Here is a 54402-nt window from a genome sequence, read left to right on the forward strand (position 1 = left end):
TCTACGTGAAAGTGAAGGAGTCTGAGTGCTTCCTAAAGCTACAGGGTCTTCAGTAATATCAGACGGGATATGATGGGTCATGCATGGCTTTATCTTACTGGAAGAATCTTTTTTATACTGTATATTTTATTTTATTTTCGTAAACCAGGAGATTGCAATCAAGCATATAATCAGGTAAAAGATACAGGCATATACTTCAAAATAAGAAACCAAGGGGATAAAAGCAAAGTAAAAACGAGATTCAGCGCCATGATGCGAAGCATTAGTAACTCATAATGTTATGTCTGACATTTTCATGGGGTTTAAAAGCCTCATTTTGCTTGTGAAGGTCGGCGCAAAGCGTTGTTAGATCTTGGTAGTGATCCGTTAATTCTCTTCTGAAACATCCGCGGGGCCTCGTCCTGTTTTTCTTTTTCTTTTAAATGTGGTGAACATTACTCTTTTAGCATTGAAATGCATAAGTGCTGTTCTTATAAATCGTGAAGAGGATTTACATATCTAGAAGCAAAACACAGGGGTAAAAAACGAGCAGGAGGAAAAGAAGTAGAGAATCTGTAGTGTCGATTCAAATAACTTAATTATGAGAGGGTTAGAATGAAACTCGAGAATCAGAAGCAAAGGAGCCTCTCACACACCCGGAACGAATCTATGAAGTGTTTTATTAGCAGAGGAGATAACGTACCCGGAAGAAAAAACAAGTAATCGAATCCGTTAGTAAAATCAAAGTTGCAATAGAAGCCAACATATGAAGAGAAGAAGAAACCAACAGCCGTGAGTCCAGAGTTCATCGTCCAGCCGGCGGTGAGACCTTCAATACGCGTGTCTCGCATCGAAATCGCTGAATTCTGAAGGCGCAGAAACAACTGAAATCATCTAAAAAATGAGCAACTCGGCGATAAATGTAAATTCGATTTGAAAAGTGGGGCAACCACCCCAGGCCCCGCGCCTAAGAGGGCCCAGCTTTTGAGGTACGCGTGTCCCATTCAAGCGGATTTGTATAGTTATATTTTCCGGTTATATTTTAATAAAGTCCAAGTCTTATCTTGCAAAACTTGACCTGAATAATGTAATGTGAAAATCTGGTGTATATTAACATTATTTTTATTAAATTCGTGCGCACGTTTATACAATCCACACATACCGGTAACAGCGTGTGACGTAACCGGCCTCGCCGTGGGGTTGGTCAGCCCTAGGCCCCGCCCACCCCTAAGGCCGCCTCTGATGCCGAGGGCGCGTTTACCTGATGGGATTTAGACGCGCAAACAGCAGTTTAGAAACTTACAGTAAATACCTGGTTTAAATTCTATCATGTGCAATTTACTTATATTTTTATGTGCAGAAATGTACATTTTAGATTTTACTTTTTTTTAACTTATGTAGATTTTTTTAATTGAATCTATTATGGTTCTATTTTCTATACAGATATTTAATTTATTGTGTGGTTTTGTTTATTTGATTTGTTTTTTACAGAATTAAAACAGATGTATAATGAGACACAAAACATGACCAGCTCACCTGTGTCCAGCACATAATATCTGAAAATAACGAAAGGTGAAGGTCTCAGTAAGGTTGATCTCTCAGGTCATTTTGAGGATGTTCTTAGAAAAAACAGAAAATCAACAGTTTTAGAAATGTCTGCCGTGGCAGAATGAGAACAGCAACAAGGCATAGAATTAAATAACAAGTTTAATTAACAGCAAGAATCAGCTTTTCATTAAGAGACTGGATGGAGTGAAAATTGGTTGGAGTTTGATATTCCAAATTAGGCGGTCATCTGTTGGCTCGTTTCACATCTCATTTCTGTTTGGCTCTCATTTAATGAAGAAATGAATCAATTCAGAGGACTGAATCCTTATAAACAGGGCTATTAAAATGAAGGGAAAAGAAGTTAATTAGCAGTGAAAACTGACTAGGAGAGGGGTTAGAATGAAAACATCCAGCCACTGCTGCCCACCAGGCCTGGAGTTCGACACCCCAGTGTTAAAAGAATGTAATGGCTTTGTTTCATCTTCGATGCAATTTGTTAATGTGACATCCGGATGATTTTGGCAATGTAACTAGAAAAAAGCTATGCAATACCAGCAAACGAGATTATTTTAAGTTAAATAGCCTTCAATTGGGTGCGTAAACATTGTTACACTGTAAAAAATAATGCATTAAAAGCACTTTTAATTACAAGCAATATTTTTGAGTAGATTTAATATACTGCACTATTCAGTAAACTTAATTTACTTAAATTTACCCAAAATAAATCAGTTTGATTAAATATAAGTAGTGGCAAAAATATTTTTATTTTACTCCGATTTTCATTTGAATTACTCAAAATAAAAAGAGTAATAATGCAACGCTGGACAGTAATGACTGTATAAAAAATAAATGCTAAAATTCCATATATCTTTATAGTCACAACAACGGAGTTATATTTTCAAAGGTAAACATTTGAAAATTAAATCAAATGAATTACTGACATTCAAATGTCAATGCAAATTTTCTCTTTTTTTTTTTGACTTACACAAAAAGTATATCTCAATCAAATAATGTCCCAGGAATGAGAGGTAAACGGGAAGGAAACGTAGAGAGTGAAATCGTGAAATCCTGAGGCAGATGGCGCTCTTCAAACACTTCCTGCATTTACGCCAACATATCCCGTTAAATGAATTGCCGCCTTTTCCACTACTTTTCAGTATGCGATAGCGAAAATAATTATTTGCATTTATATAGCGCTTTACTCACTACTCAAAGTGCTCTGCAATTGCAGGCTAACGGTCTTGCTCAAGGGCCCAACAGAGCAGAGTCCCTATTGGCATTTACGGGATTCGAACCGGCAACTTTCCAGTGCAGATCCCTAGCCTCAGAGACACCACGTCCAATAAAATAAGACGTATGAAATCACAAGTTTTTTTTTTTTTTGCATCTCTAAAAAAATTACCAGAATTAACCAAAAGGGTCTGGCTGCAGACCGGACACTCTCAGCCACGTGCACGCTCAACCACTGACGTCAGATGCACGCTCAGCCACAATAGGAAGTGCAACCGGGGAGTCGTTTCCTGATTGCTAAGTTGGTACGTTTGCTAGTTATAGTCTTACCATTTATGAACGATATGGAATATTCTTAATCATGTTAACTTGTGCATATTCACGTTGTTTGGCTGGCCTGTGTTGGCTTATTAACATGTTTACCATTTTAACAGATCAAGTTAACCAAGGTAAATGCTTGCCTGTTATTGTGATTACACTAATTAAATAAGAGGTCAAATAATACTGTGACGGTTAGGCAAACGTCTTTTTATGTTGTTTACATGCCGTAGTTCAGGACGAACGCCATATCGTTCTCAAACTTATCTCAAAGTATCATTTTCTTTTTCTGTGTAAAATCCATCCATCCATCCATTTTCCAACCCGCTGAATCCGAACACAGGGTCACGGGGGTCTGCTGGAGCCAATCCCAGCCAACACAGGGCACAAGGCAGGAACCAATCCCGGGCAGGGAGCCAACCCACTGCAGTTCTGTGTAAAATAATAGTTTTAAATGATAAAAAAAAAATATGAACATACGTAACTATCCAAGAAATGTGCCTGCTCTTTAAAGCAAACCAACGGGGTAGGTTGTTAAAAAGACGCACGCTACTTTGCTCGCAATGTTTACCACATGAAGGGAAAGGTTTCGTGAAAACAGCAACTGCTTACGTCTGTAACTATACGAAATGAAATACTAGTTATTCATTATGGAATTAATATGCTTTATACTTGCACATTCGTAGTAAAATAGCTCTTATTATGGATAAGCGTTACAGCTGAATGCGTTGTTGTAAAGACCAAGAAATTGATGTGAGAAGAAATGCAGTGTCATTAAATTTAACTTAAATGTGTTCAGTTCACAGTATAGTTTTTTTTTACTTAGAATAAGTTATAAAAATGTTTACATTTTAAGAAAAATAAGTTAACATTCTTAATTTTTTTATTGAATTAGAATTAAATAATCAATAAAAAAGGTAAAGCCCGTTTTTATTACTTAAAGTAATGATTATTTTGCGTATAGTTAGCTATTTTTTATTATTTTTCACACATTCAAGATTTATTTTTTACAGTGTACGGAGTTATGCTGCCACCTTGTGGCGGACACTATATGACAGACGGTAAATCTTTTTGGCGGTCACTTGTTATTCGCAGTCTGACTAAAGCAGTTCTAATTTGGTTTGTGGAAACCGACCCCGTGTGGTCCATCTGTACAAACATGGTGTCCGACGTTTGAACCGCAATTATGCTGATTTTCCGCTAACTCAGCTACACGTCCCACTAAAAAAACACTGGAGAAATAAGTCTTTGGACTGCAAAACCTGAAGTTGTGGGTTCAAATCCCGCTACTGACACTGCGTGATCCTGAGCAAGTCACTTGATCTGCCTGTTCTGCAATTGGATAACCACAAGAAATGGAAATAATAGTATCATAAGTATTGTAAGTCGCCATGGATAAAGGTGTCAGCCTAATAAGTAAATTCAAATTAAATGCAAAAACAAATTTTTGTTCAAGCAACCTCGATTAAGCGTGATGGACAACAAAGTTAGAAGAGGGGGGACGTTAAGGGGTATTCTGCCACGTAGTGGCAGACATTATATAAATAGGCGGTAATTGTTGGCAGTCACTTGCTATTTGCGGCAGAATAAAAACAGTTTTAAGTTGGCGTGTGCAAACAGATGGTCCATATGCACAATCAAACGTGCCGAAAGATTTTTTTGCAGTGCACTGCGCCACTGTGCCGCCCAATCAAGCATCGGTTTCGCTCGCCTTAAGCCGCGTGTGTAAATATGAGACACTGTCAACTCTGGAGAAAAAAGATAAGAGATGATAAGCGGCATGAAATATGTCAGCCCACCACATCGCTCGCGGAGGCCCCCGAACTGCATTCTTCTGTTCACGACGAGGCGGGTGACAAGTGACAGTCTATGCCGAAGCCTTTTTTTTTCTACTGAGGCCACCCATTTCCTTTTTAATGGCAGTATTTTCAGACAGAAAATTAAGTTATTATTACAATCACTCTACAGCAAATATTGACACGACAGAGTGCGCTTAAAACTGCCATGCGATTTTTAATAGTTTTTATGTCAGCCGAACAATCATAAAACTTGTCATAACGATGGCCATAACATAAAATTACCTAACATTGAAAATTAAAGAACGAGCATCTAAGAACGGTGAAGCGGAATGTCATCTCCGGAAACGGGACAAAGATACGAGGGGGTGTCTGCAAGTGTTCACGCGCTCATGGCAGCTCGCTTCTGTGCACGCGCTTGTTAAGATGGCTTGGTGTCATCTTGTTCTCCTCTCCGGAGCCACCATTGTCCTGTCCTGGCTTGGGCTGTGAGGTAGAACCGCTACCGGTGATGCAGATCTGGGTGAAGGGGGCTAGAGGAGTTTTGAAATAACGGTTAGCAGGAATATACCAATATATTAGTGTCCCTTCGTAAATAAATCAGTACTTTGAAAAGCTGGAGAAGCGAAGGATGGAAAGGAGGTGACAGTCTAGCGCAAGGCTCTCAGAAAACGCAGCCCCGCAATTGCAGTTTGATCATTGATCGATCAGAATGAAGTTGTATGAGGTACTTAACACACATGGAAGGGGGACGAGTTTTTCATTTAACCCTGAATTAAATTGTAGTCGTGCAAAAAAGAGCAGACCTGTTATAAACAAGAAGATAAAAGTTACAGAAGGCGTTACAGTGCCTGCGGTCAACGATCGATTGAAAGGATCGAAATGTAAAACCAATCATCTCTACATTTACTCAAATGGAAAAGATTTAAATACGTTCACAATCGCAGATAAAAATCAAATCTTTCAATTGCAGGATTTCAATGTCAATTTCAAACGTCTTTAATTATTTTTTTTTAACAAACGGGCGGCTGCTTGTCACTAAAATTGTTTTGCGAAACCGTGTCGCGGTGAGGTGGACGTTCATTCTGACGAGGATTCGACCTTAATGGATTTTGACTAAAACAATTTTGTGAAGAACAAAAAAAGGGAACAACATGTTTCATTATTATAGGTAGTTTTGAGGAATTTTTTTAGACAGCCCATAATGTAAGGATGAGAACCGAATCAGAACCCGGATAACTCGACAGGAGTAATGCGCACAGTCCGGATTAAAAGAAGCGCAGCAATAGCGGCGATTACGGAAAACTTTATTAACAATTAGCTCATATGGCGACTCTCTTGTCAGAAAATACGTCCTAATTCATTTACAGTAGGCGTCTATTAATGAAGTGGTCATTTAGGGTAATTTATTCAAGTCCAAATAAGCCGTTTGTTTTTAATAGGCAAATTTAAGATTGCAGATGGATTGATTGCATACTTAATTACACGGCTAAATTGTATACAGAATTTTAAACTTTTAGGGTCGGCTATTGTAGGTTGAATTCAGTAACATTTAAGAATTTGCGAAATGAGCAGAAAGGATAAGAATATCAAGAATAACAATAATAAAAAGAAGAACAATAATTATTTATATATTATTCAGTAGGGCATTACAGACAGCTTCTACTCTTAAAAATCAGGCTCTGTAGTGACGCTTTACTGGGCTTGCTTGACAAAGAACCATTTCAGTTTGACAGGATTTTCTTTGCATATAAAATTGGTTATTTAGGTTTTGAAAAAGTTTCCAATATGTGGACGAAACAGAAATCTTTAATGTCTAGTCAGCTGAAGCAGAACCCTGGCTCAGATATGACACCTTCTTCTTCTTCTTCTTCTGGCTGCTCCCGTTAGTGGTCGCCACAGCGGATCATCTTCTTCCATACCTTTCTGTCCTCTGCATCTTATTCTGTTGCACCCATCACCTGCATGTCCTTTCTCACCACATCAGATATGACACCCAGATTCAAATATTTATTAACAACGATACCTTCATACAGACTTTTTCTCAAATCCAGCCCAAATAGTTCTCTTTCTTGTCTTTCTCCTCCACCATTCCTTCAGGAGATCATTGTGCTTCTCTCCCAACTCACCTGGGTGAGGAATTGCGACTTTTTTATGATAGACTGGGGAGTCCTTCTGATGTCACAACATCACACCCAGGAAGGATTTCCCAGTCAGGCCAAACTATATAAAACAGGGGAGTCCTCACCTGGCAGTGCCCTCTGGTGGCAATCCAGTGCTACCTTCCAGAATTACAACATACAGCCCTTCAATACAGCCCTCTGAATGTTCAAACTGGAGTCATACCAGAGGGGTTCTGCCATCTAGTGTACTGGGGGAATACTTAGTCTGAGGAGTCAGTCTCCCTTTGTCCATCTGATGTTCATGCTTCCCAACTAAGGCGGAGAACAGCATCCATCCTAACAAGGATGCTCATCCATCCTTGCTGTTGTCCATCCCGTATATCCCCTCTCCACTTATTAAGGGAACACAATGCAAGTCAGACAGGATGTTTGTTCTTTCAGGCCATCTGTTGTAGTGACGCTCCACAATATTCTCCTGATTGGGGAAGGGAACACTAAGCAACTTCATCAAGATACTTTTCAATCCCTTTGAATTGTCATTTTTATACGCTAGCCTCTCATGATAATGTATGTGTATATTTTTTTATACGTTTAATGAAGAAAGGCTAGGGTAAGGGGCAAGAAGAATTGATGAGCCCCCATGATAACAGGAGAGTGCATTGCTAATGGGGATAACTGCCTGAAGAAGGGGCCTGAGTTGCCTCGAAAGCTTGCATATTGTAATCTTTCTAGTTAGCCAATAAAAGGTGTCATTTTGCTTGGCTTTTCTCTACATTCATAATGGCTAACACGGTACAACACCCTAGTACTAATGGGGATAAGAAAGTTAGCTGTATAAAGTGAAATAATGAGCTGACTAGTGATGATGATTAGTGAGCAGCAGGATGGTTTCATGCCAAGACAGAGCACCACAGATGCTATGTTTGCTGTGAGGATGTTGATGGAGAAGTTTAGAGAAGGCCAGCAGGAGTTGAATTGCATCTTTGTGGACCTGGAGAAGCATATGACAGGGTGCCTTGAGAGGAGCTGTGGTATTGTATGAGGAAGTCGGGAGTGGCAGAGAAGTACGTAAGAGTTGTACAGGATATGCACGAGGGAAGTGTGACCGTGGTGAGGTCTGCAGTTGGAGTGACGGAGGTGGGATTACATCAGGGATCGGCTCTGAGCCCTTTCTTATTTGCAATGGTGATGGACAGGTTGACAGACAAGATTAGACAGAAGTCCTCGTGGACTGTGATGTTTGCTGATGACATTGTGATCTGTAGCGAGAGTAGGGAGCAGGTTGAGGAGACCCTGGAGAGATGGAGATATGCTCTAGAGAGGAGAGGAATGAAGGTCACTAGGAACAAGACAGAATACATGTGTGTGAATGTGAGGGAGGTCAATGGAATGGTGAGGATGCAAGGAGTAGAGTTGGCGAAGGTGGATGAGTTTAAATACTTGGGATCAACAGTACAGAGTAATAGGGATTGTGGAAGAGAAGTGAAAAAGAAAGTGCAGGCAGGGTTGAGAGGCTGGAGAAGAGTGTCAGGAGTGATTTGTGACACACGGATATCAGCAAGAGTGAAAGGGAAGGTCTACATGACGGTAGTGAGACCAGCTATGTTACTGTATATGGGTTGGAGACGGTGGCACAGGAGACAGAGCTGGAGGTGGCAGAGTTAAAGATGCTAAGATTTGCATTGGGTGTGACGAGGATGGACAGGATTAGAAATGAGGACATTAGAGGGTCAGCTCAAGTTGGATGGTTTGGAGACAAAGTCAGAGAGTAGAGATTGCGTTGGTTTGGACATGTGCAGAGGAGAGATGCTGGGTATATTGGGAGAAGGATGCTAAGGATAGAGCTGCCAGGGAAGAGGAAAAGAGGAAGGCCTAAGAGAAGGTTTATGGATTTAGTGAGAGAAGACATACAGGTGATGGGTGTAACAGAACATGATGCAGAGGACAGAAAGATATGGAAGAAGATGATCCGCTGTGGTGACCCCTAACGGGAGCAGCCGAAAGAAGAAGAAGAAGATGAGCTGACTAGCTAGAGAGCTGACCAGTAGGGGCTGATGAGATGATCAGAGAGAGAAACCTCCAAGTAGAGAAAAGTCATCTTCTGAATGCTTTGAGTTACTTCTGAGTCTTTGTGTAACTACTAAGAGACGCGCCACCTGGATACACAGATTGAATGCGTTTCTGATCTTCGTCTGCTTTCAGAACCCCAGGTCAATCCAAGACTTGTATGATATTTTTGCTTTTTTATGATTTATTAGGCCTGTTTTCCTCCTTGCAATGATCTATTAAGTCACAAGTGGCTGGGAAAACAAGTGTTTGTTTTGTTTTTTCTTTTTTCTCAGCTAAGTAAAGAGGACACTCCTAAGAAATAAGCTACAGTGGCAGTCACACTTGAGTGAAATCTTAAGATACTGTACTATAATCTTGGGTGTACGCGCATTGCAAATGTGAGCTGCATGTAACTAAAGTTGGCAAATATAAGAATAGACAAACGGTAGTAGCAACAGATTCAGCTATGATTCTACCGAAAATGAATCTGTGCATTTGATGAAAGGGGATTTATGTTGGTCACCTGTTCTGGAGAAAGAAATTGTCATTTTTGTAGGCAGCTACAGACACTACATTTAAAAAAAAATAAATAAAAAGCTTCAGTCTGCATATTTACAAGTATAAGTTTTTACTTTTTCCTCAAATAAACTGCAATCAACTGTAGAGGACAATTCACAATTTACAAAGGCAATTTACGGGACCCTTGAAGGCAATTTACTTAACCACATCCACATTCCTTCTCTCTTTTTCACCAATAATTTATGAACTAAATACATTTGTACATTCTTTCTTTCTTGCTTACCCGACTACATCTGTACATTCCTTGTAATTTATGGTAAAATGACAATTTACAACTTAATTGTAAAAGAACTGGAGACAGCAAGAGAATACACACATAAGTATAAGGATCCAAGCTTTTAGGCAGAGCCATCCATCACCAAGATAGAGTTGCCAATCACATGTGTGTAATATCAAGAGGTCCAGAATTCCACATGGATTTTTGGCATAAATAACGGCCCATCTGAGGGACCTGTAATCAAGGTCAGAGACAGAAGTACTCACACTTCAGCAAAGGAGGCCATGGAGAATGGAGAATGTAAGTAATGTGTCAGTACGACAAAGGAATCTAAAAGCCACTGAAGAGAACACCCTTTTTGACATTGCTGTAAATTCACTGTAAGACTATATATCCATCCATCCATCCATTTTCCAACCCGCTGAATCCGAACACAGGGTCACGGGGGTCTGCTGGAGCCAATCCCAGCCAACACAAGGCAGGAACCAATCCCGGGCAAGGTGCCAACCCACCGCAGGACACACACAAACACACCAAGCACACACTAGGGCCAATTTAGAATCGCCAATCCACCTAACCTGCATGTCTTTGGACTGTGGGAGGAAACCGGAGCGCCCGGAGGAAACCCACACAGACACGGGGAGAACATGCAAACTCCATGCAGGGAGGACCCGAGAAGCGAACCTGGGTCCCCAGGTCTCCCAACTGCGAGGCAGCAGCGCTACCCACTGCGCCACCGTGCCGCCCATGACTATATATACATATATATACAATACAATACAATATATTTATTTGTTTCTCTATTATATTTTATTCATCCATCCATCCATTATCCAACCCGCTATATCCTAACTACAGGGTTATGAGGATCTGCTGGAGCCAATCCCAGCCAACACAGGGTGCAAGGCAGGAAACAAACCCCGGGTAGGGTGCCAGCCCACCGCAGGGCACACACAAAAACCACACACTAGGGACAATTTAGAATCGCCACTGCACCTAACCTGCATGTCTTTGGACTGTGGGAGGAAACCCACACAGACATGGGGAGAACATGCAAAATCCATGCAGGGAGGACCTGGGAAGCAAACCCGGGTCTCCTAACTGCAAGGCAGAAGCGCTACCTTCTGCACCACCGTGCCGCCCTATAGTTTCTTCTATATGTATTATTCAATTTTAATTAAAACCAAGTTGCTTTTAAGTTTCCATACCTTGTCTTTTTTAACTGGAATGACTGAAGTAATAAAGTAAACAACATGGCACCTAATGTGGGGAAACTGCCACTGTCTTTCTCACCGGGTTTAGCAAGTTGAGGGAGACACCTCAAAAGAACGAAACACATCTGTGATTGGTCAGTGGTTTTAACCAAGGTGTACTAAACTCCAAGTGTCTCAGGGACACACGTGTGTTGTTTGTACTAAAACTGGCAAATCCCTCTGCGGAGTGCTAAGCAGTGACTGTCGGTGTAGACATCACTCATACATACTTGTGTGGATATCATTTGTGTCTGTATTTGTGTGTGTGTGAAGTTTAGGCTGTGAGAGTAGACCAATTCAACAAACTTGGTGAGTTCCAAAAGCCTTTCCCATTATAAAATCGGGTTTTGATGAATAGATATGGTAATATTTTAAGGCTTGACTTATTAACAAATTTTCCACTAAGATTTGATTTAGCATTTGGGCTATACTGTATGCCACACAAGAATAAAACTGTCAGCATATTGTTGTGAGAATGGTTGACAGGCCATGCTGTTAAATCCATCGAATCACCTTAATATAAGTTTAAAATCCCACTACTCAAACTTTCTCACCTAACTCAAAGCTGGCAGATCCCCCCTTGGCTGGCAGATTCTCACCATACAGTCATAGACATAAAGCCAGAAGCCTGGATAAAGTGGCTCGGTAAACTTGGCCTGGAAACGGTGCAGGAGTGTCATTGTGTTTGACACACCATAAAATGAGATGCTACCTTCTGGAAAATCCAGGTACACCCCAATCCGGGGAAAGAGGGGAGAGGTGACAGGGATGTGCTGCTGACCGTGGTGGGCAAAGCAGTTGCTCCCTGACCACTCCAGGCACCAGGAGGCACCGTTGTATCCGAGGCCACAAGGGTCCTTGCCTCCTTTGCGGCCAATTCCTTTGTAAGCAACACCAATGCCAACCCGCCCGTTGTTCCACTCCACCTCCCAGTAGTAACGGTCCAAGAACAGACCCTCTTGGCACAGAACCTGTTGGTAGCGATCAAATCTCTGTGGTTGGCTGGGATACGGGTGGGCCTGTCTTGATACTCTCACAGACCTCAAGTCCTCTGACAAAATTAAGTTCCTGTGGGCTGTGATGGGATCCAACGTTAGACAGCAGATATCTGCGGAAACAAATAAGCATTCCACCACTGTTAAAGTGATAATTCAGTGCCTAAAGGCCCTGTCACATCATACGATTTTTTCAGCAATTTTCAGTTGAAGACTCCATTTACATAATCTTAGCGAGTTGGGAGCAACCTAAAATCCCAAGCGACTTAGTTCAACCAGTCTGTAACTCGCCCCAACAAAATTAAATAAGTTTTCCTTTGTCTTAAGTCTTTGGGACGAGCATGTGCGTATGCAAGAACTGACAACCAGTGATGAGCAAACCCATTGGAATTTCTGCGAAATCAGAGAAATATCTGTGAACTTTACCAAACTTGGCAAAATGCATTGAAATCAATGCATCAATGCAATCAATAACTAGGATGTTATAAAGTTTGCTCCATGTTTTAATCAAATTTAATCAAAACTGCTCCTTCAAGTGCACAGACAAAATTCTTTTTGCGAAGTTCTCTTCTGCCTGACATTTTTGTGCATTTCAGAAACCCAAATGTGGCAGAAGTTACTAGGAGCAGCTACTAGGAAAAAGGAACCTCGCAAACAGGAGAGAGACTCATCTGTCTAATGTCTTGTGTTTTACATACCAGGTCAGAGCAAAAAATAAAAATAAGAAAAGGGTAAAGGTTGAGGCAGAGTTCGATGTAGCTGCAAAGTAGTCATACAGCACTGGCTCTGTCAGACAGCACCTTATTGGCCATCAGGAAATTGGAAGAGCTTGCAATATTTTGTAAAACTGTTCTGGAAAGTCATCATGGGGTCGTCTAATTTGTCAACCTCTGTAATTACTAGTCATGTATTCTGATGTCTTCAGGCAACACAATCAACAAGTGCAGTCGTCAAGTCAGACATCCCTTTCAACTAGAAGTCATGTAAAGTGACGCTGGCCTAAGGTGTTATCCATATTACTAACCGAGAATGGTAAACCGGAAGGCACAGACGCAGGTACACGGCAATGGACGCAGGAGACATAGTGCGCAGGCGCCTACAGCGCGCGTCTCATAAACCACAAGCGAAGTCTGATCCACTGCGAACGAAGGAGTCAAGGCTCAAAAACGAAAGAGCTCAACTAACGTAAATAAGACATGAAGCAACAACGCGTCCATAGCTAACGACTAACGACACAGCCACACAGAAAAGAGGATTCTGCGCTGCACCCCAGAGTCAAACGGAAGACACTACGGAGTCCGCAAAGGTCCACAAAGATAGTACGGAATGCGCGAGAAAGTACGAAAGGCGCAGGCGCCTACAACGCGCTTCTGAACTAAACGTCCACACTACACAGCATGGTCCGGGTAATAAGAATAAACGAACTCTCCGTATTAAACGTACGGCATCCTCACATGTCCAAACCATATAGCATATGTGAATCACATTACAGTGATGCATTCTTAACAGTACAACCACAGAAAACGCTCCGTATTAACAGTAAGTGCAATTATCCATATTACTAACGGTAGACAACGGATAACTAATGGAGTCACAATCACGGCTCCAAAACGATCCAGCTCAACTAACGGAGCTACAAAAACGAGCCCGCATGGATAAAAACAATAAACGTAGGCGCCTACAACGCGCGTCTGAAACCGCGGAAGCAAAACTGTCTCGGCTCCAAAACCAAACAGCTCGACTAACTGAGCTACAAAAACAAGCCCGCCTGGATAAAATCAATGAACGCAGGCGCCTACAACACGCGTCTGAAATGCCGCAAGCAAAGCAGGCACAGCTCCAAAAAGAAAGAGCTCGACAGACGGGGATACAAAAACGAGCCCGCCTGGATAAAAACAATGAACGCAGGCGCCTACAACGCGCTTCTCAAACAACACAACCAAAGGAGTCACGGCTCCAAAACGAAACATCTCAACTAATGGACATACAGAAACAAGAGCCCGCCTGAATACAATTAATGAACGCAGGTGCCTACAACGCGCCTCTCAAACAGCAGAGGCAATAGATAAAATGGAAAAGAAAGGAACGACAAACGGCCGCTAAACAATTACGCCAATTAGCTGACAACGCATTCTGTAATGAGTCCACTATTAATGAACATTCATTAGGATTAATGAATATCATTTGCTGTCATTGTCATTCACTTAACTTCCCTGAAGAAACAACTAGCAATATAACTAATGAGTTTACACGTTGTTGTCAAAAGGGTCAGGTTAGACTGCCTCCTTTAAATGAATATCCTGAATATCTACGGAGGCTTCTAACTAACAATGTGCCCAAAAGTAAAAACTTTATGGACTGCATTAGATCCTACAATAGTTCATTTGTTTTTGCATCTACCGGGGTAAATATCAGGCCACCAGCTGGCAATGGCCCATACTGCTTTTGCGCATGTGGACAAATATTACATTGGATTGGAACAGTGCACCCTGAGCCAAATCACGAACGCAAATATGCACAAATCTACGTATTAGATCCAGATGACGCAATCTATCAACGAATGAACCTTCCTGAAAACAAGCAATGCACAGAGCAATATTCCCATCGTTAATGAAGTTGCAATTGTCTTTCAAAGTAAAGATGGTGAGCCTCCATTTGACCGCAATATTGTCCTGCATTTATGTCCTGATGGAACCAACAAAGCTATCTTCCAACGCATAGACATTTGCAACGGTACACGTTTAGTCATCAACACCATGACAGACAATGTTATTGAAGCAAAAGTACTTACAGGATCACATTCTAACAATACTGTTTTGATTCCTAGAGTTGACCTTACAAGTTCTGACCTGGAATTACCTTTTACACTTAAACGATGCCAATTTCCCATTAAACCTGCATTTGCCATGACAATCAACAAATCCCAAGGACAAACCATGGACAGAGTTGGCATATACCTCTCTGAGCCTGTATTTGGACATGGACAACTTCATGTAGCCTTCTCAAGAGTTCGGCGTTCATCTGACAGTAAAGTTAAAGTTATAGATACTCCATACCAAGGAAAACTCATTCAAGGACAACACACCATCTTTACTACAAATATTGTGTATAAAGAAATATTCCAATAAATCTTTCTAATGTGCCATGCTATGGGTTCTTTGCTTCCTTTCTTCGTCATCTACACCTTTACACTCCAATATATCTCATACATACATCAATGTATTTCGGGTTACCCAACACCAGGGGTTGGCGAGCGAAGCGAGCAGGGGGCGGAGCCCACTAGTAACATAAGAACCTGGAGCTGAGCCGAGCACAGCAAAGCAGTGAGATCAGAAGTGCTTCTGCCGACTCATTCCGCAATGATCGCATCCCTTTACAGCAAGAGAATCAGTAGGAGGCTTGAAGGTGGTGTGTCTCACTTGTGCTGAAACCAAATCCCAGTAGAGCTGTGCAGCCACAACACCTGATTTATTTCAGAAAACCCTGCCAATCACTTATGTTGTCTTTCTGTGGGAGCCTTACTGGTGTCATGGCCGTCCTGTTTGCGTAACCTGAACTATTACACTCAAGAGCGGCATTTGGGGTGGCAAGTGGGGCGACCACCACAGGTCTCACGCCTAATGGGGCCCCGCTTTTGAGGTCCGTGTGTCCTGTTCGAGTGGATTTGTAAAGTTATACTCTTCAGTTATATTTTGATAAAGTCTACGTGTTATCTTGCAAAAAATTAGCTGAATACTGTAATGAGAAAATCTGATGTATGTTAACATTATTTTTATTAAATTCACATGCAAGTTTATACAGTCCACACATACCGGTAACTGCATTTGACGTAACCGGCCCCACGTGGTGTTGGTCACGCACACCCCCTCTGATTACACTATTTATTTGTATCCACCACCTTGGACAGACCTCTGCAGAGATAACACACACTTTGTATTGCTACATTCACACAGAAAATTCAAGTTACTTGCTACCCAGAAAAAGCACTTACATTTTAAAAATTTGTTATCTACCCTTGGGTCTTCTTCCAACAAGGCAATAGATTCAACTTCCCATCCTGGAGAAACAGAAGTTAAAAAAAATCAATAACATGATTGCATTCTGCAGTGTTAAAGAGCATAAGGTCCAAAGGAAAGTGAAAAAACTATAATGCAACAAGGACAGTATCCACTGGACCACCTTTAGTTAAGATCATAGGACTGGACATTATCCACTGGACCACCTTTAGTTAAGATCATAGGACTGTTTCCATAGTTAACTCAAGTACGTGATCTAAAGTTTTATATAACACAAGCAGAAGAACATTTTTAAAGGTTGACCTTCTATCACTGCTGGCTGAAATGTTTTTATTCCATCTGTCATCTACCCTACCTCTCTATCCATTTCACTACCCTCATGAGTTTTTGTGTTTAATTGGAATCCACAGTTCCTTGATGGATTGGAACCATTTCTTTGTGTTTCCTGGTTTACTGGGGTTTCACGAATAAATGCTTAATCTGACATTAATAAACTGGATGGTTTTTTGAATAATTAAATTAATGGATCACAATGAAGTCACCAATGGGACGTTACTGTAGGCCTCCATATTATTGCAGGAGACATTACCAACGGTGATATTCCATAATGATTCAAAATTCATTTATTCAGCGTTGATTTCAAATATTTAAAATGTTATCACTATGCCCCATTGACATTAAAGCCAAAATTGAATAGCATCTCATCATAAAATGGACTTGGATAAATGTGACTGTCAAGAAACAGTAAAAGTTACAAACGCCAACTTTACTAGTCCTCTTTTTATGAAATTCTTAACAGCAACTTGGTATGTGCTACAAAATCACATTTCATTTTGTTTCTTCATGGTTTATGTTTCACCAACCATGCACCACAGCATCACCATCCTTCTCTGGTGGTCCGAACTTCACCCCATAAGTTGTGTATAACATCACAATACAATAACTAATGGTGAGTGAAACAGCTGAGTCTCCTTTTGCATGTGTCATGCATGCATGCCAGAGAGTTGCCTTCCAGGCTCACCTAAGGTATGTGGTACCACCCCAGGATGACAGGGAGCGCTGTTGCTAACAGTCTTGAATCTTTTTTTGCCCTCACAGCCTGGAGAAACCACCCCTTAAAGGCAACAAAGCCAAGGAAGCCCCACACCTTGCAGTCCACTCAGTATAAAAGGGAGACACTCATTTCGAACCTGACCACCATAAAGAGAGAGAGTGCGTCCCAGCCAGAGAGCATGTGTTTTTATCAAAAAGTTTTCTTTTGTTGTTGAAATTACACTGGTGTTTGCCAATTTGGCACCCCAAGCATTTGGCATTTGCCATGCCTCATCATTCACCCCACTACACATGCTATTTCACGATATTCATGTTAAACTTCACATCACATGCAGTTTTGCAATGTGAAACTCACTGAAAATGGTGCTTTGGAATTTAAAAACTTCTTGGGGAAGAAAGAAAAGAACGTTACTCCTTAAATATTTGGCAACAATGTATACACCACTTTTGGATCTGTATATTTTTAAAAAAAGCATCCATCCATCCATCATCCAACCCGCTATATTCTGACTACAGGGTCAGGTGGAGCCAAACCCAGCCAACACAGGGCGCAAGGCAGGAATCAAACCCTGGGCAGGGTGCCAGCCTACCGCAGGGTGCACACACACACACACCAAGCACACACTAAGGACAATTTAGAATCACCAATGCACCTAACCTGCATGTCTTTGGACTGTGGGAGGAAACCCATACAGACACTGGGAGAACATGCAAACTCCACGCAAGGAGGACCCCAGAAGCGAACTCAGGTCTCCTAACTGCGAGGCAGCAGCGCTACCCACTGCGCCACCCTTAAAAAAGCATCAAGATGAAAATAAATGGAGAAAAATACTTTTTTAGAAGTTTGACATGGTTACACACAATCCACAATGAGACAAACCACCAAAAACTATGGGAGGCCCTTCATATTTATAGGGAAGGGGGCAGTTCCTGGTGGTGATTGGCAGATGGTCCTGTCTCTTGGGGAACCACCCACAAAACAAAAGGAACATAAACAAAGGCTTTGGTAACAAAGTAGATAATAAACAAAAGTAACATTAACAGACACATAGCACAACAATGACAAGAAAGACAACTTTGAACTCCAGTCAGCGGAGAAACAACAGCTGAAACATGACACTCCTGAAATATCCAGGCTGTCACATCCATTTGATTTTGACACATTTAAGCATATTAATGTTAAAGACTATATGACAAAATAAAGTATCTAAACTTTGCTTTGGTGCTTAATTAACATTTAACATTATACAAAGTTATTGACTGTTTTTTACCTGCATTATTAGATAGATAGATAGATAGATAGATAGATAGATAGATAGATAGATAGATAGATAGATAGATAGATAGATAGATAGATAGATAGATAGATAGATAGATACTTTATTAATCCCAAGGGGAAATTCACATTCTTCAGCAGCAGCATACTGATACAATAAATAATATTAAATTAAAGAATGATGATAATGCAGGTGAAAAACAGACAATAACTTTGTATAATGTTAAATGTTAACGTTTACCCCCCCGGGTGGAATTAAAGAGTCGCATAGTTTGGGGGAGGAACAATCTCCTCAATCTGTCAGTGGAGCAGGACATTGACAGCAGTCTGTCACTGAAGCTGCTCTTCTGTCAGGAGATGACACTATTAAGTGGATGCAGTGGATTCTCCATAATTGATAGGAGCCTGCTGAGCGCCCTTCGCTCTGCCACAGATGTTAAACTGTCCAGCTCCATGCCAACAATAGAGCCTGCCTTCCTCACCAGTTTGTCCAGACGTGAGGCATCTTTCCTCTTAATGCTGCCTCCCCAGCACACCACTGCGTAGAAGAGGGCGCTCGCCACAACTGTCTGATAGAACATCTGCAGCATCTTATTGCAGATGTTGAAGGACGCCAGCCTTCTAAGGTAGTATAACCGGCTCTGTCCTTTCTTGCACAGCGCATCAGTATTGGCAGTCCAGTCTAATTTATCATCCAGCTGCACTCCCAGATATTTATAGGTCTGTACCATCTGCACACAGTCACCTTTGATAATCACTGGGTCTATGAGGGGTCTGGGCCTCCTAAAATCCACCACCAGCTCTTTGGTTTTGCTGGTGTTCAGGTGTAGGTGGTTTGAGTCGCACCATTTAACAAAGTCATTGATTAGGTCCCTATACTCCTCCTCCAGCCCATTCCTGATGCAGCCCACGATAGCAGTGTCATCAGCGAACTTTTGCACATGGCAGGACTCCGAGTTGTATTGGAAGTCCGATGTATATAGGCTGAACAGGACCGGAGAAAGTACAGTCCCCTGTGGCACTCCTGTGTTGCTGACCACAATGTCAGACGTGCAGTTCCCAAGACGCACATACTGAGGTCTGTCTTTAAGATAGTCCACGATCCATGCCACTAGGTATGAATCTAATCCCATCTCTGTCAGCTTGTCCCTAAGGAGCAGAGGTTGGATTGTGTTGAAGGCGCTAGAGAAGTCTAGAAACATAATTCTTACAGCACCACTGTCTCTGTCCAAGTGAGAGAGGGATCGGTGTAGCATATAGATGATGGCATCCTCCGCTCCCACCTTCTCCTGATATGCAAACTGCAGAGGGTCAAGGGCGTGTTGAACCTGTGGCCTAAGGTGGTGAAGCAGCAGTCTCTCCATGGTCTTCATCACATGTGATGTCAGAGCAACAGGCCGAAAGTCATTCAGCTCACTAGGATGTGATACCTTTGGGACTGGGGTGATACAAGTGATATTATCAATCTTTAATTTAATATTGTTTATTGTATCAGTATGCTGCTGCTGGAGAATGTGAATTTCCCATTGGGATTAATAAAGTATCTATCTATCTATCTATCTATCTATCTATCTATCTATCTATCTATCTATCTATCTATCTATCTATCTATCTATCTATCTATCTATCTATCTATCTATCTATCCTATATTGCCATCTGGGGTCTAGAGACTTGGCGAAAGGAGGACATGGAGTTGCAATAACAGTCAGCACTGGGTGAAGTCAGGTAGGTTCTTCCCATTCCCAGCCAAGTGAATGAAAGGATGAGGACAAGAGTTGGGGACGAGGACATATTTGTGGGTCCACTTAACAAAGTTAGAGTAGGGTCACTCCAAAAACACTTCCATGTTAAAAACTGGCTTTTTGTGTAAAATGTGATTTCCCCCTGAAACTCACTTATTTTGTTGATTTTTCCCAGCTCCTTATCACTGATCTCCTGTAGGCATTTTGAAAAGTCGGCAACTGCTTTCCTCACAGCCTTCAAGGGCAGATCTGTATTGCTGGGAACACTGGGCATCTCCCGCATTTCAGGAGGAACAGAGGCAACATGGAACTTCTGCAGTGGGAAACAGAATGACACTTCAGCTGACAGGGTTTGGGATGTGTCTGCAGACTTAATAGCCTGTCACCCTACCTGCAGGAAGTGGAGGTGGTCCTCACTGTTGGACAGCTCAGTCACATCGGTCATTTTCTCCTTTAGCTCTTCAAGCTCCTCTTCCAACTGCTTTATCAGGCTTTCAAGTTGACTCACTCTTGACATTTCCTGTGTGCGCATCAACTGGATCACATCGTCGCGCATTTTCTCAATGGATTGGATCACCTGCTTGAAGCTCTCCTCACACGCCTTTATTTCATCCTGTGTGGAGTTCTGCTTTGAAGAAACAGAGAAGAGAAAACTGAAGACAACTCATGCAGATCCCTCAGTCAACTCTCCTGACCATGTAGTTATATCTCAAGTCTAATTTGATGGTGTCCTTCAACTGAAATTGATGTTTAAAATGATACATTTTCACCCAATATTTCCACAATATGTGTTTATTATGCGTTGATTTGGTTAGTACTACTGCCTCATAGCTGTAAAATTATGAGTTCAGATCATGGCCTGGGAACTACCAGCATGGAGTACATTCTCCACAAAGACCTTGATTTTCACTGACATATCTCGAACACAGCACACACTACAAAGAAGTTGGTATTCATTCATCACAAACAAGACCTGAACCACCTTCTCGTCTCATGAATGTCGGTGAAACCATTCAGTGCTCCACAGAACTTAACCTTTCTTTCTGCTGCAATAAATGCATAACATAACATACTCAAACATAATTCAGTTTAAGGTTGTATAGGAAAGAAAGAATTGTATACCAGCAACACGAGGAGCAGAGTAGAATCCAACCCTGGAAAGTGTGCCAATTCTTTGAAGGGCCGACTCACCAGCACACACACAATTCAGAATCACTGATTACCCTCATACAAAGGTCTTTGAGGATGTTCAAGTAAAACCCTAAATATTTGAAGGAAAAACGACACGACAGATTCAAACCTACAGCAGAATAATACTTGAGGCAGCAGAACTGATCACTTTGCCGGCAAGCCATCATTTGCAATAACAAGTCCTTTAAACACCATTTAACCACTCATGAGGAGCACTTTGCCTTCCGGATGTCACCCACCTTCACATGCTGTACTGTCTGCTTCAGTTTCTCCTGCACTTCCTGACGTTCTTCCATCTGCTGCTTTATTTTTTCCAATGTTGTCTTCATTTGCTTCTGTTTAAAGATACAAGGGTGGGTGGGGGGACACAGAGTTACAATCAAAAGTTGTTAAGACCGTGAAGTGGGTGGTGGCACATAACCCTCTCTTGTTTTCACTTCACACGTAAGTGGTCAGAACGTTTTGGTGTCATCTGTGTATGATAACAATTGAAATTTATACTGACCCTGTAAGAAGACTTTGAGAATGACATTAGTCAACTATACAATATACTAATAACGCTGCTGTGACACAGTAAGGAGACCGGGGTTCACCTCTCCTGGGTGTTCCCTGCATGGAGTTTTCATGTTCTCTCCGTGTCTGTGTGAGTTTCATCCAGGTCCTCCGGTTTCCTTCCACAGTCCAAAAGACATGCAGGTTAGGTGGATCAGTGAGGCCTAATTGGCCCCATGTCTAAGGATTGCGCCTACCTACACCCTTTGCTTGCTTTGCACAGGCATCAGCTGCCCTGTGACCCTGACTTGGATAAGCTGGCTTAGAAAATGAGTGGATATTGTTGTGGCAGAAACACTCTGCTCAAAGAAGGCACTCGAAGACCACAGGATGTGCAGGCAAAATCAAGCTTTATTGCATGATGTACACACGGTCTCAGTTCATATGAATTGAGCAAATGGCAACTCAGTGACCTTTCCTTTATTACAGTCCTTATCAAGAGTTTACCACACTCAGCTCATTTGACACTCCTATCTGACTCCAACTTCCCGTTGTCCTGGTCCTGCCTCTAATTAGTCCCCCCAATATTTCCCTGCCTCATGAATGTAATAGCACTCTATCTTATCCGTCATGGCCACCTGGCAGGACCTCTGCCCACCATGAACCCGTCCACTTCCTGCCACCATTATCTCTAGTTCTCATCTCACATTCACCACCTGGACAGAAAGGGGTGGGTCGGCCTGTTAGTCTCTCTCTACATCCCTGACCTTCACTCATGAAATATTGGTGGTTTCCACCTTGCTAAGAAAAATAAAAAATATACAGGCACAGGACTTTTTGTGATTTAACCCTAGCTATACTAACATGCACTATGAAATAATCCTTATTTTCATACATGCTCATGATTCTCTTTGACATGATCATTCGAGTATGGGGTGAATTTGATGGTCGTGTTGATGTTGTCCGTATAGCTTGAGGAGGTCATGTTGAGCACTTGTAAAATTATATAATAAACTTTATGCTCACCGAAACCATTTACAATTTACTGCATTGTTCTGTAATGATTTACAAGTGAAATAAATCATTTTGAAATCGGATAAATCTTTTTGAATCACCTTATATTATATTATACTAGCCAACCCGCGGCGTAGCATACGCCACATAATTATGTATTGATGAGTGAACACTTCCTGAAAGACACAGTTGTCCAAAAGGGGTGGGTTTGAGGATACGACTGTAGGTGAATGAAAAGATGGAACTCTGGAGAGGGCAACATACGATTGTCCGTGACTGACAATTGGAGGGCCGCCGTCGCACGCTCACTCAGCGATTCACATCCGCGACAAACATGATTTTTCTTAGATGGTCCTGCCGCGTCCACCCTCGTTCTTGAAGCATACACACCGCCTGGTCATGTGCCCGCTCGCAAAAGTGACTCATGGAGACCCGCCCACCAACTCTAAGACCATGGTGTGTAAAACAGTTTGTGATGGTGGACGCTGTCGTGCGTCATAACCGAAAAGAATAATGAAAAGTCAACGTGACTCAGAGGTGCATGTGGAGTGTAGCAGAGACAAACGCAAATGACGCCCTGTTTTGTGAGTTGCTGCGTCCGAGATGGTGGACGTGGCTCTGCAAGTTGTCATCATATCCAATGGTCTTAGAGTTTGTGGGCGTGGCTCCGTCCTGCGTGCTCCATGGGTGTCTTGCTCGCTGGCGGCTAAGTGAATTATATTATATTATATTATATTATATTATATTATATTATATTATATTATATTATATTATATACTCTATCCTAAGCCTAAAATTGCAACGATTTTATGTCACGTTTTTTGTCACGTTTTTTGTCACACTTTAAATAGGGCTTATTTTAAAACCTACATATATATGTTTGGTATCATTCTTTTCAGAATTTATCAAAATTTAACGTGATGTTGTTAGATTTTCAGATTCTTATTCCATTTTTAAATTATAAACTTAAATATCAAGAAAATCACGGTTTATATGAATGTCAGTTAAAACGAATGGATTGTTTATTTAGTCTCTTATAAATACTCATCGAGCGTAGTGGACCTCAGTTAAACAGGAATACTCCAATCGGTAAGAGAGTAAATATTTTATTCTCATTTCATGATTTTTACTCCGTTAAATAATCAATTTTTTTTTTTTTACATATTTATAGAATTTTGTGATTTTGTCTCAAATAAATAATTATTTTTCTTTTGTACATTTACAGATTTTACTAATATTCTGCCCGCAACTGGGGGTTGGGCGCCAAAGGTGCCTGTTTGGGCTTGCCCCCCTAGTATTATCCATCCATCCATCCATTTTCCAACCCGCAGAATCCAAACACAGGGTCACGGGGGTCTGCTGGAGTCAATCCCAGCCAACACAAGGCAGGAACCAATCCCAGGCAGGGTGCCAATCCACCGCAGGACACACACAAACACCAAGCACACACGGGCCAATTTAGAATCGCCAATCCACCTAAGCTGCATGTTTTTGGACTGTGAGAGGAAACCGGAGCACCCGGAGGACACCCACAGGGAGAACATGCAAACCCCACGCAGGGAGGACCCAGGAAGCAAACCCGGGTCTCCTAACTGCGAGACTGCACCGCTACCACTGCGCCACCCCTAGTATTATATTAAATTTTATTTTCCAACCCACTTAATTCTGAGCTGGATTAAGGGGTGCTGGAGCCTATCCCAGCAAGCACAGGGTGCCACGGTGGAACAAACCCTGGACAAGGCACCAGTCTTATAGCAGGGAGAACACAACACACACCAAACAAACATTAGGGCCAATTTAGAGTTACCATCCACCTAACCTGCATGTCTTTGGACTGTGGGAGGAAACCTGAGTACCTGGGGGAAACTCACACAGGACACGAGAAGAATATGCAAACTCCATGAAGGAAGGACCCAGGACGCAAACCAAGGTAAGTAGTGCTACCAGTGCTCCACGGTATATAAGATTAGATGAGATTATTAGTATGGTATTGTATGTTATTTTAAGCAGTACGTCAGTTAATAATTGCAGATGAGTACATTAAATGCACGTCTACAAGCCTAATTTCCGTCGTTCACCCTGAAAACCTTCTGCGCACGCCCAGTCCACGCCCACGCCCGTGCCCTCGACTCGCTAACCGAGAAGTGTCCAGCTGCAGTCATGATAGTTTTAGGCCTCGGACAGATCCGAGCACTCCACACACTATGAAGTCCATAAATTGACGCCCCCTTCCTGAGCCCCTCCCCTGTTCCGTTGGTGAACTGACGCTTATATTACACGCCCTTTATGACGATTTCAATTCCTTTTAGTTCCTGCACTCAAATGTGGATTCAGCATTTATTAAACTTCTGAACTGTCGAGGTCTCTCAGTTTTGCTTCCGAAGCAGTTGTTTTGGTGTCATATATTAGAAACAAATTGAACAAAAAATCTTAACATTTTTCTTATTCATGAGCACCGCACTTTTTAATGCGTTAGTTAAATGCTGCACTCAACGGAGTAGTGGCTCTGTGGCGAAGGATCTACACTGGTAATCAGAAGGCTGACCCCATATGAAAATGGGAAATGCTTAGGAACAAGAAAATATGCTGCACTCAGCTACGATTAACACTACATATTCTTATAGACTCTGAATCGAATAAATCATATAATTCGTGTGAAGTCAGTCAGAATATGTAGTACTACGCGCCGAACGTTTAGGAGCTTTTTAGAGTACCGTCTTAGTGGTCCTCTCTGTGTTATATCATTAGTACTGTATTATTACTGGTGTATACAATTTTAATGTTTGTATTAACGATGCATTAATTGTGGCAGACTTTATGCTCCAGAGGAATGACGCGCTCGGCCTCAGACGTACGAAGAGGTATAAAGTATTCGTTTGAGTCGCCCGGCTAAGACCTTCTCTGTTAGCCGAGCGGCTTTGCTTACCTATTGGGGATGATGGCTCGCGACCTCGCTGCAGGTACGAAGAGACGTTTATTACATTAGCACGACAGTTTATCCCAGTGAAGCTTTTTTAATGTATAATAAATATTTTTTGCACACAAAAAAAAAAAACTTACCTGCTTCTCTGCCCACTCGGCCTCCACGGACACCGTGTTGTGACCTTTGTGCGTCTCATCGGGACAAAGCACGCAGATGCACTTCTGATCGGTTCTGCAGAAGAGCTCGAGAGCGCGCTGGTGTTCTTGGCATATCTTTTGATCCAGTTGTGCCAACGGGCTGACCAGTTTGTGATTCCGGAGGAGTGGTGCCTCTTCATGGCTACGGACGTGCCTCTCACAGTAAGACGCCAAACAAATAAGACACGACTTCACCGCCTTGCGCTTCACGTCCGGGCAGAAATCGCAGAGCACGTCGTCTGCTTGGGCACAGCTTTCGGGTGGCAAAGTGTCGTTGTCCAGGCTGGTCTGGCGTAATGTCTCCAGCATTTCGGCCAGCAGGGTGTTGCTACACAAGGTGGGCCGCAAGGCGAAGGTCTGCCGGCATTGTGGGCAGCTGTAGGCACCTGCCTGCTGAGGTCGGTCCCAGAATGTCTGGATGCACTCTTTGCAGTAGTTGTGCCCGCAGCCGATGGTCACCGGGTCTTTAAGCATGTCCAGGCACACGGCGCATATGACGCGGTCATCGCACCAGCCGCCGCTAGCCATCGTCAAGTCGCTTAAGTGAAATGTGAAAGTGAAAGAAGCGCCGCTCGGCATTTCCGAGTACGTAAAGACTGGAAGGGGAGTCAGGTGACATCGGTACAGTAGGGGTGGAGCACTTCGAGGAGCACGGGGCACTGCGGCTCGTAAATAAAAGGGGCATTTTACTGGGTAGTGTGGGCCCTACTGCTTGATAACACTGGTCAACAAGCATTTTGGTACTGGGATTCTTTCACCTGCACTTTAACAAATTTCACTTGCTGACTCCAAATCTGAAAAACGTTTTCGTCCAGCACGTTATGATGTTCCAGGTCTTGGACAACTAGGGTGACTGGACAGTAAAGGCGATGCATTTCAGCATTTAAGAAATAAGTTTGGTCTGAAGAAAATTGAAGTCAAAATTAAGGAAGGTGTTTTTGTTGGCCCTGAAATCCGTGAACTGATGCTTGACGATAAGTTCAAAAAGAAACTGAAGCCAACTGAATCAGCACCCTCATTCGTGCAGGTTGTTCAGAATTTTCTTGACAGCAGAGAATTATACTGAGCTTGTGGAGAACCTGCTGAAAGTATATTAGCTTACGGGAGCCCAAATGTCACTGAAGACGCATTTTTTACATTCTCATCTCGACTTTTTTCCAGCAAATCTAAGCGATGTCAGAGATGAGCACGGGGAAAGATTTCATCAAGAAAAACTGATATCGGGGAAAATTCACTCGGAGCATGATGGGTGACTACTGTTGGTTCTTGCAAAGAGAGACGGGTGTGCAGTACAAGCGCAAAAGCGAGGGCCTCCAACATTTTTCGGCGTGCTGACCTCACTTTTATATTGAGGTAAATTGACATAAACGTGTCCCTGGTATCGCCTTCAGGTTTGTTTTCAGAATAAACACATCAAAACAATTTTGGTGGGACAGAGTTCAAACTCCAGATATCGTGCTGATCAGGGCCGGATTTTCCTATAGGCTAACTAGGCTTCAGCCTAGGGCCTCAAGATCAAGAGGGGCCTATATTCAAATTGTTAGCAAAATTTTATTATCTCTCATGTAATTTACAAACTTAAAAATGGAAGGTGAAAGGGCCTCATAAGTGGAATAGCCTAGGGCCTCTTTTCATATAAATCCGGCCCTGGTGCTGATATATTGTATTGATATTCAAAAGTGTCAAAACGTCAATGATGTATATTTCAAAAACCTGACGTGCTAGCTTAATTCTGATTTCATATATGGAATCAGTGTCAAAAAACTTAATAAAGAGCTGCTCTGAAGTTCCCAGTAGCAAACGAAAAATATTTTTTTGTAGACCAGTGTAATGAGTCATTTTATTCTGGGATGGGTGCTTTGCATATACAGTGCATCCAGAAAGTATTCACAGTGCATCACTTTTTCCACATTTTGTTATGTTACAGCCTTATTCCAAAATTGATTAAATTAATTTTTTTCCTCAGAATTCTACACACAACACCCCATAATGACAACGTGAAAAAAGTTTACTTGAGGTTTTTGCAAATTTATTAAAATAAAAAAATTGAGAAATCCCATGTCCATAAGTATTCACAGCCTTTGCTCAATACTTTGTCGATGCGCCTTTGACAGCAATTCCAGCCTCAAGTCTTTTTGAATATGATGCCACAAGCTTGGCACACCTATCCTTGGCCAGTTTCGCCCATTCCTCTTTGCAGCACCTCTCAAGCTCCATCAGGTTGGATGGGAAGCGTCGGTGCACAGCCATTTTAAGATCTCTCCAGAGATGTTCAATGGGATTCAGATCTGGGCTCTGGCTGGGCCACTCAAGGACGTTCACAGAGTTGTCCTGAAGCCACTCCTTTGATATCTTGGCTGTGTGCTTAGGGTCGTTGTCCTACTGAAAGATGAACCGTCGCCCCAGTCTGAGGTCAAGAGCGCTCTGGAGCAGGTTTTCATCCAGGATGTCTCTGTACATTGCTGCACTCATCTTTCCCTTTATCCTGACTAGTTTCCCAGTCCCTGCCGCTGAAAAACATCCCCACAGCATGATGCTGCCACCACCATGCTTCACTGTAGGGATGGTATTGGCCTGGTGATGAGCGGTGCCTGGTTTCCTCCAAACGTGACGCCTGGCATTCACACCAAAGAGTTCAATCTTTGTCTCATCAGACCAGAGAATTTTCTTTCTCATGGTCTGAGAGTCCATCAGGTGCCTTTTGGCAAACTCCAGGCGGGCTGCCATGTGCCCTTTTACTAAGGAGTGGCTTCCGTCTGGCCACTCTACCATACAGGCCTGGTTGGTGGATTGCTGCAGAGATGGTTGTCCTTCTGGAAGGTTTTCCTCTCTCCACAGATGACCTCTGGAGCTCTGACAGAGTGACCATTGGGTTCTTGGTCACCTCCCTGACTAAGGCCCTTCTCCCCCGATCGCTCAGTTTAGATGGCTGGCCAGCTCTAGGAAGAGTCCTGGTGGTTTTGAACTTCTTCCACTTACAGATGATGGAGGCCACTGTACTCATTGGGACCTTCAAAGCAGCAGAAATTTTTCTGTAACCTTCCCCAGATATGTGCCTCGAGACAATCCTGTCTCAGAGGTCTACAGACAATTCCTTTGACTTCATGCTTGGTTTGTGCTCTGACATGAACTGTCAACTGTGGGACCTTCTATAGACAGGTGTGTGCCTTTCCAAATCATGTCCAATCAACTGAATTTACCACAGGTGGACTCCAATTAAGCTGCAGAAACATCTCAAGGATGATCAGGGGAAACAGGATGCACCTGAGCTCAATTCTGAGCTTCATGGCAAAGGCTGTGAATACTTATGTACATGTGCCTTCTCAATTTTTTTATTTTTAATAAATTTGCAAAAATCTCAAGTAAACGTTTTTCACGTTGTCATTATGGGGTGTTGTGTGTAGAATTCTGAGGAAAAAAATGAATTTAATCCATTTTGGAATAAGGCTGTAACATAACAAAAGGTGGAAAAAGTGATGCGCTGTGAAAACTTTCCGGATGCACTGTAAAGTTACTTCACTGGACTTTGAAATGGATGGAAAAAATGAAAACTTTAATATATAATGGGGCTACTTAGCAGGATACTTTCAAATAAAAGAATAATTACATTAGCTTATGTGATTGTATGCAGTAAGAGTTCTTCTAAAATCAGGAACCCATTGGCACATCACAATTCTGTTATTATCAAATTATGACTATTCATGGGATCTGTTGTTGAGATACATAAATAAAGGTAACTTAAATTTAGTTTGGGATGTTGCGAGGAAGCTTGGAATTTCCTGACAGCAGCAGGCAGAAAAGACCCCCACAGGCCCTTCTTAGTACATCGTAAAGCATTTCAAGAGAGCGCCCCCTGGAGGGGAGAGTTGAGATTTTTCATAATGGCATCCAATTTTGCCTCCATCCTCTTTTCCACAGCAGCTTTCCAGTGTGTCCAGGGTTTGCCCTGTGATGGTGTAGGCTTCCCTGATAGGTTTGTTCAGTCGTTGGGCATCTTTTGTGCTCAAGTTGCTTCCCCAGGAGAACACAGCATAGAACATCCCACTGGCTACTATGGACTGGTAGAACATTTCCATGCCATAAAAGACCTGAGTCACCTCAGGAAGTCCAGTCTGCTCTGACCCTTCTTGTCCTGCGCCACCGTGTTGTCAGACCAGTCTGGTTTGTTGTTCAGGTGAACCCCCAGGTACTTGTAGCTCCTTACCACTTCTATGTCCCCTCAAGAATGTTGACTGGTCTTAGAGGACCTTTGGCACACTGGAAATCCTCCACCAGCTTTTGTGTCTTGCTGATGTTGAGCTTCAGGAGGTTCTCTCTGTACCACAAGCCTCCTATACTATGGCTGATCTCCATTATTAATGCAGCCTATGATGGAGGAGTCATCTGGAAATTTCTATGGGTAGCAAGCACTGGTATTGTACTGGAATTAAACAGGAAGGGAGATCAAACAGTTCCCTGTGGTGCTTCAGTGCTACACACCACCCATGAATGTTGACACACACAGTTCCTGAGACTTATGAACTGTTTTCTGTTGTTCATGCACTTCATGATCCAGGAGATTGTGGATTCTTTAGGGAGCTAAAAATGGTTCCCCTACAGTACAGATGAAAAACTCAGTTTTAATTGAGAATAACACATTATATACTGTGGCAGGTGGCCGGGTGTGGTCATCAGCCGCCTGCCTATTTAAGGGGCCGCCGCCCTGCAATCAAGGCTGGAGTTGGGTGAGGAGGTGGACGAGGTCGGAGAGGAGGCGATGAGGATAGGCCTGATGTGTGTGTGAAAGAGAGAAGAAAGAGAGGTGGCTTACTGAAGCCTGGACTTTGGGGAGACTGTGGGGGTTTGTTGGTGGCAGTGCACGTAAGACTTTGTATTATATTAGTGTAAATAAATGTGTGGTGATGGCTGAAAACGTGTCTGCCTGTGTGTGTCCGGGCTGTACTATTTCACAATACCCAACGTCCAGAGGTGTTAAACCTCTTCAGACTCTGAGGTTGTGGGTTCAATTCCTGCTACAGATGCAGTATGACCATGAGCAAGTCGAAAAACAAAAGAAATGTAATCGATGGCATCTCAGATGTTGTAAGTCACGTTGGATAATGGCGTCAGACTAAAGACTTTAATTATTTTAAAAGATTGTTTCAAACTTTGTTACGTGTTCTATCTATCTATCTATCTATCTATCTATCTATCTATCTATCTATCTATCTATCTATCTATCTATCTATCTATCTATCTATCTATCTATCTATCTATCTATCTATCTAGACCAGAAGTTCCTAACCCAGTCCTCAAGGACCCCCAAGATGTTCAGGTTTTTTGCTCGCTCTCAGCAAATCTGTGCCAGGCAATCAGACTTTTTTGGATCCTATGTGGACCAATCAGACCTTTTTGGACCATATCAGTCCTTTTTGGTCCATATGTGTTTGCTACCTGGAAAAAAAACATCAGATAACAATGACCACCACATTTCTTTTTCTTAAATTTTTTTACAAGAGAGACACATGGGTACCTCCCTGGTCATCCCGAGAGCATGTTCTGCCTTGTGTCTCTATCAGTGGCACATTTAGTTATGGGCGGTATGGGGCGCCCACTCCAAAAAATTCAGACTGGTGATTACAGCCCAAGTCGGTTAATCAATTTGGGGCATGCATTTCTGAGACCAAGAGGCACGCATTCTGTTAATTCTGCAGTATGTACATAGAGGAGCACCATTTATGTAACTGAGGGGGCACATGCTCCCCCCTTCCAGTCATCGAAGTGTAATACTGACTACCCACAATGGACATTGAGGGGCGCTGCCCCCTATCACCTCACCCCTCCCCCTCCTAGGGGTCCAAATGTGTTTTTCAACCAGCAATGGGCTTGTCTCGTTATCAGATTTTCTTGGACACTGCAGGGGGTTTGGAAAGCTACCAATAACCACTGGACCAAAATTAGTACTAAGTGGGAAAAAAGATGTGAAATCCTGGTCAGTTCTAGCATTTGTGCTGCTCTTGGTATAAATGGTGCCCCTAGCCAGTCTTCCAACCAATGTCGGATTATGGCAGCTTAACCCTAAAATAATACCACATTTATATGAAGTGTTTCTTGCAATCTGGAGGTTTAAATGCATTATCAATGAATTTATGTATTTACATTCATGTATGCTTTTTATGAGGACTGTAGGCATGTGTTTATTTTCATGAATTTCACAATTTTTGATAAATGATACCAAAGAAAAAATATTACGTAAATGAATGCAAATTTCTAGAAGTGAATATATATTATTTACAAGGTAATATATAAATATAACAATATCGCATAAAATATATAAGTTGCTTGATGGTAGTTCTTTTTTACAAACAAAATACCGGTAACTAATAATAAAATTTTAACTTCTTTAAAATTGGATGTAGCTGAATGAGTCAATTGCACTTTTATTAAAATAGAAATAGAAAGTTAGGCTGTTTTAAAATGTGCTGGGCATTTGACAAATTGCGGAACACGAGTGTAAATAGAACTTGATGACCAAAGTGTACTTTTTTATCGATGGCTTTGGGCTTAGTTCTTATCTTATTTAGGTTTCCCCCCAAATTATTCCAGCAGTGCTTCTCTAAAATTCATAATGTGCAGAAAATAACTTCAATGGCAGCTTTAAACAAGCCTCTAAGTATGGCGTGATGGCTCTATGAATGATTACCTTTCCATCTACAGTTGGTTTCTCCTATGTGACTGAGGCTGCCAGCATAGGCCCTTGTAACCCGAAACTGGATTAACAAGGTTCTGGGGAAAAGAATGCAATGGAATGTAAAACAAGTGTATCTAACACAGAAATTTATAAATATATTTGTAATGTTAAAGAGTCAGAAAGCTGGACAAACAGGTTTTCTACCCCCAGAGTTTCATTGATGAGGAAAGGACCATTTGGGCCAGTTTCACGGCTTAATTGTTTCCTTTTGTGCTTATTTATTACACCCACACTTTAAAGTAGCTGAACTGGGAAGGGGAATGTGAGGGAGCTCTTTCATTTGTGAAAACCCCAGGAAGAGACAAGTAGACTTATTGCATTGGCTACTGGAAATGGACGGTGGCTGAAATAGGATTGGATGAAGCACAGCAGTTGCCGCAACCCATTGGCCAATGGTATACCAAAATAAGTTGTAGCAACATAAGAATAGAGTTTTCTTACCTTTTGATCACTGTCTGTCTCTCTCTCTTGCCATTCCTTCATGAAGATAACACAACTGTGTCTCAGCAGCCATATAGATAGATAGATAGATAGATAGATAGATAGATAGATAGATAGATAGATAGATAGATAGATAGATAGATAGATAGATAGATAGATAGATAGATAGATAGATAGATAGATAGATAGATAGATAGATCAGAATGACTGAAAGGGAGAAAATTCAAAAGAAAGAAAACATCTGATTTTTCTTTCCCAGTCACAGTGTGGCATTTTGCAGACATACTGCATTCCTGCAGCTTTTCTTGACACACTTTTGCTGAATGATTCGTTGGCTGAAAGTCCTCAGTGTTAGTGTGTCAGAGAGGATGTGCGGCATCATTTGTAATGGCACTCAGTTTTGTTTTCACTCCATCCTCCACTACTACCTCCAGCGGGTCCAGAGAGCATCCCATAACTGAGCCTGCCCTCTTTATCAGCTTGTTAATCTGGTGGATCTCTCTTGAAGTGATGTTACCAGCCCAGCACACCACAGCATAGAAAATGATAAAATCAAAATTAACTTTATTAATTTTGAGTAAGACTACCATAAAATTACTGAGTAATGACAACGGTCCCTGAGACGGATTATGCTGATTGCTTTGATTCAACATAAATCACTTGAGTTAGAGTGACAGCTAACAAATTTAAGTCAATGTAACCAAAGAAAACTGAATTAATTCCAGCAAAATTAATTATTTTAAGTTAAATTAATTTAAATTAGATACATAAAGTAAAAAGGTACATCATCATTATTTTTTTTTTTAAGTGTAAGAGGTTCCTTTCTGGAATAACAGAGCGTGTGTGTGTGTTTGTGTGTGTCTGTGGTCAAATTATTTTTTCACTGAAGCACCTGGAAAGAACACTTAAAAGCTACATCTATCTATCTATCACTGAATAGAAAGAAGGGAATGGTCCAACCTGTTTTGGTCAACAAAATACCTCAATGACATCCTGCTGGATCAGAAATTCCTGGCAAGAACTGAAGAGGGAGCTAAAGAGACATTGAATTAAACAACTTATCACATTTGTCTGCTCCACAGTTTACAATTACAAATCAAACACTTCAGATGTGATCAAATCTCACATGGTAGGCTTTCATTTAAGAGTATTTGCATACATGTAAGTCACAACACTTTTTATACACGGTCGTCCCATTTCAGGGCATCGTAATGTCTGGGACATAGAAATGGCATGTCTATTAAAACCATCATATTTAAGACTTTGTCACATATACCTTGCATTCAATGACTGCTTGAAGTCTGTGATTCATAGACATCACCAAGGATCACTGAGGATTGTCTCTGGTGATGCTCTACTAAGACTCTAATGCAGCCATCCTGCTTGTTTCCGGGCGCTTGTCCCCTTAATCCTTCTCTTCAGCATATGGAAGGCCTGTTCAGTTGAAGTTAAATTGGGTGACTGGATCGGCTATTCAAGAATTTTCCATTTTTTAGCTTTGAAGAACTCCTGTGTTGCCTCAGCAGTATCCTTGGATCCTTTTCTGGCTGTAGGGTGTGCTATCCAATGAGCTTGTAGGCATTTACTGGAACTTAAACAGATTGGATGTTTCTCTACACCTCAGAATTCATTTTGCCACTGCTGTCAGCAGGTCCATCATCAATGAAGAGAAGCGTTCCAGGACCTGTGGCAGCCATACATGCCCAAGCCATAACACCCCCAGCACCTTGTTTAGCACATGAGGTGGTATGCTCTGGATCTTGGGCAGTTCCTTTTTGTCTTCACACTTTGCTCTGGCCATTACTCTGATGCAGGTTTATCTTTGTTTCGTCTGTCCACAAGACCTTTTCCCAGAGTTATGCAGGTTCTTTTAAGCCCTTTTTGCATAAACTATAATCTGGCCATCTTGTTTTTGTGGTGTGCATCTTTCAGTGTAGCAGTCTTCTGCAGATAGTCATCTCTGACACACACACATCAGCCTCCTGAAGACTGTTTCTGATCTGATAGACGTTGGGGGCTTTTTCTTTATCACAGTGAGAATTCTTCTGTCCCCAGCAGTGGAGGTCTTCCTTGACCTAGCAGTCCCTTTGTGATCATTGAGCTCACTGGTGTGTTCTTTCATCTTCATGATATTCCAGACAGTTGATTTAGGTCATCCTAAGGTTTTACTGATATCTTGAATGGTTTGATTCTCACTCTACCCATTCATAAATGTTTCATTGTGTTATGCTGTTTTCACTTCCATACAGAGCCAACATCATTTAGGATTCATAGATTTTGATCATTTTTAATTTTGGCTGATGTGTCTTAGTGTTCTTTTCTTGTTTTTCAGCTTCATAAAGGCTTCCTTGACTTTCACAGGCTCAGCTCTTGTCCTCATGGCATCTACAGACTCTAAAGGGTAGAAGGAAACTGAATTATCTTATGAAGCAATGAAACCCACCTGAGGAATCACAAACACCTGTGACTCCAATTGTCTCAAACATTATGGTGTCCTGAAATGGGAGGACTGTGTAGAAAAAGTGTTGTGTGACTAAAATGTCTGCAAACCCCCTTAAATGAAAGTCTGCAATGTGCACTTTAATCACATCTGAATTGTTTGATTTGTAATTTCAAGCCATGGAGCAGACATGTAAATCAAGGGAAAATGTGTCTTTGTCCCAAACATTATGGAGGGAACTATAAGTATCACAATATGTCTTACCCTCCTCTATTTTGTCTCTCTTCTTTGTATTTGGATGTTGCACTTGGTGCCACTGCTCTACTGCCAGACTGCCATCCTGCATATAAAAAAATCATCTTGGATAAAGGAACATTGGAATCATTGGATAGAAAGATTCTTTTGTAAGACTGGATGGCCAGCACAGGCTCCAATATAGAAAACCCAGGAGGGATAGCTGGCTAGTGGACCGAGGTCTCCAGGACTGTAGCTTAGTTTTTGACCTTGCCAACTGACCATAACTTATCAGTTAATTATTTGGACAAATATTGTTGGTTTCCATATATTGTCACACACGTGCGAATGGGAGACAGCTAGAGGGACCAATCAAAGGTAATTCCATGCAGGCCAGGGGGCGGTGGGGTACACTAATCTTTTCTCTGATATTCCTGCAGATCAAATATGGGAAATTCTGTCCGAGTCCAGCCCTGAAGATGTCACTTCCATTTCCAGCCCCATGGTGTCATTTCTGGTTCCGGCCACATGACCCTCACTTCCAGTTCTGGCCCCAAGTACTCATTTCTGGTTCCGGCCCCCAGATGACATCACTTCCGCCGACCTACTTTTAAAAGCAAGACAACCTCCACATGTGTTCAGTTCCGATTTGGACTCAAACCTGTTCACAACTTTAATTGTATTTGCCCTTTTGCAGCCATGGATTAAGTATATGGGTGGCTGCCCCAAACCTTTTTTCTGTGTGTCAATGCTGATAATTTTCGCAATATGTTTAATCAGTTTCTGCCTTGTTATCTGTGTGTTTAACAAATCTGCATTTACATGTATCTCATATAACTGTTTTGTTGCTTTTTGCTCCAAAAATTTTTATTATCCTATAAAACTAATTTTAGTGTGCTTTGTATTTTGTAAAACTGCACGTGAAACAAATTGTATGGGGGAATTCCATGAAACTGTACGCTAAACGAGACTTAGCATCACCATTCATTCATATTTTAAAGGCGTAGCTGCAGACAGGACACTTTGAGACCTCAGATCTATTTGTGGACCTCAAGTGCTCATCTTCGTTTTTGTGAGATGATCACTTTCGAAGGAGATCGTGACCTTGGATGGATCAGCAGGGTGGAAGACAGACCGAAGCATGGAAAGGTCTCTGGTGGGGTCTTTTAGAAGTACGAAGTTTCTCAGAAATTGCCAGTTGAGCATTGAAACCAGAAGTCATCGTGGTAAACTAGAACTTAGCACACCCCGAGAAGTCAAGTCGGAATAATATTTTGAGTCACGCTGACTTAGCAAGTGTCTCACACATACACACCAAGGCGCAAGAGTGACATTGCACCGCATTGTCCCTTATAAGGCCAATTGATAGTTGCCAGTCAAACTGGTGTGCCTGAACATGGAAGTACCATGTGATAACCTATGCGGACATAGGGAGCACCTGTAATTACACATTGATCAGGATGCTAGTAGAACGCATGGAGTCATGAGGCAGGGTAACCCTAATGACAGGATGAATAATTTAATAAGAAAAGTCATCTGCTGTGATTTTAATGTCATCAAACCTAACAGGATGAATAACTCTGTCCTTACCCTCTTTTTCCCTGTCCAGATTTTCTAAACTAACATGATTCACAGCTGGTTGCTCAATGCCCTCACTGTCGCAATTGCTGAGTTTTGATTTTATTTTTGGTCTACCAAAAATATATAATTATCAGTCTCAAGTTGGGTGTTCATCCTTTCCATGGTACACAATTTTAATAATATATATATATGTTATTTTTTGCTCTTCACAAAGTTTCGTTATTTGTAAGAAATAAAGGAAACATACAACATAACCACTTCCCCCTATCTCTGTTCTTAGTGGCTTACTGTGAAAAGGAGAAGAGTGAAACAAGATCAGTTCAAACTGAGGGAATCACTCAGCAGGGAGATGGCTCTTCACTCTTATCTGATCTGGCTTGTTTGCCTCGGTGGAGTTCAGACCAGTGCCTACAGTTTAAGGAGGTGTTTTCGGCATGCTGGTAAGCCCATACGGATCTCTTGTGTCAATCAGCCCATCAACGAAACACGGGCTGCTGTGCAAGACCTTCCTACCAACCTGGAGTGCCTTAACCTCTCCTCCAACCACATCAAGATCCTGCAACAGGGGGATTTTGCTTCTTTTCCCAAGTTGACGCTTCTCCGTCTGGATATGAATCAGATTGAGGACATCCAAGAAGGTGCTCTGCGGGGCTTGCAGCTACAGAGCCTAAACCTATCGGAAAACAGGCTGACAAACCTGCCGTCAGATTTCGGCACCAGTCTCTCCAAACTGACATTACTTTTCCTGAGTGGTAACAAATTCAGCAACCTTTCGGACAACCTTTTCAGGCCGCTTCTAAGGTTGCATCTGCTAGACATTTCTCATAATCCTCTTTCTAGCATTACTTTTGTGTCCTGTCTTATTTCTCTTCGAAAGTTGGTAGCCAGGAGTATTGGACCCCAGAGCCTCGAGTCTCAATTTTCACTGCCTGCCAATATAAATGAACTAAGTCTGTCTTATAATAACATATCCAAGCTGGGACTTAACACAAGTGGAACCTCTAACAAGATACTGAAGTTAGACTTATCTAATAACTCCATCTCAAAAGCAAAGGAACTGACATCATTGTTTCTCCCTTCTCTGATCTACCTGAATCTTTGTGGAAATCCAATAAGCCTTCTGGAGCTACAGTCACTCCTCAAAAGCACGTGGGCTCCCAGACTTCTCAACATCAGTCTTTGCTCAATGTCTTACAATGATTCTGAGCAACTACAAATGCTTTGTCAAGTTCTGTCCTCAAGACCCACTTGTCACCTAAAATTAAACAAAAACTCATTTAGGAATGTCCAAGAGGCATTCCAGAACTGTACCAAAATCAAGTCCTTGGATCTGTCTGACAACCAAATTGAGGAGCCCAAACTTTTCCAAAGCAACCAGACCTTTTTGGAAAGCTTGAAACTGGCTCATAACCGAATCAGAAGTATGGATCTGTGTGCTCCCAGTGGATCTGCCTGCCTCCCGAACCTCCTGAACCTCACTTTTCAATTCAATCGTCTCTATTCCATTGGTGAAAATGCCTTCCAAGGACTCAGCAATCTGCGCACCCTGTCTCTGGCTGTAAATCAGATCATCTACATTCACACACTGGCCTTCAATGGTTTGCACAAGCTGGAGAAGCTGGACCTGAGCCGAAATGCTATAGGAGAACTTTTTGACTCCATGCTCTACCATGTTAACAAAATCAAAATTCTACTTGTGCGCAATAACAGGATCTCAGTACTCTATAAAAAAACTTTCTGTTTCTTGACACAGCTTAGAATCCTTGATCTGGGTGGAAATCAGATCCAACGGATTGAGGCGGACACCTTTTTGGGACTCAGCAAACTGGTCAACCTCTACCTGGACCGCAACCTGCTGAAAAGCCTCAGTGAAGGCATATTTAGAGGTCTCAGTTCCCTCCACATCTTGGACTTGGCGAGCAATAATCTCCAATACTCTGAGTTAAAGCTGGAGTATCCATCATTTGTACACTTGACCAGCCTGCGCAGACTGAGACTTAATCATCAGCAGCCATATGGGATTCACATCCTACCTAGTAATCTGTTTGCTGGACTTGACCACTTAAATGACCTCGATATTTCTTCTAACAAGCTGTACTCCCTGAACACATTGCCATTTGCCAGCCTCAGTAACCTCACTGCACTTAAGATGAGTGACATGTGCAATGGGGTGTCTCTGATTCCCAATGCAACTTTTGCCAGTCTTCATAAGCTACAGAAAATGGACCTGGAGAATATTGGGATGACAGAGATCCGATCCGAAGTCTTTCACAGCCTAAGCAGAAGCCTTGTTAAACTTAACCTAAAGAATAACATGATCCAGGTGGTGACTTTGAACCTTGCAGAGTTATTTCCTCATCTTGATGAGTTGGACATTTATTATAACCCTCTTGCATGTGTGTGCGAAAATGAAAATTTCCTCAGCTGGACTCTGACATCCTCAACTCAAGTGCCCTCATTTTATAAGATGAAGTGTCCAACACTGCAGCCACACAATTCGAAGTATCTGTTCAACTTTGACCCGAGCATCTGCTCTGCCAGGCTTGAGCTCCAGGCCTTTTGCATCAGCTGTACGTTGGTCTTGTCAACAGTCATCTTTAGCCTGGCTTATTGTAAAGGACGTTGGTATTTCCTTTATGGATACTACCTGCTCCGTGCCTGGATCCATGAAACCCACCTGAAAAGGCAAGGCCAACAAAGATACAGGTAAGAAATTCAAGGTTTTCTTTGTAAGTTGGATACAGATTAGTCACTTACATATCCCATGGTAAAACTGGGTTAGGACATTCTGGCACCTCTGAATGGCCAGGCTGGCAAAATGAGAAACACACATACTGTATTAATAGTGGGATCATTCTGGTTATCCTGTCCAGTTTCAATATTAAACATCTATAGGAGACCACACCTCACCAGAGGATTTAGGTAACTGAACAATTTAAATAATCTCTTCTCAACAGTAAAATTTCAAGAGACGAACCTCTAGGTAAAAATTTTGGGTATTTATGAAAATGTTTCACCCTGGCTGTTCTAACCCACCTACTTTCAATTATCCCTCACACAAAATCTCATGTACATTGGGGGAAATAAGTATTTGATCCCCTGCTGAATTTGTAAGTTTGCTCACTTACAAAGAAATGGACAGTCTCTAATTTTTATGGTAGTTTTATTTTAATGGAGAGAGATAGGACATGAACCAAAACAATCCAGAAAAAACACATTACATAAAGGTTATAAATTGATTTGCATGTCATTGAGAGAAATAAAGATTTGATCCCATACAACCCAGCCAGAATTCTGGTTCCCACAGATCTAAATCCGTTAAGTAATTCTCTTGTGAAAAGCGGACAGACAGACAGACATTGGATTATATATATACAGTATATACTGTATATAATATATATATATATATATATATATATATATATATATATATATATATGTACAGTTAGGTCCATAAATATTTGGACAGAGACAACTTTTTCCTAATTTTGGTTCTGTACATCACCACAATGAATTTAAATGAAACAACTCAGATGCAGTTGAAGTGCAGACTTTCAGCTTTAATTCAGTGGGGTGAACAAAATGATTGCATAAAAATGTGAGGCAACTAAAGCATTTTTTGAACACAATCCCTTCATTTCAGGGGCTCAAAAGTAATTGGCCAAATTAAATAACTGGAAATAAAATGTTCATTTCTAGTACTTGGTTGAAATCCCTTTGCTGGCAATGACAGCCTGAAGTCTTGAACTCCTGGACATCACCAGATGTTGGGTTTCCTCCTTTTTAATGCTCTGCCAGGCCTTTACTGCAGCTGCTTTCAGTTGCTGTTTGTTTGTGGGCCTTTCTGTCTGAAGTTTAGTCTTCAACAAGTGAAATGCCTGCTCAATTGGGTTAAGATCAGGTGACTGACTTGGCCATTCAAGAATTTTTCACTTCTTTGTTGCTTTGGCTGTACGTTTTGGGTCATTGTCCATCTGTATCATGAAACGTCGCCCAATCAATTTGACTGCATTTAGCTGGATTTGAGCAGACAGTATGTCTCTGAACACCCCAGAATTCATTTGGCTGCTTCTGTCCTGTGTCACATCATCAGTAAACACTAGTGTCCCAGTGCCACTGGCAGCCATGCATGCCCAAGCCACACACTGCCTCCACCATGTTTTACAGATAATGTGGTATGCTTTGGATGATGAGCTGTTCCACGCCTTCTCCATACTTTTTTCTTGCCATCATTCTGGTAGAGGTTGATCTTGGTTTCATCTGTCCAAAGAATGTTTTTCCAGAACTGTGCTGGCTTTTTCAGATGTTCTTTAGCAAAGTCCAATCTAGCCTTTCTATTCTTGAGGCTTATGAGTGGCTTGCACGTTGCAGTGTACCCTCTGTATTTACTTTCATGCAGTCTTCTCTTTATGGTAGACTTGGATATCGATACGCCTACCCCCTGGAGAGTGTTGTTCACTTGGTTGGCTTTGTGAAGGGGTTTCTCTTCACCATGGAAATGATTCTGTGATCATCCACCACTCTTGTCTTCTGTGGACGTCCAGGTCTTTTTGCGTTTCTGAGTTCACCAGTGCTTACTTTCTTTCTCAGGATGTACCAAACTGTAGATTTTGCCACTCGTAATATTGTAGCAATTTCTCAGATGGGTTTTTTCTGCTTTTGCAGCTTAAGGATGGCTTCCTTCACCTGCATGGAGAGCTCCTTTGACCGCATGTTGTCTGTTCACAGCAAAATCTTCCACATGCAAGCACCACACCTCAAATCAACTCCAGGCCTTTTATCTGCTTAATTGATAATGACATAACAACGGACTTGCCCACACCTGCCCATGAAATAGCCTTTGAGTCAATTGTCCAATTACTTTTGAGCCACTGAAATGAAGGGATTGTGTTCAAAAAATGCTTTAGTTGCCTCACATTTTTATGCAATCGTTTTGTTCACCCCACTGAATTAAAGCTGAAAGTCTGCACTTCAACTGCATCTGGGTTGTTTCATTTAAATTCATTGTGGTAATGTACAGAACCAAAAATTAGAAAAAAGTTGTCTCTGTCCAGATATTTATATATATATAATATATATATTTATATATATATAATATATATATATATATATATATATATATATATATATATATATATATATATATATATAATATATATATATTTGTAGTAATCTATAAATATATAGATATATATAAATATAATAAATATATATATATATATATATATATATATATATATATATATATATATATATATATATACAGTATATATATATATATACAGTATATATATATATATATATATATATATATATATATATATATATATATATATATATATATATATATATATATTTGTAGTGGACAGCCGGGGCCTATGCCCGGCTGGAAAGCCCCTTTGACACTGAGTCCGGGAGAGCAGCCATGGGATGCACACTATGTCCCCCAGAACGCGTGGTGGCAGCCCTCCTGGGTTACATCAGGGCCGCAGGCGTGGGACATCAGGGCTCAGCCCTGTTGGGCTCCATGTCCACCACCGGAAGGAGCTGCGTGGCTTAACGAGCCTGTGTGGGGTGGAATGCAGCCACACCCGAAAGTGCAGCCCAAATTAGCTTAATTATCACTGCTGAATAATGCAGCCACTACTCGAGGCACCAGAGTCGGGAGAAGGAGGACAAAGCTGCCTGGGAGGAGTGGAGGAAGAAGAGTGTGATTTTTGGATGTTTTCTTTTCTGTGTGTTTTGTTGACTGTGTGGGACACGGGGAAGACGTGCTCACGGCTGAAGTGTACAAAAATAAATATTTTTGTTTATTTTCACCTGTGCCTCCATTGTCAGTCTGTGTCAGGTCGGCACCAACAGAGTGCTTATTCCACTATACTGTATATATATAGTTATGGATATATAGTTATAGATATAGATTATTAGTGTCCTTTTAAAGTAAAAGGTAAATTTCTTTCCAGTTGTTCTAATTTCATAATCATATGATAAGAGCATATTAAACTTCTTATTATTATTATTATTATTTTTCTCCTTCATCTTTTCCTACTTCTATGTGGAGTCGATGCACTTGATGAGCCTTCTGCATACAGCTCGGTCCTGCACCTTCCTCCCAGTCAAGCCCTTTTAATCCAGATCTTCTTTTGATTTATCCATGTAACTTTGCTTTGGCCTCCTTCACTCTCTCTTCATCACTCTTTTGCCCACACTCCCCTTAACCCATGTCCGTACCCCTTCAACCTATTGTCCTGTACTTTCTTAGATTTCTCTCCCACTTGTGTTGTAACCCTAATTTTCTTATTTCTTATTCTGACCTCTTTTGTAAATCCACGCATCCATCTCCACATTTTCATTTCTGTCACATCCAACTTCTTCTCCTGTGCTCCTTTCACTGTCCATGTCTCAGCTCCATACATCATTGTTAGTTTTACCGCTGTCTTAAAAACCTTTAAACTTGCCTTAACTCATTGATTGCACAATACTCCTGATACCTTCTTCCACGTGATCCATCCACACTGCACTTTATGGGTTATCTCTGCATTCAGTTCTCCATCGTGAGTTATCAATGATCCCAGATATTTAAATATATTAACTGTTTTCAATAGCTTTCACTGCAGGCTAACTTCTGAGTCCAAATCACAATTAAACCTCATATATTATGTCTTCTTATTTATCTTGTGTCCTCCATCTTCCAAAGCCCTTCTCCATTCTTCCAAACTCCTCTTTACTTCTTATTTTCTGGTGCTACACAACACAATGTCATCAGTGCAAAGCCTGCACCAGGTGGGCTGGTCTTTTAGCCAATGACTCAACACATCCAAAACCAAATCAAAGAGGTAAGGACTTAAAGAAGATCCCTGGTACAGGCCTACACTAACTGGGATCTTGTCTGTTTCAACAATACTATTTTTAACCCAAGTCATCACACTCTCATACATATCCTCGATAATCGTCACATATATATAAGATCATATTAAACAATTGTTTTTACTGTAAAACTGCATCCAGCAAGTAATATTTATTCTTACATTCTCTGCTTAGCATCTTTTGTCCTACTTCTCTCTTCCAGGTATGATGCTTTTGTGTCATATAGCTCAAAAGATGAAGTCTGGGTTCTAGAGCAGCTGTTGCCCAATCTAGAGGGGAGTTCGGATCAAGCTGACTGCCAGTTGTGCCTCCATCACCGCGACTTTGTTCCCGGCAACCCAATTGTGAGCAGCATTGTGGATGCAATTTACACCAGTAGGAAAACACTGTGTGTGGTGTCTTCAAACTATCTCCTCAGTGAATGGTGCTCCATGGAGGTACAGGTGGCCCTCCACAGGCTCTTTGAGGAGCATCAGGATGTCCTGGTCATCATTTTCCTTGAACCGCTATCCCCTCACATGCTCTCCGCTTACCACAAGCTACGCCGGATTATCCGTAAAAAGACATATCTACAGTGGCCGGAGGATATGATTGGTCAGAAGTTGTTTTGGACAAAACTTAAGAGAGCTATCCGACCTCAGGGATCAAACAGTTTGGATATTGAGGGAAGTCTAGTGGGGTCACACCATTAAACTCCCTTTAGAGAAGTAATCCAGATGTTTCAGCTAAGCAGAGTTCCATTAAAGACACACTAGGTTCTTATCATCTCCTAAAAATGTTCACTATTTTTGGATTAGATTAGGCATGTGCACATCAAGAGAAAATTTTGCAACTAATTACTATTTCTGGAAAAAGGAAGAAAGCATTGGAGGTCCAAAAATAAAAACAAGAGTCAGCGACAATTGTGGAAAGTTTCCGGTGATACCACATAATTAGAACAGCTGTCTCTAATGGTTTGAAGCATTTTCTTCTGATATCTTGTCAAGGGAACCTGTAGCTTATTAAGATAAGGAATAAACCCGAGACAGGGACACCAGTCTGTCACCATTCACACTCCACATTTACTCATAATGGGCTAACTTAGAGCCACCAGTTTAACTGATACTTAGAGGAGGAAACACCGAAGAGAACGTGGACTACATACAGATAGGGACTGAAGTGAAGTGAACCGAGATCCACCTGTGCTAACCATGGCACCACCCAAGGTCCAAGGTTCAAGATTTCTCAGTTTGTCACATGCACAGTTATATGTGTACAACATACAGTGAAATAAATGTCAAACTGTTTCACTACTCAGATTGTGAAAAAGATACAAGAAGTATAGAGAACTAGAAAAGCAATTAAGACTAAAGAGAACAACTTACATTTTAAATATAATATGGCTAAATAGAAACAGCTTCAATTTTAAAAATAAACTAACAATATACAATATACAATATATAACATATAGTGACAAAGTGACGTAATATTATGTCACTTATTGTATTATGGTATAATATATATAAGACCATTGTGCAAGGCAAATGCATTAATTGAATTATATATCTATATTGTGGTTGATGGAAGCAACTGCAGGTCCACAAGGTGGATGTTGGGGTGCCAAGCCGGTCATCCTCGTTTTACTGAAACAAATGAGCAAACAAAAAGTGCAAAAATTGAAAATGAAACTCAGGGTCCTTGACTCAAGAGCCTTTCATAGCCAACTAAACCTTTTAAAGTCACAGTGGGAAGGAGCTCCATCCTGCGGTGTGTTCTTGTAACGAGTGACGTCTCCTTCTGGGAACCACAGGAAATGCAGCAGAGAGACTTGAAGGGGCAGAGTCAATCACCCCCACTGGGCTTCTTCTCAGCACTTTGGAAGGAATGAAAGAGGATAAGATTAGGGCCAAAACCCCTTTTCAACAATCCTTCAGAAGAGCCTGGAGTATGATCCACTGACGCGTACGCATGACAATATACGAGGGACGTTCAAAAGGTTTCTGCACTTTTTTTTAACTCTATTCATTACGGATTTCAAAAACAAATTACGTCACTTTTCTACATAGTCACCTTGCTTTGCGATGCAATTTTCCCAGCGTCGCACCAACTTTTTAATGCCATCAAAAAAAGATGTTTTTGGTTGAGTGCGTAGCCAGTGATGCACTGCTGCTTTCACATCATTGTGGCTATAGCTGGACGTCCGGAGCGCTCTCTACATCCGTCACACTAGGACAGCCATTTTCAAACATTTCTATCCACTCATAGACGACTCTACAAGAGAGAACTTTATCCCCACACTGAGCACACATGCGGAGATGAATTTGTGCTCCTGGCACACCTTCTGCCCACAAAAAGTGAATGACAGGATGCCGTTCCTCTTTAGTGCAGTTTATAAGTTTCGCAGCCACCTTCTCCACAAGGTAACAACTCTTATACTAAACTGCAAGGGCAGCTGGCTTGCCAGACAGAACTAGTCACACGACACTCTCAGACACAACTAATCAGTACTCCTCCTGCCTTCACCGTTTCCAATGAAAAAATAAAAGTGCGGAAACATTTTGAGTGTCCCTCGTATATAGATCAATTTTTAAAAAAATGACAAATGTGAGGCAGGGTTGTGATCAAATAAGATCAGTGTGACTGCTCAAAAGATGCTGCGGGGCATGTCTTGATTGAGAAGCCTTATGACCTGAGGATAAAAGCTTCTCCTGAGCCTCTCTGTTTTAGTCATAAGACTGCCCAATTTCAGCAGGTGGAATAGTCCACTACTGAGGTAGGAGGAGTCCTTGAAGATTTTGGTTGTTCTGAACCTACTCCTCTTTGAGTAAAGGACCTGCAGAGAAGGGAGAGCAGATCTTATGGTGCATTCCACTGCTGGCACTACCCTTTGCTGTGATTTACAGTCTTGGGCAGAGCAGCTACCAAACCAGGATGTGATGTTCAGTGTTAAGATGACCGTTAACTTTGCTCATTTGCCTAAGAAGGTACTTGAGCTTGGATATGCTGAGTCCATATCAAATTCTCAGAGATAGGAACTTTAAGGTACGTGAAGCTGCTCATCCTTACCACTGAAGCCCCATTGATATGGACTGGTGTGAAGGACTGCTCCTGCTTCCTGTTGAAATTCACAACCAGCAGTTTTGTTTTCTTGATTTTCAGTTGAAGGCTATTTGCTTGGCATCATGATGCCAGGTTCTCCACTTCCTCCAGACAGGCCATCTCATCATTGTTAGAGATGATACCTATCTTCACCATGTCATCAACAACCTTCACAATGGAGATGGAGTTATGTATGGCCACACAATCATAGGTGTATTATCGTAGTATTTCCCTCTACTTACCCTTTACCTGTTTTCTTCAAGGGTAAGTGTACTTGTCAAGTTCATTATCGGGTTGGTCTACTGTTGCACGTTAAGATTAACACATGCATACATAGCTATACTCATACACACAGAACCTAATCACAACAGTGCCCCATGAATGACAAACAACACAGCTGGTTAACCTCTGGAACTTTAAACCACACAAGTGCCTTAGGAATAGCACAGCCCGTCACTCTCTCAGCACTTCAAGAGACTTACTTATTATCGGCATGAACAACATACAATGTTTTAATGATATCTCATACCTAAATTTTACTTTTGGTATACAAGAATAAATTTAGACACACAAAGGCTCAGCACTCTTGACTATCGGCCATTTATGAGCCAAGAATGCCTTACTTTACGTACTGTTCCCTACTTTTGGGAGGAGCTATTACCCTCAGCCTTAATAAACCCTGCAGCACAGAGCGTATGGCAAACCTCCGGCTCCACCAGGTGCTCAAAGAAATCTACTTTATTACTTCAATCACTCTAGAAATTAAGACAAAGCATAGAAAGTTAAAAGCAGCATGGTATTTATTACAGGAATAATAATAATACCAGTGGAACAAAGAATAATAGAAAATAGGACTGATAGTAAAGTCTGGATATATATATAATCTTTAGAAAAAGCTTACAAAAAGGTAAAGATGACAAGGATGAATGTTGCAGGGTGCTTGTGATCGAGCACTCGTAGTTGTTCATGATGCTTTTCTGACGACCAGATGGAAACGGCCGTACATTGCCATCGCTCTGTTCTCTTCTGATGTATTCATCCCTTCTTCTTCCTCCCTCCTTCCTTATTATGTCGCTCCTCAGACGAGGCATATTTATTCTAAAAATATACTGGGGGTTTTTGCAAGATGTGATTGTTAGATATTCTTATTGGCTGGCTGTCAATATAATGAATTAATTCAAAGTCCATTTTCCCAAAAAAGAAAACTTTTTTATGTTCTCTGAGGTATCGGCAGGTCTTCCTTTCCCAGGCTGTAATATAATTAGATGTCCATCCAAAAAATAATGGAAATATACACCAAAATGTACAGATTTTGTACCCCACAGCAGTAGGTGTAAAGGGAACACAACTCGGGCCTCAGAGTACAATTCTTCAGGGGCTCCTGTAATTTTATTGGAGACACAGCATCTCACTGTAACCACCTGGGGTCTGCCTGTGAGGAAATTCAATACTCACTCACCCCAGGCAGATGATCAGCACAATACACACGTCAGGACCAGCTGCCTTCCTGATGTTCATTCATTGTCGAGCCCGGCACATGTCATGCGCTGAAGCAGTGATCTCATGCTAGATGTGTAATCCTAGTGTGAATGACCACAAAACGCAAATAAATCCTGTTCAGTTAATGAGCAAGTAAAGAGTCAGCACTCACTTCAGCGGCAGTTTTTAGCTCTAGTCCACGATGGTCTGTAGCCTGTACCATATCTGGCAGATATCAATCTGACGGAACTCCAAACTCGTTCTTCAAATGTTTGTTCCAACTTTTTCTTATAGTCTCCAACCTCATTAATTCTTTAATTCAGACACACTGGGCATAAGAAAAGAAACAACCCTGGAGTGTCCACGACTCCATCGCAAGGCCTACTCACACCCACATATCTACAATTATACTCACACTGGGATGAAATCCATCCATCCATTATCCAACCCGCTATATCCTAACTACAGGGTCACGGAGGTCTGCTGGAGCCAATCCCAGCCAACACAGGGTGCAAGGCAGGAAACAAACCCCGGGCTGGGTGCCAGCCCACCGCAGGGTGCAAACACACACACCAAGCACACACTAGGGACAATTTAGAATCGCCAATGCATCTAACCTGCATGTCTTTGGACTGTGGGAGGAAACCGGATCACCTGGAGGAAACCCACGCAGACACAGGGAGAACATGCAAACTCCACGCAGGGAGGACCCGGGAAGCGAACCCAGGTCTCCTAACTGCGAGGCAGCAGCGCTACCCACTGCGCCACCGTGCCGCCCGGGATGAAATTGTAATCACTAATTAATAATAATAATTAATAATAATAATAATAATTCTTTAAATTTATATAGCGCTTTTCTCACTATTCAAAGCGCTCTCCACACAGGGAGGACCCAAAGCAGCAGTTAACTTTACCCTGCACATCTTTGGGAAGTGGTAAGGTAAACTGCAGTACCCTGAGGTATTCATTGAAATGGAAAAAGCTTAAAGTGTTTGTTGTCCCCCAAAAATGGCCTCCACGTGTACTCAAATCACACCAAATTACACAAACGTTCAAATAATTGATTTGATAATAACATTAGTCATCAAAACAAATTTGTTATGATTTGACTTTTGGATTTGGTTTCTGGGATTCCTAAATTAAATATTCTTCATTCCAGGGTTTCTTAGACCTAGGGATCCAAGGGTAACATTTATATTTTGTTTCAATGCATTTTTACAATTTTCTGCTTTCTCCTGTGGTGCCGTCTTGCATTAATTATGGCCACCATTATTTTGCCATGCTATTGTCAGGTAAGGTCAACCGGAAGTGTACAATACTTCCTAGTTGTTTAATGCTGCTTTTGAACTGATGGAAAATCCACATTTTCGAGTCAGAAATTCCACATAAATGCCCTACCAACTCAGAGCTGCAAGTCAGTCAACTCAGGGGGAGGGAAAAAAAAGACTACCTGAATTCTCTGAGGTGTGACATAATGCTGACCTTTCACCTTAGAAAGTTGTATAAAAATATATATACAACCTGCTTGCATGCATACTGTATATACATAACCTAGTCAGCCAGAAATGCCAGTTTTTGGTTGTATTGAATTTGTAGTGATGTGATACACGTTTAATAAGTTGATGTTGTTCTTTTATTTCCACAAAAATGCTATGTTTCTTTAATTACTTTTTGTTTTCAGGCCAAGTAGCAAATCAACAGTGACCTCATGTTTCTCTAAAAAATATGTCTGGAAACACTGAACTGGGAAGGTGAAACATCACAAGTCAGAGATCCAAATAGTCTGACAGCACCTTCTCTTTGCTTGTTAATTTAAAGGGTGTTTGGTTTCAAAATGTTTTCTGTCCCAGATTACAGTTTATGTCACTTGCTTTGGCTCGGTATTATGTTAAGGATCTGTATTTATATATATTTTGTGTTTTATTGTCATTTTTGAATTATTATTTTTCACATTTTAATGTATATTCTCTCACTTTCATAACTGTATATTGTCATTTTATCCACTCTTCCATTCTTGATGTTGTGTGGGTGGGGCTTAGGGGGCGGGCCCACCATGACATCATTCCATCTCCTGGCTGTTTAAGGCCAGAGCTAAATTCAAATCAAGAAATCATTGCACTTGGGTTAGGAGTATATCTAAGTATTGTTATTTTTGTTGGATTTACTAGTTTTTCTGTGATTTTCTTGTTTCTGTTTAAGGATTACATCTTCTGGATTGCAATTTGGACTTGTTTGTACTCTGAATTTTTGTATATTTCTATTTTATGTTAATAAATCCTTCATTTATAAAGATTCTTTGCTTGCTCTTTTGTACACAAGTTGAGGGTTTATGGTTTTCCCTCCTCTTGTGGAGATTTCCTTAAATTTTAGGGACATTTCTAATTATTTTTCCAGCTCGCCTTATTTAGGGGTCTGCTAGACTGGAAGCCTGCAGTCAGGAGTCTTGAGGCCAGCAGGATTTCCCAGTGGAAGCTTTGCCTTCATCGTCCTTTTAGGAGGCCTCACATCCATTTTGTTATGTTTGAGACTCCAAATCATGACACTCGGTTGATTACTTTTTCCTGGCTTTCAATCATTTCATTCTAGTCATCCTCTAGGGATTTTTTGGCTTGCATCCTGGTCACAACTTTAGCATGCTTTACTGACATTGCTCTGTCGACTTATTCCCATATTAAAAACAACTGCTGCCACCCTGCAGAATCAACGTAGATCCCTGATAAGGAAATTATGTTCCCCAAATGCTGTTTAATGAGGCTTTTAATCTATATTTTATCACTTGACATTTCACAATGGTTATGGGGTGTTTTTTTGAATTATTTACGATTGTTATTATTCATCCCAATTTTCAATGAATACATGTGTCCATGTGTCCACTGTCTAATTGGCAGTGCAATGTGCTGCACTGTCAGAAGATGCTGGCAAAGTTCTTTTCCTAACAGCCATGATGTACACATACACAGTTATTATTTTCCTATCAGCCAATGCACATGGCCACATTAACATTCACAGTGAAAAAGACCCAAAGCCCAAATAAGTGGTCAAAGTAACCTACACCTCCAATAATGGGTCATTTTACACTTTTTGTGAGATAAGTTCTTGATTAAAACCAAGATCAAGGTTCAAGGCAAAGTGGTTTGCATCTTTTTATTTAACAGAGAGACACAACCCTTAGCATTTTATATACAGTACAAAGATATGAGTTTTCTGTAAGAACTCTGCTGTATACATTGTGATTAAAATGTTGCACCTGTTTTCATCACTCAGAAAGCTGTTTCATCTTACAAAATCTATTTAAATTGTACTATGAAATACATTTACCGGCATTCCATAAAATCTGAAATGCTTCAATATAATCTGATGATTTTATGACTAAGTTTACTGTCTAAGCTACAAAGTTTGGTTACTGCTTCATCTGCAGGGGAGTGAGGGCAGGCTGCCCCCTCTCTCCTATGCTCTTCATTCTTTCACTTGAACCACTTGCGGCTCTCCTGCATGATTCACAACTGTGATTCAAAAATCACCAGAAGCAAAACCCACCCTGATGCAATGATGGAAGAGAGGCTGTCTTTGATTGAACTGATCTGGCCCGGCAGTGTCCACTTCCTCCATCAATACTCTACATGCATTCCTCCAGATAATGAATAATGTTCCCTTTGGTGTTTAAAAAATGATACCACGCTTTAAAACTATTTGTTTTTTTAAAATAAATCACTAAATAAAACATATAATTGTCCAATTTTTTTGGTATAAAATGTAATTCATTATCTGTTTTCGAAGGACTCAATAACTCTTAAGCCCACTTTTCTTCTGGCATTCGTTTAGGTTTCTGTCAAGCACTCTCCATTGGGTCCTTTTCCAATGACAGGTATCAGTTCACCTTTAGACACATTGTTAGGACTGCAGTTTTCTGACTGAGGCTTGTCTTCTGTACTTTTAAATTAACCTTTGACTATTAAAAGTTCTCTTTTAATAGTTTGAATCTTTATTCTCCCAAGATCTTTAACACTATAAGTTCAATGCTAAGTGACTAAAATAAAAATCAAACATTACCCCACAGCTTAATTTCCTTTAATTTACACTTAGTTGTACAATGCTTAAATACTATATATAAAATCCTTTTTCACAAAATGCTTCTTTCATAGTTCCCTTTTTTATTTGAAAAAGAACTAAAGAAAAGGTCATGTCAATGTAAACTGAGGTTCACAAATCACAAGGTTAATCTTCTATATATAAAGCTACATATCCTTGATTGATTTACTGACTGGCTGTTAGACAATTTGCGGACCACCTAAAGAAAATCGCTTTTCACAAGTGGATCAGCCTCATGGCCAGGGTCAGAGTGGGTCTGTCTTTCAGGATTCGAGTGACATGATACAGACCAGCCCACCCACGAAGGTCAAATATTTGATGAAGACACTGTGTCTGATTATTCGGATCTGCGTACAATCCAGTGCCCCAATCACATTTGGAAATCCTGGGTAATGAGAATGTTAGGCTGATTGAGATTCTTTATGGAACTGTGGGTGTTTTTACCTGTGTATTACCTACCTGCAATGGCATGAAACGCCTCTTTTATGTGTGTCCAGGAAACACAATGAAAACCTGAAGGAAATATTTCAGTGCCAAACAGACTTTATGAATTGCCTGCCAAACTGCACTTTTAGATAGATTTTCCACATCGCCTACAGTATATAAAAAAGTGCCGCTTGCAAAAAAACCTCCAAGCAATGCATACTCTCTGTGTGGTTGTGAGAGCCCGACTTCGCCTAGTTTCACTTCGAATATTAGGTGCTAATAAATCTTTGAGGTACAATATTCCCCCTCGGCTAAAGTGGTATCTTTCGAAAAGAATTTCCCCCGGGAGCAATAAAGGATCTTGCCGATCGCGCAAAACCCTCTCTATATGAAATTCTCTTCTTATAATTTGCGCACCGATATCAATTGGTCGCTCATTCATGAACGGTGAAACCACGACTGGATGAATTCCACGCACGGACACTGATTAACTGTGTGCGCTAATCCTTGTTTACATCGAACAAACTGCTCCGAGCAGGTTTGAGGATTAGGATGTGTTGCTATGACAATACATCCAGCAAGAGTTTCGAAAAACCGACAGATCCAGGATCAGGCCAAATCGTCAACAATTACATCCGGCTAAGCGAGTAATCCACGTACGGAAAATACTCCCCTGGTTATTTACCTTAATCTGAGTGAACTGTTTGTTATGATTTTGGTTTCTTTTTGATTATCTTTCTAGCATTTTTGTCGCAAGTATGCACTGTTTATTAGTTTTTGTTAAGAAGAATTCATTTCTAGCATTAGCTTTTGGATTTGTTGTCATTTTAATGATGTTCATTTTCAACCTCATCTCATTCTTTTCTTTGCTTATGCAACACCATTTTGGTCCCTGTTATGTGCCCACTATTGTCAACTCTGAGGACATCATTGAAAGTGAAGAAATAAATGTGCCGATGATCACACTCTGTATTGTCCCTCACTGGATAAACTTTGTTTGTTTAGCTTAGATTTTTAAAAATCAAATAGTGAGGTTCATTTTGGG

General features: G+C 41.3%; 2 protein-coding genes across 2 annotated transcripts; one reads left to right on the top strand and one right to left on the bottom strand.

Annotated features, from left to right (window-relative positions):
• Positions 1-9654: 9654 nt before the first annotated feature.
• Positions 9655-26593, bottom strand: LOC114661825 (tripartite motif-containing protein 16-like). The gene is made up of 6 exons (XM_028815032.2): positions 25933-26593; positions 21606-21701; positions 20567-20800; positions 20329-20488; positions 16079-16144; positions 9655-12200 (listed from the first exon to the last, which is right to left on the bottom strand). Exons 1-6 carry the CDS (start codon positions 26569-26571, stop codon positions 11647-11649), a joined length of 1749 nt encoding a protein of 582 aa, XP_028670865.1. The 5' UTR covers positions 26572-26593; the 3' UTR covers positions 9655-11646.
• Positions 26594-37626: 11033 nt separating this feature from the next.
• On the top strand, positions 37627-45218 carry LOC114661827 (toll-like receptor 13). The gene is made up of 2 exons (XM_028815033.2): positions 37627-40124; positions 44488-45218. The coding sequence occupies exons 1-2, from the start codon at positions 37768-37770 to the stop codon at positions 44975-44977; spliced, it is 2847 nt and encodes a 948-aa protein (XP_028670866.1). The 5' UTR covers positions 37627-37767; the 3' UTR covers positions 44978-45218.
• The last annotated feature ends 9184 nt before the right edge of the window (positions 45219-54402 follow it).

Source organism: Erpetoichthys calabaricus, chromosome 12, assembly GCF_900747795.2.
Source record: "Erpetoichthys calabaricus chromosome 12, fErpCal1.3, whole genome shotgun sequence".
Classification (NCBI taxonomy): domain Eukaryota; kingdom Metazoa; phylum Chordata; class Cladistia; order Polypteriformes; family Polypteridae; genus Erpetoichthys; species Erpetoichthys calabaricus.

What these genes read in the sequence shown, in the direction of transcription:
- LOC114661825 (XM_028815032.2), bottom strand. Translation starts at nt 26,571, where the DNA reads ATGCCGAGCGGCGCTTCTTTCACTTTCACATTTCACTTAAGCGACTTG. An exon ending in AGACAGTACAGCATGTGAAG is followed by an intron (nt 20,801 to 21,605) that starts GTGGGTGACATC and finishes TCTTCAAAGCAG; the next exon opens with AACTCCACACAGGATGAAAT. An exon ending in AGATAACAAATTTTTAAAAT is followed by an intron (nt 12,201 to 16,078) that starts GTAAGTGCTTTT and finishes TTGTTTCCGCAG; the next exon opens with ATATCTGCTGTCTAACGTTG.
- LOC114661827 (XM_028815033.2), top strand. Translation starts at nt 37,768, where the DNA reads ATGGCTCTTCACTCTTATCTGATCTGGCTTGTTTGCCTCGGTGGAGTT. An exon ending in CAAGGCCAACAAAGATACAG is followed by an intron (nt 40,125 to 44,487) that starts GTAAGAAATTCA and finishes TCTCTCTTCCAG; the next exon opens with GTATGATGCTTTTGTGTCAT.